At 39.6% G+C, this 61,419-nt stretch overlaps 1 protein-coding gene across 3 annotated transcripts; it reads left to right on the top strand.

Moving 5' to 3' along the window:
- The first annotated feature begins 1,727 nt into the window (after positions 1 to 1,727).
- On the top strand, positions 1,728 to 19,447 carry kif3a (kinesin family member 3A). 3 transcript variants are annotated; one of them, XM_036548054.1, is made up of 19 exons: positions 1,728 to 1,890; positions 2,952 to 3,234; positions 3,405 to 3,549; positions 4,472 to 4,556; positions 4,884 to 4,989; positions 5,584 to 5,723; positions 5,912 to 6,109; positions 6,270 to 6,444; positions 7,421 to 7,519; positions 9,919 to 9,990; positions 11,885 to 11,893; positions 12,579 to 12,735; positions 13,365 to 13,545; positions 13,648 to 13,758; positions 16,236 to 16,361; positions 16,948 to 17,001; positions 17,280 to 17,348; positions 17,508 to 17,635; positions 17,836 to 19,447. In XM_036548054.1, the coding sequence occupies exons 1-19, from the start codon at positions 1,885 to 1,887 to the stop codon at positions 17,882 to 17,884; spliced, it is 2,193 nt and encodes a 730-aa protein (XP_036403947.1). In that variant the 5' UTR covers positions 1,728 to 1,884; the 3' UTR covers positions 17,885 to 19,447. The 3 variants fall into 3 exon arrangements, with proteins under 3 accessions (XP_036403947.1, XP_036403944.1, XP_036403946.1); XM_036548051.1 differs by lacking the exon at positions 9,919 to 9,990; XM_036548053.1 differs by lacking the exons at positions 9,919 to 9,990; positions 11,885 to 11,893.
- Positions 19,448 to 61,419: the final 41,972 nt, after the last annotated feature.

Raw genomic sequence — 61,419 nt, 5'->3', positions numbered from 1 at the left:
TCTCCTATTTACTGTATCACTGGCTGCTCTGTACCTTTCTTCTTGATGCTACTCTGATGTGCATTTTATGAACCTTGCCAGGATAACCTTGTGAGTTGTTCTCAGTGTTCACAAAGTAATATGTGAACATGTGAATATGCCTCCTCCATTTCAAACTGAGTTTGAAATAAAACAGGTATGAATTTTACCTTCAATGCAATGATTCTGGAGTAGGTTTACAGCTGAGCTGAGTGGTCCAAGTGTGGTGTAGGAACTGGGCTTGTAACCAAAACGTTTGTGGTGGAGACAGTGCTATTGTACAGGTTACAAAGTTGAGAAAGGTACTTTATGTTTAATTGTCTGTGTTTCATGTTTAATTGTTAAAGTGCAATAAAATTATGTAACTCACTGGATTAGGGTGTTGGCTCAGCAAAAAGTCATATAATATGTTGGTGACAAGCCTAATGGCTTCCATATTATGCACCTTATGGTAAGCATATTTGAGAATGCAGAACTGCCTGCTAGTCCATAAATATAACTAAGTTCCACCTATTTAGATGTGAAATATTCTTAAAGCACTGGACACTGTGCCAAAGCAAAATTTAATTACGGATCAGAAAATTACACTGCTGAAAGGTTGGCAGCTGGTGATGTTATCCTCTATATTGTGACGGTGTTGCCATTCTTACGCAAACTTTCATATGTGTCCACAGTATTGCCACCACAAAGCTACAATTCAGGGTCAGCAGGTAAAATCCCCTGTGTTGCCACAGCATTGATGTACTCAAATCTAAATAATTGTCCTCAAAGTGAATCTAGCTATATCAGCCTGACTTGCAACCACTTAAACTAGATGACTGACTCATGTCTGACTTACTGTTAGACACAGTCATTGTACACCTTTGGTGAAAAACATTTATTTTTAATGGTGAGACCTTTCCAGGAACCTGCTCACATTGACCTGAGTATGTCAGGGCCAGTGAAGAAGGTGTGGGGGGTGTATTTAACAATTTAGCCCACTCAATACACCAGCTCAGCGCCACTGCCCCCTCCCCCCAACCCCACAGAATAAAGCATAAATAGTAAAAAAAAAATAATTGTAGTGTTTAAGGTTTCGTCAAAACTGCTGTGGAGGTGTGGAAACTTTTAGCTGTTCTTGTGAAAATTGTACAACAACAATAATAATAAAATAATAATAATAGCTTCAGTATTATATCATTGTGGCTAAAATTATCACCCTCACAAACAATAGAGTACCTGGCATCTTCGATGCTTGGTCTTCCAATGAATTAACGCGCTCCAGATGTCCTTTTCATGATGCATTCTCGTACAACAGCGCCACCTGTTGATGAGAGAATATAGATACAGAATTTAAATGGCATCGTTTGAACAATCCCCATGGTCTCACAAACACTTCTCAGTTTTAGGAGTTTATTTATCATATTTGTTAATATGACGGCTACGTGACTTAAGGATACTACCACACAGAGCCGAATCTCAGACAATAAAACTGGACACATCCATGGCAACCAAACACACAGGTGACAAGGATTTCAGGTAGAGATTCTGGTGGACGCCCATTCAGCCTCTGTAGTGTGCAGTAACCAGGCCATCAAATGACGTCACTAGCCTGGCATTGCCATCGATCTATTTTATTGGTGGGGTATGGAATCCCTTTCTACTATTGGTTACTTTTTGCATCCATCTGCTAACGGAGAGAAAAAAAAATCTGCACATGCTCAGTTTATCGAGACTTGAAAAATAATGGTCTATTAAATGGACATCAGGGTTCAGTCATTTGTATGTGATTTAGCTGAATCACATACATTTTAGTCTTTTTCACTTTTGGCATCGAATGTCCTCACCTTCAAACGTACAACTGAACGTCTGTCTTGATTTGTCAAAATGCCGGTAAGAGATTTGTAGCTAACATGCTAGTCTGCAAGATAGACCAAATGCTCATATTTTTGTTCGCTGGCGGCTCCTCCCTTCCGATGCGTTAACGTTACACGATAAAAATCTGGCTAACGGCACGATTGCTAGTTACTATTGTCGAAGGTTTATGTCTGGACAGACACAATGTTATCTTTGTTGTGTATCAGCAACGCATTTCAATTAATTCACTTATTTGCCTAAAATGCTAGCAATCTTGCTAACCTTGCTGCAATGGCAAAGTAGCCTAGCTATATTAATGTTAGCTAACGTTAGGTAGACTGCCTGAATTATACTGTGAAATCATAATAGCTAGCCAGCAAGATATGCGTGCATTGCTTTACCTTTTCACATAGCTAGACAGCTAAAATGGCTAACTTTTGACTGTAACCCACATCCCCTTGCAGCTAGCATAGCATCATGTTTATTTAGTCTAATTTGCTAGTAAGCAGCCATGTAGAAAGCTGCCTAACATTACATGTTACATTGTAAAAGATGCTACCCAACTCGCTATATATGTGTGCATACATTTTCATTTTTACAGTTAGATAACGTTAACTAGTTTAGTCAGTCTAGATAGACTGTGTCTTTTTCCGGTCCCTTGCATTTGTTTATCTATCATTACATCGTCAGCCATGTATGCTTAGCTAACGTTAGCTCGGTAGTTTCCATTTTTTCGCCATTCAGATTTACTAACGTATCTAGAGCTGACTGACTAGCTTCGATTAATATGACACCTCTCCTATATTAGTTAGCCTAGCTAGCTAGGTAGCTAAGAATAGATTGCCTAGGTGATAGGTGTGTAGCTAGTTAATACTAGGTAGTTAACGTTAGCTCGACCATCTAGAAGCCAGGCGCGATCGTTTCATTTTATGAATAGCCAGCTAACAAGCGAAACCGGTCATCGAAAATCAGTGCTTTTAGCCGGATACCACCATTGTTGTCTTGTCGTTTTTTCCTGTTATTGTATCTATTAATTCGCCGCTGTTAAGATAACAGCAAGTCACGTGTTTCACCTCGATAATCTTTTCCCCCCTCAGAGTAACAAGCTGGACAAACCCGAAAAGGTGGAGACCAGCGACAATGTTAAAGTGGTGGTACGATGTCGGCCCCTCAATCAGAAAGAAAAAATGATGGGTCACCGTCAGGCTGTGACCGTAGACGAAATGCGAGGGACAATAACGGTCAATAAATTAGACACTCCCAACGAACCTCCGAAAACATTCACCTTCGACACGGTGTTTGGGCCAGACAGTAAACAGCTGGATGTTTATAATCTGACCGCAAGACCCATCATTGACTCCGTTTTGGAAGGATATAACGGTGAGTTGCTATCGTTATTATGTAAGGAATGTTAAGTTAGATTCACATGGATGAAATCGTATTTATACACAATATACAGTGTATGCTGTAAACTGCAAAATCCGTGATACCATGCATGGAAAATATGTTTGTCATATTAAAGGTATATTAAAGTTGATTGCATTTTTCAGGAACAATATTTGCCTATGGCCAGACGGGAACGGGAAAGACCTTCACTATGGAGGGTGTCAGAGCAGTGCCTGAACTTAGAGGAATCATTCCAAACTCATTTGCACATGTCTTTGGCCACATTGCCAAAGCAGAGGGTGACACCAGGTGAGGATCATCGACAGAAACAGTTTTCGGATATGACACACACCAGTCGACATACAGGGCAAACATGCTCTAGAAAAGCTTTACCAGCACTATATAAATGAAGGCCTTCTTACCCCAGAATTGATTTCTTACCAGCACCACTATTCTTGCAAAACATGGGATGTGCCATGGTGACTCTTACTTTGTAGGGTGTAGGCCTCCAATTAATTAACTCTAGAACATCTATACACATCTAGAAATGTTTTAAACTAACTTGGAGTAAGGTATGAAAATCTTGCTTCATCCTAGTAATGCGTCATTCCTTTTAGGGAATCGAAAGCCTCCCAGACTGAATTGTCATGGCTAATATACTGTAAAAATGTACTCCCTAGCAAACAGCCAATTCCATCTTTAAATTAAGTGTCTCGATTAAATAGTTGTAGCACTTATGTTAACACCTGTTAAAACTGGAAAAGGCAGCCCTTCTACGCAGTAGCCACAAATAAAAACAATCTGGACTGCATTTAGTGTGGAGATAGTTTATAGTGGCAAACCTTGTGTGTCTTTTGTGGTCTAACCTCAACATGAGTGAAGTGGGAAAAATGCAAAAAGAAGGTGAGATGGTGGACAAAGGAAGTTGAAACACAGCCTTAAAATGCATAACAGTCTTATACACTTGGATGGACAAAGTATTACAAAATGTCAGCTCACAAGTACGGGTGATTAGGACAACATGAATGAGGCAGTGGAAATACACTTGGTAACTGAAATAAATGGTTTCATTAAGGTTTAAAATGATCAGTGTTTGAATGTTTTGTGGGACATGTGCGCATTGAGACAGATTGTCCTAGCTGAAATTGCATTGTTAACATGTTTGTAGACAGCAAAATATGAATATGAAGACCATCATAAAGTCAAAATTAACTCAGATCTTCTCTCCCAGGTTCTTAGTTAGAGTTTCTTACCTGGAAATTTATAATGAAGAAGTGAGGGACTTGCTGGGCAAGGACCAGATGCAGAGGTTGGAGGTAAGAGGTGAAGGCTGTCAGATTCAAAAGAATAAAAAAGGGTGATTTCTTGTGAGATGTCATCTTAACCATATACTGTAATGTACAAGCATGCACAGAGCTGCCAGTTGCAATTCAAACAATTTCAAAGAACAGAATTTAAATTCATGTGAATGGCACAACTATCACAGTGAATATACAGTATGTGTTTAGGTTTGACTGACTTTGATGGCTTACCTATTGCTTTATTGTCTCTTGGTGGTAATTCGTGCATTGGTGTTACTATTATAATACTGTTATGCACATGTTCTCTCATTTTCATCTCATTTTGTATATTTTATATAATAGGTGAAAGAAAGACCAGATGTCGGAGTATACATAAAGGACTTGTCTGGATATGTGGTGAATAACGCAGATGACATGGACAGAATCATGACGCTTGGCCACAAGAATCGTAAGTATGTCAGGAAATATGAACATAAGGCTGACATTGTCCTTGCAATATTTTTTTTTTATGAAACATTTACTGGCCGTGGAGTATCTATGACCCCAGTACATTAAGCATCCAGTTGTGATTTTATCTTTGTTTTCTGCTGAGCAGACAGCTGAAAGGATGGGTGACATAGGAATGGGACCTTAAATCCCAGGCTTGCCTGCTGAAAAAGTTAATACATGCATTTCCTGTTGTGGTTCACTTCCTTGTGGGGACCATTCCATTTCAAAAGATTTGTCTTTTTTTTTTCTTGCTGCTGGAAATGTGTGAGAATTCTGGTTTCGTGTAACCACTTAACATAAGCTGAGTAGGCAACAGTGTAGCATAGTGGTTAAGGAGCAGGACTCATGACCAAAAGGTTGCTGGTTCGATTCCCCTCTGGGGCACTGCTGTTGTACCCTTGGGCAAGGTATTTAACCCACAATTGCTTCAGTAAATATCCAGCTGTATAAATGGATAACATTGTAAAAAGCTGTAACCGATGTAAGTCGCTCTGGATAAAAGTGTCTGCTAAATGCCAATAATGTAATGAATGAAACTGTTATGAATCCCCAGGTTCTGTCGGAGCCACCAACATGAATGAGCACAGCTCGCGTTCCCACGCCATCTTCACCATCACAATCGAGTGCAGCGAGAAGGGGATCGACGGCAATCAGCATGTGCGCATGGGCAAACTCCACCTCGTGGACCTGGCGGTGAGAGCCTTCGGCCACTGCACTGACATCTGTTCACTGAAAAGTCACGTTGAATCTGTGATGTGAATTCCTTTCTGTAAACCCTCTGCTGTCACCTGTGCAAAGTTCACGCCTGAGGATGCTGTTCTTTTTTTTTCCCCCCATTCTGAAAGTCCTACCTAAGCATTGATCTGGTGTGTTTGTCTCAGGGGTCTGAGCGACAGGGTAAGACAGGAGCCACGGGACAGCGGCTGAAAGAGGCCACGAAAATCAACCTCTCTCTCTCCACCCTGGGCAACGTCATCTCGGCGCTGGTGGACGGCAAGAGCACCCACGTGCCTTACAGGAACTCCAAACTCACCCGCCTCCTGCAAGACTCTCTGGGAGGAAATTCCAAGACCATGATGGTACTGGCTAACAGCCTGGGCAACACAATCCCACCGAAGTCCACATGTTCTTTATTTTGTTTATTTTGAGTTTACATTCTTGCAAATCACAACCTTTCCTATTGTGGGATTTGAAAAGTGAGTCTTTCACTGTTACATCTGAGTTCTTTTTCCCTGCCAGTGTGCAAATATCGGGCCAGCGGACTACAATTACGACGAGACCATCAGCACCTTGCGCTATGCCAACCGAGCAAAGAACATCAAGAACAAAGCCAGAATTAACGAGGACCCCAAGGATGCCCTCCTGCGTCAGTTCCAGAAGGAAATCGAAGAGCTCAAGAAGAAACTGGAGGAAGGTATGGATTTAATAAATGTCATAAAAAATGTTAGTTAATATTTGCCATCCTTGAGAGTCATGGTGATTTTGGCTGTGGATTAAAACCGATCAGTATTCATTCTCTTCGGGTATTGAGCTTCCTAACTAAATAAAGTCTTCACATTAAATTGGACTGAAAGAACCATTCAGAAGCACAGCAGAATCGTTTGTCCCTCCTTTACAATAATACATCTTTTGTAAACCATTGCGCTGTGTAACAGCTGAATGAGCTGTAGCCAGATGGCAGTATTGAGCTGGGTGAGGACAGAGGCCATTACTGTTTCTGCTGACATGCTCGCAGAGGAAGTGTGTCGCCATAAAGGAATTCAGAACTTTGCATGTTACGAGTCACCATGACATACTGCATGCGTTCATCATGACCCCAGAATATCGTGGTTTTGGGCATGCTGTTAGCAATTTTAACCTTCATAAGATGTGCTAAATAGTAACCCTTCTGTGCTAAATACTAAATAGTCTTGGTTTAATTTATTTGGGTAAATGGACCTGTCATCAGTTAGTATACTGGAACATACCCCTGAGTGGTTCAGTCAAGAAAGCCACTTGCTCATTCCAGCACAGGCTTAGCCCTGTAGCTCATTCATCACTAGTGTTAGTCTAGGCTAAGTCATCTCCTACAATACACCGTGTGCCTGGAAGTATGCATAAATAGAGTCTAAGTTAAAGGGAGTCTGATTCATACCACAGATATTATAATCAGAGACCCAACAAGGCCCAACATCCCCAAGTCAGATTTATAGTGTGTGCATTGTGCCATTGTTATTGTATTATTTTATATTCTGTATGTGTTCTCCTGGCACAAGCATAGTTCAGCAAGTAATCTGGATTACTTCACAGCAAATTTCAGTTTAAATGTGTCTTTTTTTTGTACTTAAAATGTCTTGCCAATGTATGAAAATGGTCTTTGAAAATGTGTGTGTGTGTGTGTTTTTTTTCAGGGGAGGAAATCTCTGGTTCAGATGGTAGCGGCTCTGAGGATATGGACGATGGTGATGGCGAGGGGGGTGAAGGAGGGGAAAAGCGCAGAAAACGCAGAGGTATGACCCCCTACCCCCACCCTCCCCTCCGTGTCCCGCTGAGGGAGAATGCATAGTACAGGTTTCAGTTTCATATAGTTCAAAGTGGGAGTATCACAGCATGTTAACATGCTTGCACAGCAAACTTGCATGACTACAAACTGTGTGTGTGAGAATGTTTTTGGAGAACTATGAAAGAAGGGGCACCTTAATAAAGTCTAAATGATGTATTATTGAAGCTACTTGAAGAACTGACCTAGTTATGATGATAGCAGAGGAGGCATTGAGAAACTCAAAGCCAGGTGCTGTGTCCCTATTTCGACTCCCCTATTGTGTGTGCGTGTGCGTGTGTGTGTGTGTGTGCGTGTGTATGTGTGTGTATGTGTACGTGTGTATGCTTGTGTGTACGTGTGTGTATGCTTGTGTGTACGTGTGTGTATGCTTGTGTGTACGTGTGTGTGTGTGTGTGTGTGTGTGTACATTTATGCGTGGGCATATTTCACAAACATCGAGCGTTGCATTCTCTTCACTCTAATATCTCTTATCGAATATGATGATCCATCAGTCAAATTTCACGATACAGCACAGTTTGCAGTAAAATTGCTGTGCTGTAGATAACAAATGCAGTGTATCTGAATCTTTATCCCTCTACCACAAAGCTTGCGTGTGACTTTTTCTGCAGAGGATTTTGTCTTCACATATAATCAATTTTGCGGTTAATAGTCTCACAGGCAGATGTAAGATGTGCATTCGTCCATTCGCATATATTTCCCTCTTGCTGTCTTCAAACATTTAGCATCCTTTTTACCAAGAAACATTACAAGTTTCTAGATACAAGATAAATTCCTGGTAACTCGATTAGGGACTTTTGTAGGTTTACAAAATGTCATTGGGAGTGGTTGGCCACGACCAGTGTGTCATCACTGTTCGCACTGGTCAGAATTGCCCATTTGCTGTTGGATTTCTTTATTTAAATATTACAGTGTTTATTTAAATATTACAGGAAACATTGCAGTGTTTCCTTGCTGTCTTCTCATTATAGAGGAGGGAAGAAAGTCCCTATGGGACATTGGTCACCCTTTTTTCTTTTTTTCCCTTTGTATTTTGTAATTGCGGTAATTACAGTATTATTATTATTAGTAGTAGTGGTAATCCATGATGATGACATAATGGCTCCTTCCTTGCATTACTTAATTAGTGCAGACAGAGGGAGCTTTTGTGAACATGGAACTTGTCTATGCATCACTGGAGATGGAAAAGGAATTTATTATATCATTACATTAAATTGCATTACATATCAAAAACATAGAAAAACTTACCTCCTGCAGCCCTTTGACCCAGATATTTAGTTCAGCATATTTTGGCAATTTTAAAGGTATTCAGGTGGTATTGATGGATGGGCAGAATTTCTCTGGATGCCGGGTGGACAACTAGCGGAGTCAGCTTTATTCTCTTTTTTTTCTAGTAATCTAAATCAGGGAATGCAGTTGTTATTAGAAATTACTAGATATAATTAGTTTCAGCTCAGCTAGTAAGCTACCATAGTTTGGGAGCTAGCCAGCGACACTGCAAGATCTGGCCTGGACTTGACAGTATGTCAAGAGTGACATTGTGTTCATACTATGTTGAAACACCTATGAAGTTTCTAAGGTAGCTATCTGTTTTAAATATGTTATCAATCAGAGCTTTCCACAACTTCAGGAAGCTTCAGCGCAATCCAAATGGGTATTTATTTACTTATCTTTACCTCTTTATTTTTTTGTAGCAAAATATCGAGCGAAAAAAGCGCTCTGTATCAACAACTTGTACAGGTCAAGCAGAGCAAGCGGTGAAAAGATTGTGCAAAAATAATCAAGTTTGAATCTGCTGGCCCCGCCCGTACCACCCGCATCTGATAAAGAAACACTCATTTATGAACTATAGAGCTTTAAAAAATAAAATTACGCCTGCACCACCAACCTATCTCTGGTGCCGGAGTACTGTTCATCTAAGTGTTGGCGGATATCCCATCTATAATGGGTGATGTCAAGAAGCAGTCTTTAAAAAGCGGAGAAAATGTGCTTAGCTTGTGGGAACCTCCACCACTGATGGACTACTCTCAGTCAAAGAGAGAGGCCAAAGAAGTAGAAGTGAATTTCATTCAGCTACATAGAAGGGCAGTAAAACAACTCAGCTAGGGTTTTGACACTGGACACTCAAGAGCTTGCGATAACTGGCCGATTGCTCGGATGTGGCGCTGTGTGGAACGTTATACAGTTGCCTCTACACAACCCAGCGTAGATAAATGCTGAGAGTTGGCTCCCTGGGTGCATGTGCACCTGTGTTTTTTCTCTCTGCCCTTTCTTCTCCCTTCCTTTTCTTTTACTGTCCTGTTCCGTGATTGGCTAGTTGCTGTGGGCACATGTCTCTCTCTCTTGCAGGCAGTGCCAGCAGCAGTAGTTCTGACTCCGCCTGTTCTGTTATTCAAAACTCTCTGGAGAAATCCCAGACTAGTGAGTGGGAGCAGCTTCAGAATAACCAGTCGACTCCTTTCTTAACCCCTCCGCCAGTCCCTCTGTATGGAACGAAATCTGTGTCAAAAAGCCTCTTGTGAAGAATCACTGTTTCTAACATAACTCACAACCTGAAGGTGTACCTCACAATGTATACATGTAAAATACCTGCACTGTAACCCAGAGCAAGAGCTTTTATTTTTCTTTGTAAGTGAAAAAGACATCAAGGGTTACACAAAGACAATATCGCACTAAACTATGTACCCTGGGCAGGGGCACTGAAATGTCAGTTTGCTCATATTATAATACAGTAAAAATAATCAATATGAGTGGATAGTGTGCAGTAAGTTGATTTGGATAGATATTCTGCTCTGTCCTGAATTGGCAAAGGTGTTCTGGTAACTGTTTAAGTAGTTGCTGTTTTAGGGAGCTTTGTTGAATATTGAAGTGACTGGGAATTCAAGGAATTCTTGTGTTAAGTTCTAGTGATGTAATATTTGGTGACAGGAATTGAGTTCCCAGTGTAAAGTGTGTAGAATTTAGAAGGCTACTTATGAAATACATTTTGTTCTGTGGTGAATTCTGTGGAGGACCTCTGTAGCAGCACGTCCATCTTACGCTGCTTTATTCAGATGCAGATTGACATTTGTAGCATTTCTTCATTGTGAAAAGTCTTGCTTGACTGCCTTTCTCTGGATTAACAGACACGCCTCTTAGGCAGATGTCATTTTAAGGTGAATGTGGAATGGGCTCTTAAAGTAAAAGAAGTCAAAATGAGTCAGAACGTGCTTCCAACATAAATACAGCCGCAGCTCTGGAGGAATCCATTAGCCTTTGTCTGCACTTAAGATCTTCTCTGTTTCTGTCACTGAAATAAAAACCCAGTTGTCTCCTATGTGTCACCATATACTTAAATCGTCACCATTTATTTACATGAAAATGATGACAAATATATTTTAGGTATGTAAAATTGGGGAAAGTAACACAATTTGGTTGCCGTGCCAGTGGTTTTTGCATTTAATTATTCTGTGACTATGTCCACTTAAAACCCAATGTTAGTGCATATAATTAGGTCCCCCCTTTTTATATAGTTGGTATAGGAGGAATTTTACATGTGTAAAAATTGTGAATGACACTACAGTGTGATTTCACACGTGAGGTTGGTGTATTGCGCACCCTATTTTGTTACCGCTTTGTGTGCGTCTGTGGTTCTGAGCAAAATGGGATTTTTGCCACTGATAATGCTCTATACCCCTTGTTGGTCATTTCTCTGTTAGATCGGCGGGTCCGTCCCTAAATTATTTTTGCTCCCTTCTAATTATATTTGGCAAGAGCTCACAATAACCTCATCAAACTGCATGTGTCACCTTTTTCTGGCTCATTCTATCATTATGCATGCTTTTCTCATTGGCACTCTAATGGAGCACGTGTGTTTCTCATATCCACTTTGTTCACATTTACTTTGGCTTTTTCTATAGGCTTCTGATTTGTCAGTGTTCTTCAGTCACAATCCCATTTTCCAGTCTTTGCCATTAACATAGAAGCACAATGGCTTTATGTTATATACTGCTGGTACACGTATGTGGTCCGTCCTTTACGCCCGGAGAAACTACTAAAACGAAAGGGCCGTTCACATTCATCCTGTCCGCTAATGGTACACCATGTCTGTTTAGGTTTCCTGTTCTATGTGTTATGTTGCGTCTCATGCTTATGCTGTGTTGGAGTCATTTTCTGTATCTGTATTATCTATAACTCATCATCTCTGGAAAAAAAAAAGGTTCTTAGACTCTTCAGTTTTTCAGGTGGAAAAAGTAATATGTACTTTTGTCTTCTCTTCTTCCTCCTTGGTGAAAAATGCTGCCTCTCTGACTTGCTAATCTCTTCTTAATGCAAGACCAAACAGGTTGGTTTGCAAATTACTCCCCCCCCCCCTGCCCTGCTCTCTGTATTTGGAACACTTTCTCAGCTTTATGGCTCCAAAAGATATGTCAGTGGCTGCAGTTATGAAGTATATTCATTTATGACCATTTTTAATGTTCTCCATTCTTGTCATTATTTACATCCACCTGATTCCTTTGATGTTCTAAACCGTGTGTTGACTCATTTATTTTGTTTTTGGTCTCTTGCTAAAAAAGGCCTTAAGAGGAAATGATTAATATGGAGATCCTTTCCCATTTTTATTCTATTTTCTATGATATTCTCACGATATGTGCTGTGAGGCAGCTTGCTCTTACGAGGTGCTCATAACCTTCACATCCTCTTTTGCGTGCGTGTGTGTGTGACTGGATGCCTCCTAAATCTCTTTTTCATTTTTAGTATTGAGGAATATGAATATTCTGCTTTGTTTGCAAATAAATTAATACGGCTGCTCATTTATATCCCTTTGTAATTAATGACCAGTCAGTTATGTTGCTCTTGTGGTGTCTTTGAGCTTCCATGCTGAGAGGGTAATTACTAGTTGTTTAATGACAGCTTCACACATAGATAACGTAGTATTATCATGTGGATGTGCTGCTTTTAAGAAGTGCTTTTTTTGTGTTTCCTGAACGGTGTGTCAGTCTGTATAAGTGAATCCTTTTCACTTCCAGGAAAGAAGAAGGTCTCGCCAGACAAGATGGTGGAGATGCAGGCGAAGATTGAGGAGGAGAGAAAGGCCCTGGAGGCCAAGCTAGACATGGAGGAGGAAGAGAGGAACAAGGCCCGCGCAGAGCTGGAGAAGAGAGAGAAGGATCTGCTCAAAGCCCAGTGAGTGACATCACCGGTGATGTGTCCACTCTATTAATCTCTGTGTCCCTTGATGCTCCTCCGTCTCTCCTGGCTTCATTAATGCTGCTTTGAGAGGCACATACAGGCTTGTAGCTACAAGCTAATATCAGATATAACCCCCTCCTGCCCCTTGCTCAGTACAGTAAGAGGATATTTGTATGGTATGCATCAGTGGTGTGTGTGTGTGTATATATATATATATATATATATAATAAAATCCAGATATGTTCCCGAAATTCATTACATTACATGCATTCAGTAGGTGCTTATCCAGGGTGACTTCCAGCACAACAGAACATAAGTGCATCCATTCAAGTTAAATGAGCAACAGCATCAGACCAGGCTAACAACACTCCCAAACCAGTGAGTGGGAGCACACCACTATTCAAGCCCTACCACAAGTTAACTTGCGCAACCTGACTAGACAAGGGAAGCCAAGTGTACTACGATACATCGGTCACTAGAACACAGAATCAAAAAAACATCACAATATTACGTCAAATACTAGAGGTAGCAGGTCTTAGGGCACGGATTGAGGAGCGAATACGGTGCCTCCATTTTGAATTGTGCTGGACTTGTGCACGGCCTCCCCTCTCATCTGCCCCCAGGCAGGAGCACCAGCTGTTGCTGGAGAAGCTGTCGGCGCTTGAGAAGAAGGTGATAGTGGGCGGGGTGGACCTGCTGGCGAAGGCGGAGGAGCAGGAGAAGCTGCTGGAGGAGTCCAACAACGAGCTGGAGGAGCGGCGGAAAAGAGCCGAGCAGCTGCGCAGGGAGCTGGAGGAGAAGGAGGTGAGGAGGGGGCGGGGGGTGGGGGGGGGGGTGTGTGCCTTCTCGTTAGTGTTAGTGTTGACTCCAGCATTCACGATTTTTCACTCTGTGCCCCCAAAACAGCAAGAGCGCCTTGACATTGAGGAGAAGTACACTAGTTTACAAGAGGAGGCCCAAGGAAAGACCAAGAAACTGAAGAAAGTGTGGACTATGCTAATGGCAGCCAAGTCGGAGGTAAATGGATGTATATTTGAAATCGGGCACCAGGCAGGTAGTGTCCACATCTGCAGAGTTGCTCACACAGATAGTCCCTGAAGTGCATTCTGGGAAATTCACATTACATAACTCAAATTTTATATAACTGAAATTTAGTCGCATGTTTTTAAAAGTATCCCTACCAACCTTGTATTTGTGCACAGTACTTTCATACCACACTGGTTTTTGATCACAGAGGTGGAAGCACTACTTACAGTATTTTTACTGTGTGTGCTACACATCTCAGGTTTTTAAAATTTTTTTTTTTTTATTTTAAGCTGGCTTACGTAAATTTGAATGTGTGTATGTTGCACAATACGTAACCCAGGGACTGCCTGAATTAAGTCATTTCTTTAAGGTCACGGAGTTCTGCAGACAAGTTTCACCTCCGAAACTGGCACTGCATCATTCAGTGTGTTTCCAAGACACATGTGTTTGTTGGCAATCACATGCATTGATAATTCAATTATTACTGTTGCTTTAAACTATCTGCTTGCTTTCCCAATGTAGCATAGACCGTAATGGCACATCAGCAAATTTGGACTTTGATGTTTATTTGCGCTGTATACTTAGACTTGCTCACTTTTGTGTCAGTGGGTGGAGGTCATGGTAGTACAGGAGCAATGATAACAAGGGTGATTTCCAGAAGGGATGTTAGATTAAAAAAAAAAATGTGTAGGTTAGGGTGTTGTGTGAGCCGAAACATTGCGAAGACTTGTTTTTTTTCCTTGAATGTGAAGCAGCGAAAACCCTTCAAATGCAAGGAAAAAAAAAAGTCTTCACAACATAGTTGTGAACATTGTTTTAGATTTTGTACTTGCAGCTAAAATGTCCCAGTGTGATTTGGTCCAGGTTTTAATTTTTGTAACTCGAAGAGGAAAAGCATTGAAACAAAGAATGGGTTTCGCTTTGTTTGACATTTCGGTTTGAGTAATGTTTACTTAGGGGTGGGCGATATGACAAAAATATCATATCGCAATTTTTTTTCAGGCAGGATCACGATCCACGATCTTATCACGATTCTTTTTCATGTTGGCTTTTAAGACTATTTTGCAAGTTACTGAAAAGTAAAACCAAACTAATTTCCCTACCATGACATTTACATTTACATTTATTCATTTAGCAGACGCTTTTATCCAAAGCGACGTACAAAAGTGCATATAGTGGGCAAACAGGCACAGGCACAAGGGCAAGATGTGTACAGGTCATACAATGCAGGTAGTGCTGAAGCTGAGCGCAAGGTCAGTGTCGCGAGACAGAGCTAATCTGATCTAAGGGTACATATATCGAATACAATCACTGGGACAATAAAGTGCCACTATACCACCTAGGCAAAAAACGTGCTACAAATACAAGGTAAGAGAGAGAACTACAAGTACAAGCCAAGAATCTTAGATCTACAAGGTCGAAATGGCAAGGGTTGTCAGTCCAGGTAAAGTCTGAAGAGGTGTGTCTTCAGCCCACGTCTGAAGGGTTAGATTGAAGGGGTTGTTCCCAGGGGGGTGAGGAGTTCATTCCACCATTGGGAGGCGATGACGGAAAAGCGACGTTGTGAGGAGCCTGGGCCTTTCATTCTGAATCAGTTGTTGTAGCAAAAAAACTGGAGGTTTTGAATTTTGTGTTGAACCTTGTAGCGGCATTCAGAGTACAGCCATGGAATGGCCATGTTGGAAAAATATTTGCGGCTGGGTATCTCGTACCCTGGATCAACTATTTTTAGCAGTCGTTTGAAACCCTCATTTTCCACGGTTTTTATGGGAGTCATACCCTTGGCCAGGTAAAATGTCACTGCATCAGTTACCTCTTTCCAGCGCTTACTTGTCCTGTCATACGGAGTGCCTTTCACAAATGCCTTTGTTAAGGTGTGTTTTAACCGAACGCGACGCGAAATTTACAAGCTATGCAAATGCATGAAAAGGCAATGGCTGGAGGCAAACGGGCGGAGTTAATCGCGGTTTATTGGTGTGATTGGGATTTGGCTGACAAAACAAATTTGAATGCGTGTATGAGCCGTAGAACTGCAACTGATAGAATGTGCACTGTAGCACGATACTAACAATCTCTCTGTAAAGGCAGCATGTGGAGACATTTTAATCATGCACAATCTAATATCGTCATATCGCACACCCCTTTGTCTGCTGATCTCACATTTGTCGAAGCTTCTTTAACCCAGGAAGTCTTATATCCATTTTGCGTAACCCTAGCATTCAAGATTTGACCTGTTTAAAGTCAATTATATTACACTACATCACACTCATTTACCAGACACTCTTACCCAGAGAAACTGCCAGCACAGTAGAACATAAGTGTATCCCTTCAAGCTGAGTGAGAATTACAAATGTGTTTTAATATGAAGAAATGTACTGAGAACAAGCTTTCTTGTGAAACGCAAGGTTCTTTTTGAGTTTTTGACAGTAGGTGGAGCAGTGCATGAGGCCCTGTGTTTGCCCTGACAGATGGCAGACCTGCAGCAGGAGCATCACCGTGAGATCGAGGGGCTTCTCGAGAACATTCGCCAGCTGAGCCGGGAGCTCCGCCTCCAGATGCTCATCATCGACAACTTTATCCCGCAGGAGTACCAGGTGATCATGGGAAAACCGGGGAGAAGAATGAAAGGGACTGCTTCCTTTTACATTACATTACATTACTTTATTGTCATTTAGCAGATGCTCTTTTCCAGAGCAACCTACACACAGTAGGTTAGTTACAGCTGGATATTTACTGAGGCAATCAAGCCCAAGCGTACAACGGCAGTGGTCTAGTGGGAAATCGAACCAGGAACCTTTTGGTTACAAGCCCTCCTCCTTACCAGTACAACACATTGTTGTCATTTACTGCAGTGTGTGCTGTTTCTGTACATAGTACATAGTAAAAAAAAAAAAGGTTATGGTTTGATCGTTGAACTTTTAACACAGGGAGAATATCCCTGTGTTCTCCTGACTTTCTATGGAATAAACACAGTCAGAGGTTGTTGAATGAGCAAATTTATAGAACACCTCTTTTCTTTAAGAAGAATGCTGTTAATGTGTTCTGTACTTAGTATTTTGGTTTTTCCTTTAAAAATTACAAGGGGAGTATAGAAGATAGGAAAAAGGGTGTAGCAGTGTTGACACGGTGGGAAATGATTTCAGAGGCATTGTGGGTAATGCTCTCTTGATTCTGTTGTAGGAGATGATTGAGAACTATGTGCACTGGAATGAAGATATTGGGGAATGGCAATTGGTGAGTATACTGCTAAAGTAACAATGTTCTGTCTTAATAGGGTTAGACAGGGCTTTACTGCAAGCATCAAGTCCATGTGGTAAACTAATGCAGTTTAGGTTTGGACCATGATATTATTTCATTGGTTGGGGTGTTTGATGTTGTGTTCTGATCAAGTTGCACCAGTTGGTACAATTTAAGAAACACAATGAATGAAATGGAAGCTTGGGGCCACTTGCTGACACGTGGACTTATTAAAGAGGTCACTGATTCTATTCACGGTTTGTGCTTCTCGACAGAAATGTGTGGCGTATACCGGCAACAACATGAGGAAGCAAACCCCGGTGCCGGACAAGAAAGAAAAAGATGTAAGTCGCGCTCTCACGACCCACACGCCTTCCGTGAAAATGAGATTAGGACCTTGACCAGCGCTAACAGTTCAGGTCTAGAATGAATGCACATTGCAAGTTGCCAGTCCGATGGCTAGATGATGTTGCTGCTCTTTCTCTCTCTCGTCTCTGTCATAGCCATTTGAGGTGGACCTCTCCCACGTTTACTTGGCGTATACAGAAGAGAGCATGAGGCAGTCGCTCATGAAGCTGGAGAGGCCGAGGACCTCTAAGAGCGGGAAGTCGAGGCCTAAAACCGGCAGGAGGTAAAATGAGTTGTCCGTCCTACTGTCTCAGAGGCCGAGGATACATTTTCCAATCCAGAAAAAGACAGAATGATGTCAGATGTTAAGAGAAAGCGAGTTAAGTGTCAGTGACTATGTACCCGAAGTGTTATTAAAAGGAAAATGATACCCAGAATGAAAAACCTTTTACAATATACTGATGACTCATGGTTTCTACCCAGGAAAAGGTCTTCAAAACCTGAGGCTGTGATTGAATCCCTTCTGCAATGAGTGCGCCCCTACTCCTGCGACCTCAACATGTTACTGAAGAACACTGAGTCTGATAGGTAAAGGAGAACTCCAGCGAAAAATAATAATTTGATGTGCATTATCATATGTATCAGTTATTGAGTATGCATAATTGAGTATTCTGAACTTCATCCAGAAAGATGTGAATATGACCTTCCTCTAGTCGGTGGTGCCGGCCAGCTTTACCACCAGCCAGATCTTTTGATTTTATTTTGAGAAATACAAAATCCCAATGGTTTTAGCATGTTTAATCACTCAACAGCTTAAAGAATCATGTAGAAGAACACAAACGTCTTGAATATATCGGTGCAGTTTGTGCACAGTGATGATTTCATTGTTTAGAAAGGGGACTTTCAGCAAGCAAGGTTTGTTAGGATTGTCTAGCTTTTCCTAGGCCAGCTTGCATCATCGAATGGAGGAAGGTATCCGGTCCTAACCTTTGTGCCTGAAGGACATGATTTGGAATGGTAAATTGTGTATGCGACTATTTGGTACATGTAATAACACATTGCATTTTCCTTTTTGACTGGAGTTTACCTTTCAGTACCTTGTGCAGTATACACAGGGGAAAAAAGACACTGTTCATGTGTAAGCATGTCACCCTTGAATGATTTTGGTATTTATTGTGTAAAGTACTGTAAAGAAAAGAGTTACACGCAGGGCAAGAACTGAAGTCTTAAACTTGTTTTAAGGAAGTTTGAAATAAAAGGATTGACCGTTTAGGGGGACCAGTTTATTGTGTTTCAGTCCTCTTACACAGGATGAGTAGCTGCTTTATGTGATGTGTAAAAACAAGGCAAAGACAGCCTTTTGTCTCTTACTCTGCAGAATACTGCTCCAACGGTAAAATCGTTAAAATAGCTTGTGTGCTTTGACAGTTGCAGAACAGTAATGTGCATTGTCTGTAATAGTACATTAAAGACCTTATACAAGGGTCACTCATTTCGTGTATAAGATATAACATGCCAGGTGCTGCAAGTAATGAAAGATGCTACATAAAGAATGAAAAAAGAAAAATAGAATTGCATACATTTGTTTAGATTGAATACCTTCAGTATGGCTGAGTAGATGGCAAAGAAATGATTTACTCAGATTACACACACTTCTGCTTTTGTTCAAACCATTTACTTTTGGGAATAAAAAAAAACATTGTCTCCATTTGGTTCAGTATAGCAAACTGAAATAGAAGGACAGGCTGTTGAACAGCAGGGTGTCTCAAGGGTGACTCATTCAAAACTCTTAAATTAATCCAAAGCCTCTGGACAATAGCAGTGGCAGTGTGACATTATGTTGAAAATAGGATTCAAAGTGGATGCAAATAGTGCTTTCTACTTTAATTTCACAGAATTGTGAGGTAGGATGTGCATGCTATACATTTCCTTTATGTAGTGCCAATTGTTCTACATGGAACACTAACAGCTGATATTTTGTGTTCTTTCATCTTCGCTTTGATGTTCTGTAGTCTTAACAAAGTTAACTGCTCTACAAAAATGTAAATCTTCCTGTATTGTCAGCAATCCCCCCAGTTAAGATAATAAATTATTGCACCCATTTATTTGTACATTTGTACTCTGTGGCTTGATTTGTTCTCAGTGCACATACCTGTATTTGTGTATAACTGACAGATGGGACTTAACCAGCTTTGTGTCACTAGCAATATTAACTTCAGTTGACAAACTGATACTTACCGGTTCTGCAAATGAAAAAGATAAACGCCTGTGTTTTCAAGTATCCTCTTTGCAGTCTGAAGAATGTTTAATATGAAATTATCTAGCAACCCACTATGAGAGAGGTTATCTTAGATCACACATCTTCCCTTGCTTGTTCTCAAAAACAACTGTTTCAATTTTTGAGTAAGTCTTCCACAAGTTGCATTTGAGTGAATCAACTTGCACCAGGTTTGTGTATCAGAACTGGGCCATTAGCGTTAACTTACATGTGCAAGATTTTTTGATTTTTTCCTTCAGCAGTGATTGCTCTATAATCTTCAAACTCAGGTGGTCTTGTGTCAAACACATATCCCCAAACAAGGCAGGAAGATGTATAATTCTACTGTTTCCCTAGTGGGTTTTCTGTTTTGCATGTAAACTCATTTCTACATATAGTATAATCATATATAGTACATCAAATAAGTAGACTAATTGCTACACTGTGGTGCACACAGAATTGTCATTGCATTTTTAACTTGAAAATGATGTCACACAAATACATTTAAATTTAAATAACACCATACAGGCATTTTCAAATTTTATTAATTGTTATAAATAGATACCAAATAGGATATAAATACATTAAAATATAAACCGGTATATCAATAAATAACAGAAGAGTGTAGTAGGACATGGAACAACAGCAGGTCTCAATTCCTTAATTTTCTGAGGATGTGTTGAGGATAAATTTTTTGAAAACACCCATGAAGATTTTTCAAGAAGACTTTCAGCTGCAGTTCATTGCCATCTTCATTTAAGATACAGTGTATTTCCTGAAAAGGAGACAAAGGAAACTTCCTGTTAGCATGGGTGTGGGCTCAGGGAATTCACCTGCTGTGGTCAAAACAGGCTTTTATTCATAAAAAACATGACTCCCTACAGTTGCTTCCACAATGCACATGTTCCTAGACACACTGGGCACTGCTGTGTGAAACTGCAAGCAAATACCTGTGAGAGAAATAGCTGGCTGGTGCTTCTTAAATTTGCCCAAATTGCAATTACTGAAAGCAGCCACGATTCTTACAGCTTCAGCTTCAAAATGATAAATACCTTGTCAACATCATTATATAGGTATACAACGAGGTATACACTGAAACTGTTTTGTAGCCATTATGTACATGGTATGTTCTTGTGAGTTCCTGTCACTTTGTTCTTTCTGTTTGATCATTCAGGATTTGAGGATCATTAAGAACTTACCTCAGTGAATTTTTTGAGCAGCCTGGAAATCTTTGACTGTTTTTCAAAAATGGCATACTTTTCAAAAATTTTCTCAGCTTTGCAGAAGTCTTCTGGCTGAAATGTGATCAAAATATAGTTAACTTACTGAAAAAGCAGACAAATGTTTGCATTGACTACAGTGACTTCTCAACATATGCCTAAGCTCTAACCAACACCTTCTCTACTAGTTTAATCAGTGTAGCCTGACACCTCTTCCTTCAAAGGCTTATATATTTTCTTTTTGTGTACAGTATGTGGTATTTTCTTTTTAACAGAGGAGGTTCTGATACAATTTCTTATACCTGACTAAGGATCAAAGAGGATCAAACAAAAATCAGCAATACATGAAACTCTTTTAAACACACAATTTCATATTACATTGCAATTTTATATATATATAAATAATTTTTTTACCTTGCACTTGTGTTTGTTAAGCACATCTGGCACAAACAGAGATTCTCTCTTTCTCAGAGATTCCTTAAAACATAACAAAAACAGTTTTAATTGTGGTTATATTTTATAATTTTTACGATATCTGTTGTAGCTCTCATAAAATTTACAGAATACAAACTTTCTCCATGCAATATTCCTTAGCTTGTTCAGACTCCGATGTTGAAATCAATAATCACTGAGGCCTTACCTTATGTTGCAGTTTGGTTAACTCTTCCATAATTTCCTCCAGGAGAATCCTTTCCCTTGAAACAGGTCCACTGCTCACCAGCACTAATGTCAAGGAGAGGAGAACCACAACCTTCATTGCTTTGAAGTCCTGTGCAGTCAGAAGGCACATCAGCTGAAGGTGTAATCAGTAAGTGGCTGATGTACTGAACGATGATTATTTATACTCTGAAAATGCTGACACAACACACACTCACAATTAGTATGAGCTTGTATTGTTATCTTGATTGAGATGCAACTGATTTGACCAATATAATTCGAAAGCACCAAGAAAGCTGCTTCTGAGAAAAAAAAAACATGGAGGGATTATGATCATACTGGGGAAACAAAAAAGGAGGCCTGATCACAGTACAAAAGTATAAAAAATTTTAAATGTGCTCTTACCAAAGCCACGATCTGAGGCTTCTTCAGTTTAGATGGGGCATAGTTTTTTTCTCACTTCCTGGGTTTAACATCTGATTTCAGACATCCGTTTTGGTATTTATTAAGCAGTTTTCTTTTTCTTAGTTGTTTTCAGTTTTTTTTTTTAAATACAGTAATTGTTTGCTCTTTATTGATTTATATTAAAACATGTAGCAGAAAAATCTACATCAATAGCATAAAAAAGACCATGGGAGTTTACGGGTGACTCATTTCATCACTTTGGTATAACACAAGGTTTAATTGTCAGACTCTATTTTAAAATAGAAAGAAGAAGAAGAAGAAGAAAAAAAACAGAGGGACAGATTTGATGTAGGAATTTAAGGAGCTTTGGGAAGCATAGCTGTGAAATTTAGTGGTTTATTTTTGTGTTATAATGTGGCCTAAAATGTTGTAAGTTGACTTAATATTGTTATCAGTCATTTTTAATGACCCGTATTTCTTACAGAGACTCAGCGAGAGGATTGCTGTCTGGTTTGTTTTTCAGGATTATTTTCAAATCACTGTATTATGTCTGAAATCACTGTATAATCCACAGGAGCATGTTCTGGCTTTAAATATATATTTTTAATGCCCACACATGATGCCAAGTGCTGCTTCTTTTCCCTCTGCAGTTCTGTTGCTTGCATTGAAATACAGTAAGCTGGAAGAGGTCCCTTCATGTACGGCTTTGTATAGGCAGACTGTGACCACCCAATTGACTAGCAGGGGTCGCTAGCGTGCAATGACATGGACAATCAACTGTCCAACTTGCCAACCCTCCGGCGGAACAAGCCCAGTTCTATCTACCACATGTTCTCCCAGTCATTCAGGACTAAACACAGGCCATAGAGTCCAGCTTGCATTTGAACTGCGCACCTGGACCACTGGGCTACTCCAGACCAGTGCTTCAAAATGTTTTATAACACCAACCCTTTTTTGCAATACCAATTGTTTGAACATGTGTTGCGGCAGAACAAGGGATGATTGAGTTTTGTATAAAATTACAAGTAAACACAGTGAAATACCATTGGATCCTTAAGATCATTCACTCCAGCATTTACAACCAAAGGGTTAAAGGAAAGGGGATGTGGAGAGGGGAGGGGATATGTTGCTTAAAGGCAAAGGCAGTTCAGAAAGTCAGCCCAGGACCAAACACCTGCCAAACTCTCTTACAATGACAGAGAGAAGGGTTAGTTTCCATTCCAAATGATCAAACAGCGTTCCCTCACTCATAGTGTCATTTCCTTTAGCACTACACATCCAGCTCCTAACTCTCCACCCTAAAAGAATCCCTGGCAGCCTAGGGAGAGGTGTGATTGCTGCCAGGTAGTGCATATGGCCACATTCTTTTAGCAGTGTGAACGCAAATGCGTCCTGGGCCACATTGAAGGACCGCCTACTCAACTGACATCCTCTGCTTAAGCGGAAGTACGTACTCATTCGTGCGCCAACGGCGTTTACAATGGTGTGACTAGCTGTTTAGCCTGTAAGCTAAAAGTGGTGCGATTAGAACACGAGATTGGAAAAATTCTAGCTAATTTTAGCTTTGAGGTAACAAAGCTGGTAACAGTTTAACGTTAAAAATATAGCAAATGCTAACTGAAAATTATGAGAAGCTAAATAACGCTAATGAAAACATAACGAACCATGTGCCCGAAATTCTGGGAGTATGGTCGTTATCTCACTACTTTTTCCTTTCCACTGATGCCCATTATAAGGAAAAAGCTTAACGTGGCTTAATGTCCCAAAACGGCTATCAATTTGATCACTTTGTGAATATTGTTCACAAAGTCACTTTAGAGTTGGAGATTGAAATCACTGAACCCATTATTCGGATGGCAGAGTACAAGACTTCATGGAGCTAGTAAATGTTACCTCATTATTTAGTTAGGTAAGATCAACTACAACAAGATAGATAGCTAGTAAGCAAGAACACCACATCATTAACTGCATTTTCTTGAAGCTTATTAGCTATCATTAGGCAGCAAATTCAGTTTTATCTGGTTGCAGAACAAGTCCTGTTGATAAATATGAGAATAAACTAGCAATATGACCTTCATTCATGAGAACAATAACATTATTTAAGAAGGTAGTGGACAAGACACAAAGTCATCTCACAGCTGGAGAGAGAACTTCTTATCCTGATGTCTAATCTTATTACATCTTACCTTTATGCAGTATGACACTGTGACTACCGGCCTTCCATTCTGAGGTTAAGGTAGAATTCCTTGCATTGCAAAGCTGAAAGAAGATGTAGTTGCTGAGAAGCCATCCTTCGGAATTCTCTGTCCAGAGGTCATGTTTTTGAAATAAATGATACAGTATGACAAACCCATTACCAGAGGCTTCAACCACTAATTAGCACATTCGGTAAGAAGTGCAGTTTCATTGAAGACTGGAAAACCAAGGGGCCTACCTACTTAGCTAGCAAGATTTGTTGAGGTGATGTTGCTCTTTGAGCAAAATTATTAATGTTTTGTTTAGCTTAGTTAATTAGCTTTCACGCATAACCAAGACAGCCATGACATGATTTTTCTGTCAATGGCAAAAAGTGGTTAGGATAAGCAAGTATGGCATTTGGCTAAATATGGAGAGAAAACAGCCAAACCCAGTACATTAATTGCTTGTTTCAAATAATTTAATTGTCTTTTATAAATAGATACAAAAATGGGTTATTTAAATTCAAACATAAACTGTGGTGTTTCATTAACAGTAAATGGGTATAGAAGGAAATGGAAAAACTGCAGGTCTTATTTTTTGACATGTCCAGCATAGATCTTCTGAACACAGTGACGGAGATTATTGATGAGATTCCCCAACAGCAGCTCGTTCCCATTTTCTGTTAAGGTGCAGTTTGTGTTCTGAATGGGAAACAAAACAAACTTTCTGTTAACATGGGTTTGGATGTAAGAAATTCACTCTCTGCCATCCAAGCAGGTCTTTATAATTTCAAACAGAACTCCGTACAGTGCCTCCACAAGACACAGTCCCCAGCGGGGCACCATTGTTTGAAATCTTATATGCAAATAACAGCAATATGTCATGTACACAAGTGAAATAGCTGGCTGATGCCTCTTACTGGAAGTGCAGTTAAGTAACCAGCTTTAGCTTTAAAATCATAAATGTCTTATAAACGAGGCTCTGCGAGTGTTTGTTGAGAACATGAAGTGAAATAATTGCAACTAATAAGGTTCTTTTTCTTACAGAAAGCAGTCTTTAAAGTGATAAAATAATTTATAATATACATGTATATACACAGTACATGATATATATAGTGTTTATAATAGCTTGTGGAAAGAAAATCGAAATTTCTCATTTTGCATGTGGTTGCAGAAAATTCCTTATTACTATATAAGTGTTCATTATTAAACTGTTGTACACTGGTACACACACGTTATGTAGTCCTCTTAAATGTATTAATATTCTTTGGACTTTCTTCCACTTCCTTCTGGTTCTGGTTCCTTTGATTTCATCAGTTAGCATACAAATGTAAAGATCTTTAATAACTGACCTCAGTGTATGCTCTGAGCGATCTGGCGATCTTTGAGTGTTTCTCAAAAATGGCATATTTCTCAAATATCTTCTCAGCTTTGCAGAAGTCGTCTTGCTGTGTTGTGATTAAAATCATTGGTTTTCTCAAAAGCAAAAAGTTCAGTAACATTACAACATTAGGCTATCATTCACTAGCATTCAAATAAGTTCTTGCATACCTCTCTGCAACTGGAAAAGGCTCAAGAAATAAAATCATAATTCAACGCATTGCTTCCCCCAATTACTGATGCACTCCCTTTTTCTCTGGGTCCTAGAATGTCATGTTACATCAGAATTTGATTTGATATATATCATTTTTACCGTGCACTTGTGTTTGTCAATCACATCTGGAACAAGTTTGTTTTTAAGGTCCTAAAAGAGAACAAAAACACCTGTTTACCTTTGAAAAAAACATGCTTTGTATGGCTTTGCTGGCTTAAGCTCGGATTTTAAAATATAACCTCTTTTGTCAGGTCGTAGTAGGCTTACCTTGTGCATCATCCCATTCAGCTTGTTCAGAAGTTCTTTCAGCTGAATCTTCAAATGGAATCTTTCCTTTTCAGGGCTGGTGGTGACCAGCACCAATGTCAAAGAGAAGAGAGCTGCAACCTTCATAGCTTTGATGATCTGTGGAGGACACATCAGATGATCACTGAAGTCTTTGTGACTGATGTTCTGAATTATGATGATTTATATGTTGGATATGGATGTCATGAAATGCTGACACAAATAGATTCACACAGAATTGCTGTGTGCTGTATTCTGTTATCTTGACTGAGATTCCATTGACCACATCAATGTAATTGATGCAATGTAACAGATGTAGCAAGCTAGCTTTCCGAGAAGTTATGGAGTTTGTGGTCATGTCAATCAAACCGAAAGACTATGGGAAGCTGATGACAAAACAGATTACAAAAAAGATTTGAAAAAATTACCAAAATGGGTACATAGAGAAAGTAATGTGTCAATGATTTGGGGATCAAATCATCAAATTGTCAAGTCCCATAGCTGCTTAAATTAACAGTCATTCCTTGTTTTTGGATTCACCAGCGCTTACGTGTAGTGTTCTAATCAAAGCCATGGTCCAGTTTCTTGTATCGCCTCACTTTCCATGAGGCAGTTATTTCTCACACTGCTTATGATTCCTTGGTTTCTAGAATTTCATCTGATATTTATTAATCACTTTGTTTTTTTTATTAGTTGTAGTTCTAGTACTGTTTTTATTAAGTATTTATTTTCTATTTATAGACTGATGCTCAAACATACAGTGTGTAAAATCTACACCAATGGCATCAAACTGTTTACCAGACCTCAGTCATGGGAGTTCTCCATTGACTCATTTCAGCTTTCAAAACTTCAGTTTGACAAAATGTTTAAACTGCCAGGGAAAAATTTGATTTAAAAATTTAAGGAACTTTGGGAAGCATAGCTGTGGAATATATATTTGTTTGTGTGATATAACATGGCCACAATGGCAAAAATATAAAATGATTTTTTTCATGTTTTTTACTCTTTATGGAAACGTGTTTGGGAATTGGCATTTGTACATTATCCTTACAAGAATCTTGTCATTTTTAATGCCCCCCTTATGCATCTCTGTTCAACATCACCAATTGCAGGTGAGGCTTGCCCCAATGTGACAACCTCTGCGCTCACGCAGGAATGCTACATTTCATTCGCATACATTTTTTATACTACAAATCCCACAGGGCACTGCAGTAGAGTAAGTGCCCAGTGGAGGACTTGTGCAGTTCCACTGATATCTGAATGGCTCATAGGTGCCTGATGAATGTTAGGGTGCCTGAGAATGGAGAGACAACTGATCTCTGCTGACAAATGCATGATTTGTGGCGATGGAACCTGGGCTGCAAGGCTCAGCCTACACTTGAGATGAGTGCCTTGCAGGCTGAGCAGCTCAGGAGCCCCAACGTAATCTATAAATGATGGAAAAATTCCTTAAATTCAGGAACATAGCAAGCTGGGTAACTATGGTTGGCAGGGAAAACTGACTTTGCAGTTTGCTTGGTGTTGCTTGATGTGGACTATGAATTCCAAAGTGCTATGCATTTAATGCAATGAGCAGTGCTCTTGACCAAAAGGTTGCTGGTTTGAGTCCCTCCGTGAGGCACTGCTGTTCTAGCCTCGGGCGATGTACCAGCGGTATAAATGCATAATGTGTGGACATTGTAACCAATGTAAGTTGCTCTGGATAAGCGCATCTGCTAAATGACAATAATGTAATAAAGTATGTAATTGTTCTTCTCTTTGCTCTCTGATGCTCTGATTCAGGTGATCTTATAAGCTCAGTGTTTTCATTAACTTCAGTGGTCTTCTGAAAACTGTGCCACCAATCAATTACAGAAAGATGTATTACTCAATCATTTCTTTAGGTGGCTCAGTCTGCTGCCACCTCAGAAAGTGTTTAAGAACCAAATATGAGACTTGGACTCCTCCTATCTCATATTTATATATTGAGTGAGTTCTATATTTATAAAAATCAGACACGTCGATCTCCTGAAGCACTGCAATACATAACACACAATTGTCATACATGTATGTGTGACTTGAAAACAGTGTAACACAAAGAGAATGAAGGTGCTGAAACGGAACTGAAAACTTGTAATGATTTATTTGTTTGTTTCAAGTAATGCGATTCTCTTTTATAAATAGATACAAAATATATAATTTAAATATATTTAAATATAAACTGTGATATTTCAATAAATGACAAAAGAGTATAAAAGGAGATGGACAATGGCAGGTCTTAGTTTTGAGGTCATTTGTAACTTTCATTTATGGATTTAATTCGTTTCTTTATAGTGAAATTTCTAAATGGCCCTTTGCTCTGCACACAAAATTATGCCATAGTTCTTATTTTAACTCTTAAACAAATGTATCAAAAAGACAGTTCTGAAAGTTTTATAACCAAAAAAGTACATTAATTGCTAGTTTCAAATAAATTACTCTTTTTGATAAATAGATACAAGTGAGGATAATTCATTACAATGTAATCCATTAACCATGTTGAGGTAATTGTATTTAATTGTAATTAATTAGGATGAATTAGATGTGCTGTTTTTGATGTGTTGAGGGTAAATCTTCTGAAAACAATGACGTAGGTCTTTCCAGAGGACACTCAGCTCCAGCCGGTCTCCCTTGTCTGTTAAGGTGCAGTTCTCCTGAAAGGGAGAAAAAGCACACATATGCATAGGAGTGAATGCAGGGGTACAAAACAGGCTTTGGTACATTCAAACGCAACTCCTTACAGTTCAATGCCTTCACAAGTCATAAGACAACGTATGAGCAAATGTGAAAAGGTGTACACAAGTTATTCCTGATCATTATAGAGAACTATGTTGTAAAAAAAGCAAAAAAGCAAGCACAATTTTCTAATGAAAGTAGTTATATGCAGAGTATGTACATAACAGCTTGTAGAAAAAAAAATCTGAATTTCTTTTTCAGCATTTTATTTATTTTTCAGCAGGCTGTGGTGGGTCTGTTCAACAATTTGTTTTAGACTGCTATTGCACTGTGTTATGTAAAGTTATTGCACAATGAGTGTGAGATAAAGGTTGCCTGAGTGCAGCCTATGGGTATGTACAACTATGGTTGTACACCTACTGCACTGTGAGTCATTAGTTTAATAGTTTAATAGCTCAACTTCTTGTGAGTTCCTCCCGATTGATCATTCAAGTAAATAAGGATCAAGAACACCTTACCTGAGTATATGCATGAAGCAACCTGGAAATCTTCGAGTGCTTGTGAATATTGGTGTGTTCCTCAAAAATTTTCTTAGCTTTGCAGAGGTCTTCAGGCTATAATGTGATTAAAATAGTAGTTAAATAGTTGTACTTTAGGTTACATATTCCAGAGTAATGCACCTGTATCAGTTACATTTACACATACATCCGAAATCCTCTTGCCATGTGCAAACCACACACCTTGCCAACAGAGCCACTCAGGACCCCCTACCAGCACCTTCACTTTTTTGATCCTTTAATTTAATAAAACATTTCATGTTACATTAAGCTCTGATATATGTAATTTTTACCTTGCACTTGTGTTTGTGAAATACATCCGGCACAAGTGTTTTGCTGAGATCCTAAAACAGAAGAAAAATGGAGATTACTTTGACAAAATGTCTACTGTAGGACTCCAGTGTTACATTTAAAGTGTTTAAAATGATATATTTAATGCTCCTCTGCTTGATTCATCTTTGATTTTGAAATCCAACCTCTTCTATCACGCCTTAGTCGCCTTACCTCACTCAGCGTCATATTAAGCTCCATCAGAATCTCCTCCAATATCTTCTGGATATGGTTTGCTGCAGGTCTAGCGCTGACTAGTACCAATGCCATGCAGAGGAGAGCTAGAACCTGCATGGCTTTTCAGTCCTGTGTCAGGGAACACAACAGCTGGTGGGTGAAATCTGAGTGACTGAGGTACTGTAGAATGATTATTTATATGTTGGACACAGGATGTGTTCTGTCAGAATGCTGACACAAAAAGATTTATATTCTCAACCACAATACCTATGAGCTGTATTCTATTATCTTGATTGAGATGTCTGATTACTGTTACGTCATTGGTGAGCACAGTCATGGAATTTATGGTTTTGTCAAGAGACTGAAAGACCACAGTACCAGATGACTGTAAAAATGGTCCAATGTGGTTGGACAAATGACCTCACAAATAAGCATTTAAATAGAAATTAATTCCTGTAATCATCCCTCTTAAATGTGCTTCCTCGTTTTTGCATTCAACAGTGTGGACAAGCTGCCCAACACTTCTCACAGAAATGAGCAGTACAGAAAGAGCAAACATTCAAAAAATTATTTATTAAAAAAACAGACAAAAGAAAGACAATAGGCTGGTTCCCAGACAAAGACAATGACAAATATGCAAACACTGAACAATTAACAGCTTTCAATGCAATTGATGACTATATTAATTCCTACATTGAATCTTTTGAATTGTTTGAATAGTTTGCATGCCATACTTTCTCCACAAATTATATAACACTATTTAAACGATCAAAATAATATGCTAATTAACTAGTAATTTCTACATTGCATAGGAACAATATAGGAATATCACTCTAACACATAGGAAGTTACTGCACAGGAATGTTATCCTATATTTTCAATATTTTAATTTAAATACCATGAAACCACTCACAATAACATATTATCTTTAACTGGGCAATATCATATTAACATCAGCACCACCACACTGTTTTTTGCAACACTTATCCACAAATTCTTATAGCACACCTCAGCACAGCACAACTCCTGCACCTCACTTTTCCAACACCTGTTTGTCACATACACCTGTTTTACACTCAAAATAAAATAAAATGTGATTTTTCAAGTCAAATAATTTACAATGGACACAAATGCTTCACTGTTTTCAATGCAACAGCTTAATTTGTCCACACCATTAACGTACTGTTGAGTTTAATCTTCCCTCGGGTCAGTCTTAAGCATTTCTCTTTAAAATATGATTATATTTTTTGCTGTTTCAATGGTGAACTGTCTGTGTTTCTGGACTATCACTCGCCGCTCTTCCAAAATGGAGGCTACAGTTGATTCCTTCCCACTTCTCAGCTTGATATGCAGTCCTGTTTCAGTCAGGCCCTGCTCTTAATGGGACTGACCCTCATGCCACCTTCAAGGCAATGTCCTATTCTGATTTCTCACCTGTTTCATACGCTCCCTAAAGCTGTAAAGAGCAGCGATGCCCACTGCAAGCTTGCTTTCCTACATTTTTTCATTGTTTCTGTCTTTCCCTTTGTCCCTCTGACTCATGCCATCTGAGAGGCAAACACACCTGAAGCCCAGCCCCCAGCTACCAAAAGATTACCACAAACTGCAATCAATTGGCCTAAATCCTGTACCCTGTACCAGTGGGTATGCTAAACCCGGGTGTCCCAAAGTGTGATGGCGGCTATTAAAAACAATACTTTTTAAAAATCTAAAATAAACTGTTTAAAGTGGGTATTTTTTAGTTTGCATGCATTTAAAAATATCATAAAATGTCAATGTACTGTAGTCTACAGTACACTGAAATGTTATGGTATTTTAGACTCTAACGATTACATAGCGGCTATGTAATCATTAGAGTCTAAAATGTCATAGCCTGTTAACCGGATATGCACCTGCCGGCCTTTGTGTGGAGTTATCCAGCTTTCTAGCCATTGCCTGTCATTACCGGCAGCTAGCCTAGCCTGTGGCTAACTAAGTATTAGTGTATGTGCAAACATGTACAACTTTAAAATCGGGAAAACTGCTGTGCAAAAACATTGTTCAGCTATTGGATTCGGACATCAGTAATGAGAGAGGAGATGGAAAGATCGAGTGTGAGAAGGGATCAGAGAGCAGAGAAACGGAGGGAACAGGACAGGGAAAAATGGAGCGGGAACAGGAGGAGAGTGAGGAGAGAGAGACTGAAAAGGAGGATCAGGGAGGAGAGCACAGCAGAGGCCCATCATCAAGGCAAGGAGGCAAAAGAGACAGGGAGAGTGAGCCACCACAACACACTAGGAAAAGGTGAAAATATGATGACAACTATTTGAGTTCAGGGTTCACTTGGACTGGTGACGCCGGTTATCAAAAGCCACAGCGCATAGTGTGTGGTGAAGTGATTGCTAACAGTTGTCTCAACCCCGCTTATTTACATAACCACTTGCACACTAAACATGCCCATCTTAAAGAAAAGCTCGTTACCTTTTTTAAAACAAAATTGGAAGATCTAAAGTAGACATATCTATTTCTGTATGGCCCAAGTTTCCTCGCCACCTTCATACATTCTCTTTGTTTCACGGCTAATGCCTAGCACTATCACGCAAACATGTGAGGCCCCACCACAGCTAACCCTGAGTGGGCCCCTTTCCTGCAGCAGACAGATGAACTGATAATGAGAGACATGCATGAATGACAGGCTGAAAGTGAATGAGATGGGATGATAATGTGATCAACTTGGGTAGCGGAATCGTAGTTCCCGCCCCCCCTCCTATGACCGGTCAGTGAGTGTAATCTGCTGTTCCTAAATCCAGTCAGGCACACGCCAGCTGTAGGTGTTCCATAATCAGCCTGCTGTATCTCCACTTCCACTGGCCTGATGATGGTGATTACATTAAACGCCGTTTTAATAATAAAAACAGTCAGTGAAGACCCCGATCTGGTGAAGTACAGCGCAAAAATACCACAGCAAGAAGAACACATTATTAAAATGGTTTTTCCTGTGAAAGCGAAAACAGGGGCACTGTGCGACCGGCCGGGGGTAGCCTGTTTTTCTCTGTCTGTATATTTTAACTAGCATATTTTGTACCATATGATAAAGACAAATTCCCTGTAGGTATGTGAAAATCTAAAAAGTAAAAAATATGTATTGTTCTGATTCAGCATATACAGGCTAACTAACTTCATATGGCTAACATACAAAATGGCATATTGGAGAGGTAACTTAAACACAATTAGGCTAACTGTTTATTTTGCCAACACTGTCGGTAGCCGTCTAAAGCTAAGCCATCAATAGATTGGAAGACCTTCACATACTTTGACAGGCTACTATTACTCTTTAACATTGGTAAAGGATATTTGACTTCTTTAAATGTAATTTGTGAAATCCAGATTTTCTTTGAAATAACATTCAACATTATAATATTATATAATCAAATATTATATAGAGATCATACAATAATAATAAATAATAATAAATAATAAATAATAATAAAACCTTGCTGTCTCATCCCTGCTGCTCTGCTGGACCTCTCCTCTTTGACCGCTGTTCTTACCTCATCCGGGATGTTTCCTTTTCTCCTTTCCCTGAAATTTGTCATAATGGGGGGGGGGGGGGGGTTTGAGAAAGTTCCCAGTCCCCCTCTTCCCCTGGCCACTGTCCCCACCACGGATGAGACTCTGCCTGATCCACTGCAACCCCACTGCAATGCTGCTCAGGCTTCTCGGCAGACCCAACCATCTCCTCGGGTAGCGGCTGACCCTCCTCTCTAGGTCAGCAATTGTGAAGAATGGGAACTCATAGATGAGCAGTGGCCACAGGATCCTTGGCAAAATCCGTATATATATATAATTATATAGTGATGCCCTTTGTGCTCAACTTCTAGAGAGGCTTTGGATAAGAGTGTCTGCTGGATGTCAACAGTGTAAATGAAATGTTATGTACTTACATCAGGTATGTTGCACTGAATAAGAGTTTTTGCTGGATGCTGGGAAGTAAAAATCACATTAAATTATTGATTAAATTAAATTATTAATATTAAAATGACTCATTTTGTACCTTGTACTGGATAAGCCACAAAATATAACCATGTAATGTATTTAAGTCTGTAATCAAAACAAGTGTAAGGCTTATTTATTTTATATAATGGAGCATTAAGTTAATTAAAATTATAAAGATAAAATAGTTATAAAGATGAAAAATTCATTTGATTTAAAAAGAAAATACGTGTGACAAGACAGTCATCATTGCACATGACCCCCTGAAGCAGATTTAGTTATTTTTTTAATCAGCAGGATCTGGAAGGGGAAGACCCCTTGACCACTGATGCATCCTGAACTCATCTCCAGCTCTGCATTGCCAAGCTCTTTTCAACGCACTCAGTTAAGAATCCACACCTAGTTCTCGAAGCAAGACCCTTGATAGTAAACGATACCCCCTTGAAGACCAAAATGCCCCAAAGTGAAGTTGGAGGTTGTCGGTAAAGGCCGCTATCTCACTGAATGCGAAGACGACCATGTCTCATCTTCATTTCCCTGTTTCAACGTCAATTCTACCTGGCAGGGACACCATAAGATCTAGCTGTGGGTAACATGTAGCGCTCTTATGCATGAGTGTGACCCAACATATTAAGGAATGGTTAATAATCCGGTATAGCATTACTAATCAAACGATTTATTTGTTACAGAACTTTTAACAAAGGAATGATCAAAGTCAAAGAGCACAGTACATAGAAATGTTGCTTATATGATGACTTACTATTTCATGGATTTAATGTTTTGACATTACAGCGGAAAATATACCAAAGCAGCACTGCAATTGAAGGAGGATGGCTTTTTATATTAAGACACTTAAGGGTTAAAAAGATGGGATTTTAATATCTATTTGAATATAGAGAAAGGTTTCTGTACATGATGAGGCAAATCATAATTTTAGGACCTTGAAAGGAAATGCTCTGCCTTATGTTTTTTTTTTCCTTAGAAATTTTGGGAAGCCAACTCTCTGAGACTGTGAGGGTCTTGCAGGATAATGGAATGTGGTTATATTCAGTTTAGTACTTAGTGAATATGCACTTAAGCCTGCTTGTCATTTATTGGAAAGCTAGTGAAGAAAGATTAGGACAGATCTTTCAGGTAGACTCTTTGCAGCAGCATTATGGACCTATTAGAAGGTAGAAAGAATACTTTTTCAGGCTGCAGGACAGAAAGGCATTGCAGTAAACTATGTGTTCGGAGACAATGGTGTACAGAGTATGCTCCGCAAGACATCTTTTTTCACAGGAGAGCCCAGAAAGAGGTCAATATCTGTGAGTAAACCATGACCTACCACCTCTGTTTCTGAATTAAAGGAGAGCCAACCCCATTTATTCCGAATCATGACATCCTACTGAACAGCTACCGTGGCCCTAGAAGCATTTCTCTGTATTTTATTTAGTAGCAGAAAATCTGCAGGCATCATTTATCTTGACATTTGGCATGCTGTCAGTCTTACCAGTGGTAGTACTTCTGCTGGTTTCACTGTGACGTGAAGTTGACTGATGTCGGGTTGCAAATGGCCTTGCCAAGGGGTAGCATTATTGGTATTTTCTTCCAGCAAGATCAGAGGAAAGCTCTTTGGCCTGCTCAAACTGAAACCTCTTTGGTCTGCATGTCTGAAATATTTTGTGTGGCGTGGAAAACAAATGTATGTCCTCTGCTGAGCCACAGCAAATCTTCAGCTAATTTTGATGAATCTGGTGAAAAGCCAGATTGGAATGTAATATAACAGTTGGAATCTTACCTTCTCTGCATGGCACTGATGTTGTCGGAGGTACTGGGGGACATTTGGCAGCAGGAGGTACTTTTGGTCTGGCCAATGGCATAACCAGCAAGAGCCTGCGGCCTCTTCTTTTTTTATTGCTCCTCTGTCCAAATACAAGCTTCTGCTGTGCTACCTTGGTAAGATCTGTTAAAATGGATTGACATCCTGATTGGAATACTGACTAACACACTTGTGACTAATGACACAGGACCAAAAAGTATGAAGTACTAAACAACTGATCGATGCATTGACCAGCCCATAGGCAAACTGACAGCACTTTGATTGTTACACTATCCAGCATGCAACTACTGCAGCACTGACCAACACACTAACAAGATTACTGGTCAGCTGCTCTTCCCACCAATACATAGGCATGGTGATATGTAAAGGACACAGTCTCTGACTCACTGGCCATTCTTATGCTTGAGATGTGCTAAGGGGAGCTTATTCAACTATGTTAGGAATGTAACACTATGCGACAACTCATTTGTCAGAATGCTAAAGCAAATTTAACATTTTTTGTCATACAGGTTGGTGGTGGAATTTCCCAAAGGCCAGGACTTTCTGGGCTGGATGGGTGATGCAGGAGAACGGGGCCTGGGCACTGCGAGCCCACTGTGAACTACTTTCAGCACATCAGTTAGCATGCACGATGACTGACACAGTCATAGATGCATCCACTAACATGCCACATGCCCGTGTGCAAGCTACCATCCTCGGAAATGTCAGTGGCATTATAACGAGAGAGTTTTGAATAGCACTGCAAAAGCAGACAAAATGTTAGTGCTGACTGGACTGAACTATGATCAGAAAACAAATTAAAGTACATATTCTTTTCAATACTAAGTGATAATAGTAGCAAGCGGCAGTATTTTGAGGACATTCAGTAGGTCATTTTTTCATCACTAGGTGGTGCCATTCAGTTTTCAAGCAGCTTTAACCTGCTGTACACAGAGTAATTAAATATTTATTTTGAAGCAATACATTATTGTGAAAATAAAGGCTAAAATGTATAATGTAAAAGTAATATCACACACTAGATCGATCCTCCACCGTTTTGTAAACATAAAGATTGATGAACAAGATCAGAGGTCAGCTGTTTTACAACTGACTCAGATGTACTAATCTCATCAGTACAGGAAACTTTACGGCAACCATATCACGATCAGATATGCAAATACATAGATAGAGGTTGGCACTGGCATCATGACGAAGGACATGGATAATTTTTGTCTTCTTAACAGGATAAGGCCTATGTTTAAATGCTTCACTTATGGACTTGTGGGTTTTAATGTGAAAGAAAATTCTTCTTGTTTTATCATCTCTTCCCTTTTTGGATTTGGTTTCTTTTATTGCTGTTTTGTTTTGATTAACCTGCTCTGTTATCATGATAATATTCCTGTTACCATGATATGTACTTATGATTTAAACATCCAGAAACATACCTTGGTTGAATTCATCAAAACCAAACAGAGGTTTTTATTTGATTACATACCATTTATTTTTCCTAGTGGTCAAACTATCAGTTAAAAATCTCTTTTTCAAGAATTACATGGCTAACATCACATTACTGACAATGTACTGCCAACAAATGTGATTTTAATAACATAAACAATATTAATAACATAAGTGAAGAGCAACAGGGTGACAGTGTAGCATAGTGGTAAGGAGAGAGGCTTGTAACAGAAAGGTTGCTGGTTTGACTTTTGATTTGATTTCTGGGGCACTGCTGTTGTATCCTTGGGCAAGGTACTTAACCCACACCTGTCTCAGTAAATATCCAGCTGTATAAATGGATAACAAGCTGCCCTGAGTAAGAGCATCTGTTAAATGTCAATAATGTAATGTAATGTAATGCAAGGAAGTAAGTCGTTGATCTTAAAGGGGCCTCACTCCCCTGTGTTTTGTGTAGTATTTTCACACTGATCCATGAAGAAAACAATTTGAAAACATTACATTTACATTTATTTATTTAGCTTTTATCCAAAGCGACGTACAAAAGTGCATACAGTAACAAACATATCATCGGTATTGAGTATTGTAATATTGTTACTAACAGAAGAAAACTCCCTCTTTTAGAAGAGGCTCGGGATTAGACCTAGTTTCTATATAACAACTGGGGTTCAGTTTAATAGACTAATCATTTTTAATCTATCATTTGAATAACCTTGCAAGCACAAAGAGATCCTGAGCTTGGCTGTGGCTATGCACTTCACTGTCAGCTAAGTAACTATAGCCAACAGCGAGTAGTAATGCAGACTCTGTAAAAAGTGGTTTTAATAAGTAATTACCAGCTAGCCAGTGCTCATAACTGTATAATATAATATACTGTTTCTGGAATCAAAGTAGATAATTGATGACACAGCAAATAAGGATGATGACACATGTCTTAAAACAACCTTACAGTTGATGAATGTGAGTTCTTTAGTCTGTGGCCAGTTGTATTTGTCCAGCTCTCCTGCTGATATAGAGTGCAAACATGGCTATGATGCTTATCACCGAGAATGTAACATGGAGGATATCATGCACTTGTAAAAACACCACAGAATAGCCCTAACTAAAGTAATTATAAGAGGCAAATGAATCTCTTGGTTTTGTCTCCAAAATATAACCATTGTTGTACACTTTCAAATGATCTTGTGAATAACAGTGATGTGTTTTTTTCTTTTAAGTATTTGAGTATACGCCACCCTAAAATAGAAGCTTTTAGTTTTCTTTTGGTGTTACTTACATCATAACCTCTGACTAAAACTGAGATAATGTAGCAAAATGCTAATCTGAAGCAAAAAGGAAACTAGAGATTAAATCTATCTCAACAATCGTCTCCATTTGGAGACTACATGCCTTCAGAATTCATGTAAGCCCTTTACCAGGAAACAGCATCAGATTTGGACATACTAGGCCATCTTTTTACTACACATCATTAAGAATCTATTTTCCTTATTATTATTATTATTATTATTATTTAACTTTCAGAAATTGTTCTTTTTTCAGTCTGGGAGTACAGTGATCTTTTACCAAATTTATAAGTGGGTGTTTGTAGAATTTTTGGTCGCTAGTCACTCCTCCACATTGCTCACGGACACAATGACTTCCCATCGGTTGATGCCTCTCTGTTGCTGATGCCTGCATTGCAGCAGAGCTCTGTGATTCTTATCTCTTGTGCTTGAAATAAGTCAAGCTGTCATTTCCTGTAAGAGTAAGATTCTCTGTAGCGGGGTTTCCTCCATGGCAGACTCAAAGGAAATTGTGCACTTGAATATATGTGAGCATTTGTGGGGACATAAAGACAGATCTCAAAGACTTACTTACAAATACACAAAGACACATACATATTCACGTATAAAAAGTCATCTAAAAGCATGTATTTATGATGGTGTGTATGCCACTTGATGTGTGTATCTGTTTGAGGTGAAGTTTTCTAATTTGCACTGAGATAGGAAATGTGTTCATTGGGTCTTACCATGTGTTTTTCAAATGCCTTTATAAGGATTACCGAGTTAGTGTTTGTGTCATCCAATCAAACAGTTTCTCTGAGCATGATTTCCAAAACTTTTGTTTTATTTCTCCACAGACCACTTAAGTCTTCTAAAAAATTCTAGTATATATTTTTAGTTTTCTACATTAAAATGAAATTGAGAGGTTTTTATTTTGCCAATTAGCATGAAGCCTGTGATTAAAAATATGATGCTGACTGTTGTCGCAGTGGTGGTCTGCCATGGCAAGCTGACATTGCTCTCTTAGGCCTATTCTAATTAAAATATTAAATAAAATATAACAAATATGTTTGTAGCAGGCTGTATTGTATCAAAAAGTAAAAGGTCTGTGATTATGTTTGTGTAGCTCCACTTCTGAGTCTGGTAAATGCCCAATGGCAGGACTGGTGGAAAACATACTAGAGAAATGGCAGGACAATTGAGACATCATGGTGGGTTTCACAGACACTGCTGCTGCTGCTGCTCTCTCTCTCTCTCTCTATCTCTCTCTCTCTCTCTCTCTCTCTCTCTCTCTCCCTGACACATTTGTTCAGAAGAAAAAGGAAAAATCACTGAATTTCATCTGTGGTCCAACCACACCATCAGTATGATAAGATGCCATGGCATACTTACTCGAAATGAGCTGTGTAGCTTAACGCAATAATTTCCAGTCTAGCATTCGTGGTCATGTTGAAAGCATCGTCCTTATCTTGGTGGTTTTTATTTTTGGCTCCCAGGAACACTATGGCAGGTGGTAAACCTGACTCAGAGTCTGAGGCACAAGCTCCCTGTGTCATCATCAAACAGCCACTGTAATACCTGATTCATTTATTAAAATTAGGACTGTCTGTTTGTTTTATTATCCATATGTGTATTATTTTGTATATAAAATACATTTTAAATTCCGCAGAACTTGGGGACGGGGGTTGAATGGAATTTCCAAATGTACAATATATGTTATACATTCATACATTCATTGTTTTAGTATTATAAAGGCACTACCATGCAGGAGAACAAATAATATTTTAACATTGACCCAGCAAAACAAACGGCTAGGCATACAAGTATTCATTCAGCTCTCCTAACTCCAAATATTTTGAATGACAAAAACAGAAGACACTCAGAGATGGATAGTGGGAGCAAGAATTTTTAAAAATTCTGTATTTTTGTTATCCACACTATGGGCAAAAAGTAGGTGTAGCCCAGAGTGAGGTAACAGTGGCAGGATTTAACAAAAGGATCATTTAAAACAAGTACAATGACTACAGCATTTGGAACCAATACAAGTTCCCTTTTTGTAGGGACAGTGGTTAAACAAAGGTGAATGGAAAAGCAGTCTATTTACCCCCTCAGAAAAAATGTGATTTCTGTTTTATAATGCTGCCACTGCCAGTTTTGCAAATCACTTCATTTGTTATCCAGGCCCACTTCCAGGTTAATGAATAATATATATATAAAATACAGACAGTATATCCTCTGTACAACCTGTGACATGTGGATGGCATACCTGTTATCCTAATTTGATGTGACATATTTCCAAACACAAGGAGACATGCAAGAGTAGAGACCAAGTAAGCTAGCCCCTCCATTCTGTCCTTATAGGTTAGGAAGTGATTATAAACAGGAATGAAACTGTCTGCTCTTAACCCTTAACCCCAGCGATCACCAAGCCATTCTCCCTGCACCAAAATGAGAGAGTAGTTGTATGTGAAGATGTATGTACAGTATATGAAACCCATGATGTGTATCAATCATTTAGGTTTCGAAGATTTTGGGTCTCTCTGTCTGGTTGGCTGGCTGAAGTGCTTTATATTAGCTGGTTTGCTCCAATGATATTACAGTGGTTGAACATGAATAAACATCGGTGCTCACAACTTCTGTGTTTGGGAATGAGTAAACATATGGGTGCCTGACTATAAATCTGAGTATGTGAGGAAAAGGCATCGTAGTCACAATAATATTGTATTGTATATATTTAATATCTGAGACTGAAGTACATTGCACGAAAGTCAGACTGTGCCTGTGTAACCTTGGTAACAGAACAATGCTGTATTAAAGGTGGAGGGAGGCATTCAAGTGAAACACGGGCAGGTGTCTCAGCTTGAGCAATGCCACTGCATAAATATAAATGTGGCTTTGGAGCAGAGGCAGGAAGAGTTGTGGGTGTGATCACAGTCTCTACACCATGCCAAGGAAGGTTACTACTGTTGTAATCACACAAATGTATCCCTTGTAAAAGAGGATGTGCTGCTTACTTTGCTTACATTGCCAGCAGGCTAAACCTAAACTGAAATTCAAATTCAGCATTGACACTGACACTCTTCGCAATAGTGATCTGCCATGGCAGTTTCTTTCATTTTAACAGGATAAATTTTCGCAAAAGCAAGAAGAAATTGACCTGACATGAACACAAGATATACTCTAGTTATACACTTAGAAATAAGAAAGCCATTATACAACCATACAACATACAAACATACAATATAAAAAAAAAACAAAATTAAAGTGATATATACAGTGGATCTAGAAAGTCTACACACCCTTTCAGGATTTCTTAGTTTATTGCCTTGAGGCTTGAAATGAAAACCCACTTTCATTTAGACATAGTAACCCACAACATCAAAGTAAAAAGAAAAGGCAACACATTTCTGAATATTAATTAAAAAAAAAAAACACAAAGCGTACATACCCTTTAACATGGGAGTTTTAATTGTGCTCAAGTCTAACCATTCACCATTTAAATCATGCTCAAAGCTAACTGACTGAAACTGTGACCAACAGATGTGATTTTTATTAGTTCAGGAAAAACTCAGCTGCTCTTGTATGTTTTCTCATCAGGTTTCCTTGTTTCTTAGTGCGTGTATAAGGAAACAACTGTGGTCAACAAGGAGCTACCAAAACATCTCCGTGATGGGACCATTGAAAGGTACAGACCAGGAGATGGATATAAAAGATATAAAAGGCCTTTAATATATCATGGAACACAGTAAAACCATAATCAAGAAATGGCTTGAATATGGCACCACCAGGACCTTGCCTAGATCAGGCCGTCCCTGCAAGATGGATGGCCGTGTGAGGAGGAAACTCATATGGGAAGCCATGAAGGGGCCTGCAGCAACATTTAAAGAGCTGCAGGACTTCATGGCAATGACTGGCCACCATATGCACATAACAACAATTTCATGTGTTCTCCACAGTTCTGAGCTGTGTTCTCACAAAGAAGCATTTTGTCTTGTCTGAATTTTGCAAAAAAAAAAAAAAACCCACGGTGGATCTCCTGGTGCTATGTGGAAAAACGTCTCCTGGACTGAAGAGACTAAGGTAGAACGCTGGTGAGGATTGAGGAGAAAATGAATAGTGCAAAATACCAAAAGATTTCAGAGAAACATGTGATGCCCTCTTCAAAAAAAGCTGGAGATGGGGAATAATTTCATCTTTCACCATAACAAAGACCCAAAGCACACAGCCAAATCCACAGCAGAATGGCTGGAAAAAAAGGAAGATCAATGTCCAGGAATGGCCCACTCAGAGCCCTGACCTCGACCCCACCGAAAATATTTGGACTGACCTGACGAGAGCTGTGCATAAATGGTCTCCTTGTGCACTGGTCCCCTCAAGTGACCTTGAACTCTACTGCAAAAAATAGGAAAATCTGCAAAATCTAGAAGTGAGAAGTTAGCAAAAAAATGCCTCCAGGTATTTAAGGGTGTAGAGACCAAAACATTCAGTTTTTCATTTTTAATCCTTTTTTGAAAAACTGAAGCATTTGATATTCACTTAGATATTGTTGGGTACAATGCGTAAATAAAGTTTAAAAAGTCAAACATACAGATTCAACAATCAGATTCAAGACACAGAGATTCAATTTGCCATTCTTTGCAACACAGTGCCCTCTGCTGTAATCTATCTAGAATTACATGTGTCCACTGCCAAACGCCAATAGGGGCTGGCTCCATGCCACTTCAGGTCCAATGCTGTGGTCACCACAGGGGCAGCAGATGTTACAGCCTAGTCTGTAACTGTTACCATCTCTCGGTTTTGCAATTACTCACAATAACCAAACACACGATTGACCACATATCCTTGCGATAATAATCACAACATGAAACTAATGGGCCTCTGTTGAAAAAGAATAATAGTTCATTTTACATATCAAATATGTGTTCTGGAAAAATGGTCTTGAGGAAGTGTTGTGATCATACACAACATGAATTTATAACTGGTATGTTCAGCCAAATTAAGATTTATGTGTCATGAAATTGACATATCACTAAACAGAGAATTAACACATTTTGACAGTCCTATGTATGAAGGCTCTGACCTGTGCACAAGACATAAAAACAGCAGAAGGAGACAAATTATGAAACAATACATAATTTATTTTCAAAAGGTTGGGAACCAGAAAGCAATGAACTGTACTTGTATGTAATTTGCCATCTCTCTGAATCACTTCACAATCATTTATGTCCCACAACTCAGATCCAATGGATGGCTGTTTTAGCCATTTCTGGTTGATTTCTTGGGATTTTTTGTATTTAGAGTTGAATTTACCAATATAAAAATTGTTCTGTTTCAAGGCCATTTCTGCACCTAAATTATTTGAAATGATTTCTTTGGGTGAACTTGGACTCAGTAAAAAAGCACAATCCTATTACCGCTGAGTGTTTTTGCCTACTCAAAGGTCACTTAAACACTTTGGCTTGAGTTCCTCGTTGCTTACTCTTAAGATCCTGCTCCATGCTGTCCAGGGATATGATACAGTTTGAACTGTATGTGAGTAACTGTTGTAGATTTCTTGAAGCCTCATTTCTTCGCTATGTCAGCATATTTCAGGGGTTGACACAAACCCTGAACCGCCCTTCACCTTTACCCCTACAGGACCCTTCAAGCTCAGAAGACACAACAGGTAATTTGTGATAAGTGAACTTTATTTTAACAGTTTATAAAAATCAAGCAGATGAACGTTCAGCAGGAACATTCACTCTTGGCGAAGCTGCTTTCTCTGCTACCCGCCCCCCTCAGCCCAATGCCACTGCACCCTGCACGAGGAGCGCCCCCCACAGGTAGGAAAATCTGGTGTCACAATAGATGGCTAGAAGATAAAATGCTCACAGACAAGAGGGAAGAAACATTTTCAGGGCAGCAATTTTCTGCTAAACTGCCACTTGAACTCTGGAGAGATCTAATGCGTGGTGATTGGGCAAAGAGTTCTTTAGGTGCTTTTTTGATTCGTTGAATATTCAAACTCATAAAGCACCAGATGGCCAGTCAGAGTTATACAACTGTAAGGAGAATACTCTCTTAGTCTCAATGCACCACAGTGGCTTCCGGATCTTTAGAAACATTTCCACTTGCATTCCGTGCTCAGACTCAGACGCCCTGCGGCCATTTCTATTTCAATACATTATTCAAATTTACATTTAGTTCACATTTAGATTCTGGCATTCAAATTCAAAACATCCTAGGAATTATTTTGGAATACCCCAAGCTACCACCAAGTTGCTTGGCTGTGTCAATGTGGAGCAGATGTATCATTTACTTTTGCTGTGCTCTCTGCACGCACAGTTTGCAATGATCTGGAGAGAAATCTGCTAGGCAATGGATGTTAAAGAGACTATTTTGTCTTACATGTAGTTTCATTTATTGAATTTACTGAACGATCACTGTATGACTCATTTCAGACAGAAATGTGTGAATTTGTCATTAAATAAAGTATTTGCTAATCAAAGATCACACCTGTATACTCAAATCAGCCTTGCTGAAGTCTGCTCTGTCACAGAAAAAGTCCTTAATAGACCTTAATGGTATAATAAAATATCCCTTCAGTTCTCTTTCTTTGATGTTTTATGAAACATGACCATATGAGTGCTTGAAAATGTTTTTCCATCAGAAGATGGCAATGTCTTTTGAAGAAAAAAACAGTACATCTTTTTTCTTCACCGTTCTTCACCATACTTATTCTTCTTTTTGTTTTTTTACTGAAACCTTGTGAAAATTAAAAAAAAAAAAAAAATTCCATGTGTCATGTCTGATTACCTTTGTTTTACATAGTTGTGTTTCAGGTAAAAAATATAGCTTCAAGGCAGACAGAGGTACCAGTAGAGGAGTTTGTGGAGTTTTTCTCAGGCGTGATATCACCACACCATCTTACATGTGACACACAAAGTTCTCCCCACTCAAAACTGCAACTCAGTAACTGTGGCATTCACAACATCATGCAAGACTAGGCTATAAATTCACCACAAGCCCACAGTCGAGACTCTGCTCAGTACATTTTTTCCTTTACATGGCAGTTATAAATAAAATTGTCAAAGAAGGGAAATTTGAAGTGATGCACTGAAGTTCCCCAAGTAAAATTGTTAGGTTACTCAGTGGTGTATTGAAATACACCTGCTGTTGGTGGTTAAGGTTTCTAGTGCCCTCTGCTGGGCTGCTCTGTTCCACGCTGGCCTTTGATTGAACAGTCTTTTGGGGGTGGGCATGACCATGTAATATTTGGGAAAGGCCTAGCTACCAACTCAGTCACATGAACGCCATGACAAACTCTTCTTAAAGTTAAAAATTGGTCTGACCACTTCATACGATGAAGCATACCTTATGTGAAGAAGTCGAGCTCGAGATGAACTGAAACAATATCACACAAACATATGTAAGATCTGTCATTTTTTACATATCTTGAATCAGATGTTGTTGCCGCTGAGCAGCCTCATTTTTTTAAAGTTTGAAAGTTATCATAAAACACATCGACCACAAACCATAGTGGTTTATTTGAAAATCAAGAAAAACAGAAGAAAACAGAAGCCCACTTTGCAGAATGCATTAGCAATGATGATAACTACATTATCTCTAAGAGTGACTCATAGCTGTACTTCCTCCATATCTGATTGATCTAAAAATATGCCCCTCTCTAGATTAATTAGGACATACATCCTTGTCGTTATCACAGCTACATAAGACCACATATGCAAAGCCTGGAAAGCAGTGGCTCATTTTTATTATTTTTAAGGACATGACTTAACAAAATTCCATCTGGCTGGAAAGGGCACTTTCTACTTTAGGTGGAGAATTACAGGGGGTCAAGATTTCCTATTGCATATACTCTCCAGCACCCCTGTGCACTGTCTCCTACTGCCCGGCCCTGGAAAACTTGTGTCTATTCACCCACAGTAATGGATCAATCTGCCATCATTTTATTACATAGCATTTAACATTTTATTTGTGCTCTTATCCAGAGCAAATTACATAACAATTTTACATGCTACCCATTTATAGCTGAATATTTTGTGAAGCAAAATCTGAATGTAGACAAGCATCGTTGTATTCACCTGCACCATATTTTCAGATCATCACTTCTAACTAAAAGTACTTGTACATATCTGTTGATCAGTGGAAACTGTTATCAAGAAAATGCTTTCTAGACTCATTTGACATGTTTTTTTTTTTTTAAATCAAACACAGACTTGTAATGTCTGCCTACTTTAAGCCAGATGACCAACCAACCAAATACTGGCCCTAGCATTTTTGGTGCCCAAGGCAAGATTATACAGTTCTTGGACAAGCAGTCTTACATTTAATGATGACATTTTAATAAATATGTAGTAGACATCCATTTCCTTTCACATTTCCCCCATTGTATGTGACCAGCCTCTGACATGGTGCAGTAAGGCACCCATTCCTTTTCTCCTCACTACTTGGCTGCCCTAGCATATTCCAGATTGTGGTGGCATATGGTGTAAAACACACAAAAACACACACACACACACACACATACACACACCAACACATCTGAAATTTTGAAATTTGAAATTTTGAAAATGTTTTATTAGTTATAAATTACCACTATAAAGCAATTTATAGCAATCCTTTATCAGAAAACACATTTCTCAATTTAAAAAATATATACAAGAGAGTTCTTCATGTTCATCCCCTAAGGTTGGTATTTCAGGTTGGGGGGGGGGGGGGGGGTGAGTGGGAGGTGGCACACACCCCCTGCCACAACCTGTTTTCCTCTGAATTCCTTTTTTTGGGCCTCCCTTCATTATGCCTTCTACCTTTGTTCCATCATGGATCCTGTACCATCATGTTCAGGCTCTCCACACAGATGAGACTTTGCTGGTGGGAAGCAATGACATGATTATTTTAGTAACAAGGTCTTCCGACTCAGTTACGGCCACCTCCGCACTTGCACATTCTGTGGTGACGCCCACACCTTAACTATGTGGCCGTAGTTAAATCCCCACCTCCAGTCCGACACAGTATTCTATAATTTCAATTATAGAAACACATTTAGAAGGTGTTCCAGGTATCTATTCAGTGAAGCTCATTTGTGACCCCATATGAACCTCTCTCCTACTGCCTTCTCTAATTATTACCTCTTAAAAAAGCATGCTCACCTTTCAAAAATGGCCGAGCGGACTGCTTATGCTGCCTTTATATCCTGATAACCAAATAAGCACTTCAGTTGCCAGCCACCATCAAGAGGGTAGGGAGCCATTGCAGCTGCTCTGAGTAGGCAAGGGAAGCCAAGCTTCCTCTAAAAATTATTCAAAACAGTATTTTTAATATTCCCATTTTTTCTTGTTACGTAAAAAGTTTAATATAAAGCAGATTTACATCCTTTTGACTTGAATATTTGTCAAAATAGGGCCAAGTATTAAATATTTTAAAGTACCCTCATGTCCAGATCAAGTTGGCCCATGGAAGCCAGGCTTCCAGTTGAAATCCAATAGAAAAATTCATTTCAGTTGAGGTCAATGAGATGCTTTTTCTGGCTCTGAATGGATGATAGCAACATTGTGATGAGAATTTAGCCACACCCCAAAGCCCAGCCTCCCATTTTCACAATTACAGTTGTAATTAGCTACAAATTGCCTACATAGCTGTACATGTAGAACGATGTGGATCAGATTTTACATGACTTGCTTGAATTAATTATCTATATAATTTTTAAAAATCACATTAAATCAGAGCATAGACGAAAACCTGCTATTTATTTGGTTCAAAAGTCAGGATGTTGAAATCTTTTCAATGCTTCTGGTAGATTGTAGAGTGGCTTACTGGCAGCATAGTCACTAAGCTAATATACTACATTACATTTACATTTATTCATTTAACAGATGCTTTTATCCAAAGAGACTTACAAGTGAGGTAGAGTAAAACAAAAGCAAAAAACCATTAGGAGTCAACAAAATTAGAAGCATTGCATGATCAGGTTTCAATGGTTGGCCAGACAAGGTACAAGCTAGCTGGTAGAGACAACGAGTGCGTTAAGCCATTAGATTGCATTTTTTTCATAGTTTAATAGGAAATAGTTTAGAGACATGAGAGATTTCTTTAGATGGTAGTGTTTCAGTTGCTCAGGTGAGAGCAGAAGAACTGTGTCTTCAGATGTTGAGGAACAGAGAGGGATGAGGATGAGGTGTGGCAGTACATTCCACCCTCGGGGGACAACGGCGGAGAAAGTTCTGGATGGTGATTTTATGCCGCAGTGCGACAGGACCACCAGATGCTGTTCGGTAGCAGAGCGTAGTGGTCAGGAGGGAACACAGGCTTGTAGTAGTAGTGAGTTCAGGTAGGTAGGTGCAGTTTTGTTGGTTATCCTGTACGCAAGTATCAAGGCCTTGAACATGATATGGGCAGCTACAGGGAGCCAGTGGAGTGAGACAATAAGAAGTGTAACATGAGCCCTCTTTGACGTGCAGCCGCATTCTGTATCAAATGCAGAGGCTTAATAGTGCTTAACAGTACAAGTACAAGTAGGCCAGCCAAGACAGCATTGCAGTAGTCTAGTCTTGAGATGACAAAAGCCTGAACAAGGAGCTGTGCAGCATACTCAGATAGGTAGGACCTGATTTTTCTGATGTTGTACAGCGGAAATCTGCATGATCTGGCAGTCATCGCAATGTAGTTGGGAAATTTTAGCTGGTCATCAATCACTACCCCAGGTTCCTTGCAGACCTGGAAGGAGTTAGTGTTGTTGAGCCAAGCTGTACGGTGATGTCGTGCTGGATTGACAGGCTGGCTGGGAAGACTAGGAGCTCCATCTTGGATATGTTGAGTTGAGGATGGCGCTCCTTCATCCAGGCTGAGATGTCTGAGAGACAGGCAGAGATCCGTGCTAAGACCGTGGAGTCATCAGGTTGGAATGCAAGGTAGGGCTGGGTGTCATCGGCATAGCAGTGGTAGGAGAAGCCATGCACCTGAATGATCGGACCCAGTGTGGTTGTGTATAGTGAGAAGAGGAGGGGGCCAAGCAGCGATCCCTGTGGTACCCCAGTGGTTAGCTAATGGGACTTAGACTCCCCGCCCCTCCAAGATACCCTGAAGATTCTGACTGTGAGGTAGGACTCAAACTCAAAGTACAGTGCTGGTGATGCCCACTTCAGAAAGGGTGGACAGAAGGTTCTGGTGATTCACTGTGTCAAAGACGGCAGACAGGTCTAGTAGAATGAGGGCTGACGACCTGGAGGCAGCTCTCGCCGCCTGCAGGGTGTCGATAACAAACAGGCCCGACTCATTGGAATGGCCAATTCTGAAGCCACATTGGTTGGTATCCAACAGATCATTCTGAGAGAGCAAAGCAAAATCCTGAAAACACCTCATTCAAGGGTTTTAGATAGGAACGGAGGAGAGAGACTGGTCTGTAATTTCCTCTTGGGAAGTGTAGACTTTTTGAGCAGTGAGGTTGCCCGAGCCTGCTTAAATATGGCAGAGAAGGTGCCAGTGGTGAGTTATGTGTTGATGACATATACTGATGACATGGGAATGGGAATGGGACTTCACCTCTGTAATCTTGACAGAAAATTTGATAATGTGGCACGACAATTTGAACAAGCATATCAGTGGAAGTGCTCAGTTAATTCTATTGGGCACAATGCAGGTTGACCATGCAGCAGGAAAAGGCATTTTGCTACACGTGGCAAAGCATCACACAACAGTTAGGATTATGTTTGGTGCATCCTCCTACCTTGGCTGACAGGGATTGGTTTTCAGAAGACAATGACGGGAAAGAATTCTGAAAAAGCATACCTCTTGCGCTGCATAATGACTGACATAATGGCACTGACTCACAACCTGCTCCTGTGGTTGATGCTGTGTTCCTTGATGGTGCAGCTGTGGTGCAGATGCAGAATCCTGGTACAGCAAAGACCTTCCAGGACTATGCAGACAGTGTCTTTGTGCCGTATGAAAAATCCCAGCTTGAGAAAACGAGCTGTCTTGATATTATCTGGGATGTCTACATCCCAGACAGTCTGAAAGGCACCACCGAACAGAAGAGAGGAAAGGGAATCAGGAGACAGGTGATCCCAACCACTGCACTGCCAAAGCACTGGAAAGACTTCCTGCGTACTGATGAGAACAAAACAGAATTGCTTGGATTCCTCTCCCAGCAAGTCACTTTTGTCCCCATGGATGATGGAAAAGACGTCTACACAACTCACGGGAAGATGGTGCTCTGCTCTCCTGCCCATTGTGACTTGACGAATCTCACTCCATGTTCTCATGAGGAAGCAGACACACACTTGCTTCTGCATGTGTCAGATGCTGTTCAGAAGGGTTGCAAGAAGGTGACTATTCGTACTGTAGACACTGATATTGTTGCCCTGGCCATTAGTCTCATCAAAATGAGACCAAACAAGACGTGTAACTTGAACCGAACAGAATACACAGACATAATAGTTGATCGCTGAGGATTGGGATTTCACCACTGGTCAGGAGGAAGGGTTTCTGAAGGATTTGGGGTCATCAAGATCACATGCCCTCTGAGTCTCCCTACCCCCTGGTGACCCACCCTGTCATAAAGATCCTTGGTGTGGAGGAGTGGGGACACATTCCTCAGCCAGGTGGCTGTCGTTTATGGCCCAAGAATGCTTACTTGAGCAACAGTCCTTTATTTGGTGTGCCGTAGTCCATATGTTGTCAGGCGTCTCCCGTTCCCACCTTACAAAGGCTTTCCCTGAAGTGACTGAGGCCTTCAATGAGCTCATGCAGATGCAAGGTGATGTGAGTGAGCTGTCCAAGTCACTGTTGGAGCGCTTAGTGGTGCTGATGTACGATAGGACGAGCGACACCATGGAGGTGAATGAAGCTATAAAACAGCTCTTCACTCAGAAATCCAGAGCCTGGAGAATATCCCACCCACGAAGGCTGCGTTAGAGAAACACATTAAGGGGGTCACCTATCAGGCCAATGTCTGGAGCAAAGCTTTAGTACCTGACCCTGAGCTGCCAAGCTCTTCTGATTGGGGCTGGGTAAAGGAAGCAATGGGATGGCAGCCACTGTGGACCACCCTTCCAGAAGCCTCACAGAGCTGCTATGAACTTATCCATTGTGGCTGCAAGAAAGGGTGTACTTTCTGCATACGAGCTTATCTGCTCCGCAGTTTGTAGTGAGAGGACAGAATTCAGTTCAGAACAGACACAATACACAGGAGCATGAGACATGGGCTTGAGCATAGTTACTCCATATCCAGAGCAGGACACAGGGAACTCCAGAAAGCTGCACTGTCCTCAACTGGTACACATCTGCTTACCCAAATGCTGACCCAAATTTTCAGATTACAATAGCTATTATTATTTACCCCACAATACTTTTAATATCATTAAAAATGATTTTTTAACCTATGATTTTAACCAACACTGTGAAATAGAAAATGACAGTCAATCAATCAGTATTTTCTTAATGCAAAATATTATCAGATTGTCATTTTCTGTTTCCTTCTTTCTGTTTGAGGTGATAATGTGATAATACTTTCATCGCAACATGGTCTGGATGTTTTTGCAGAATTTTGCTGCAATCACAGCATCCTGGGGAGACAGCTGAGCTCCTGATGTGAAAAACAAGCTCTTGTTTGCTCTGAATGTAATGCCTTGCCCAGTGTCACTGGATCAAATAGTTGATATGATCCAGGAAATGAATTAGGGGTGTTTATGTTTACAAGAAACCTTTCCACTCAGGTGTACTGTAAAAATGGGCAAAATATTCTAGTGATTAGTTGTCACAGAATCCCCTCCCCGTTAGATTTCGATGCTCCTATGAAAGCTTTCGTCTCAATAAAGGGAGCTGACCTTCCACTAGCTCTCATATGCCCTGAACCCTGGCCACGAGTGACTTTAAAGTAAAAAAGTAGTGCTAGCTTTTCCTGATTTATTTATACCAGTTCAGTGCGCTTGTAAAGTCAGGGTACACCTTCACAATTATAGAGGGCCTTTGTGTGAGGGTGGCACAAAGCCCTGTGCAGACTTACCCTCCTCTATATCCCTGGTGGAACTAGCCAAATTGCTTAACTGCTATCTTCTTCCATTCATCATTGACTGATGACATGGCTGGATTTGAACCCAAGCCATATTGCTCAACCTTGCACTTAAGACAGCAAGCACTTTTACCTGCGGAGCTGCTTGGGAGCTCCCTGGTTGAGGTATTTAATTTCTGTGGATCATTGCTGAAATGCTAGTACGATACTGCTGAATTGCATGTATATCTCCCGGTACAAGTCTGTTAAGGCTACAGTATGGGGGAAAAAGTGACTCATCACCACAGCTTACAACGGGCAACATGAATACAGCCGTCTGTGTCATCATTTCGATCAGATGCAGCACAGCATACCTAATGACAAGAAAAGATCCTCACAGCAGTGCAAGAAGTCACAACCTTACACCTGTAAAAATCAAACAAATAACGAACATGTAGGTGCTAGACTAGAGCACTTACTTCAATAGGCAGGGGAGTAAACAGCATGTGCTCAATATGCTGTGTGATGGCATATTCTGTTTGTGTGGTGCAGTCATTTCTTATTCAGAGTTTAGACACTCAACCAGAAACAAACTGTGGATGCATTCTACATTGTCAAAATTGGGGTGGGGAGAACAGCTTTGAGGCTCAGTTGTCTTACGCATTATCACAAATGCAGATTTGGGCAGCAGTAAGGCATAGTGGTGAGGTGCAGGGCTCATAACTGAAAAGTTGATGATCCTATTCCCAGGTAGCCACTGCTGATGTACACTTGGGCCAAGTGCTTATATTGAATGGCCTCATTAAATGTCCAGCTGTATGAATGGAAAACATGCAAAAATTGAGAGATATGTGAGTCACTCTGGAACAGAGCAAACGCAATATACTGTATATTCATAAAGATCCACTATTGCAGAAGTTCTATAATATGTCATGACAACACTTCATTACCACATGGTCATACTAAATAAAACCTAATTTGTTTCAACAATAACAACACTGTTGAGTGATATTTGAATTTCAACATTGGCCTTTGCTGCTCATTGTACAGTGAACACTGATTCCTACAGCCTAGAGACCTTTGCTGACTGGATGATTTACACAACTGATGGGGATGACTGACATAACTGATTGCAGGCTTAGCATGGTGTGAAAAACAAATTGTACGTTACTCATAAACAATATGGAAGTCTGCAACTTTTTACATGGTTATTCATCTATGTTCAGAAAATAACAAATGAAAATGACATCTGTTTTTCAGAATCATCTTAATCTTATGTGGATGAGGTAATCTCATAATGTGCTCCATACATATCATGTATTATATATACCGTATGCAGGTATATTTCTTCACACTTGTGTGTTGATGCAAAGACACACTTGTGATCTCAGCAATGTGTTTGGCACTGACACATATTCAAATGTGGGCAGTAGTGTCTTGTTTGTGCAAAGTTTCATGGCAATTTATCTAACACACTTTGCACTTGTATCTTGGATGTTGCTTTGGTGTGTCTGCTAAATGACGATAACATAATGATATGGATCATTTCTTGCTCTAAACATTTCTCGCCTAGGAATAGTAGGGATGTCAATAATTCCTCATGTTAGAAATATCAGAACTATGCTTAACTTATTTATGCCAAGCATCACTACATTTCACCTGACGCACACTGTTAGTGTCACTATTGCAAAGGGAATGAAGGCAATGCCACATCAACACAACACTATGTTCCCTGATGGCAAAGTATATCAAAATCAGCAGTAACATCACAGATCACAATCAACCAATACCACAATATATCAGAGAAGTGATGTTAGCGACACACCCCTTGTCATTAACCCCAGCCTCTTATCTGGTCCAATCTGTGACTTACTATTTACACCTAATGGGCTGAGATCTTTGCACAAAACCCACATTTAGTTGATATGTGAAACTTTAAAATAAGAATGACAATATGTTTTCTTGCAAAATGTTGAGCTCCTTTCTACACTCAGCAGGTGCCATACGGCCCTACAGACCTTAAGGACAAGAAGAAAGATTCTTGCTTAGACAGCCTTCTGGCTTTGTGGGTAATGGGGCGACCAACTGTTCCAGTACAACTAGTACCATTTCTCGCATTTCCTTCCATGATTACAGATGGTGTCAAGACAAAGGTAACACTAACATAACCTATAAATGTGTCATCTGCTCATTACAATACTAGGCAAAACTTTCTTGGCTCTTTCAGCAATTTTCTAAGTGAGTCATCAATTTGGCTGCCTGGCCTTTAAATCTAAAGGTTCGAATCATGTTCAAAATTCATTCGGAATATGTTAGAAATGGAATATGTATTATTATTAGCAGTTTCCTCAGTTTATCGGGGCCAAATAAATTGATTGATTGAATGAATGAATTCAATTGAATTGAATGAATGTAGTTGTTGATTTTTAGAAGTGTATCAGAAAAAAAACTAATGTCCTGCAAGCCTGTGGTGAAATCTGCATGTACCATTGCATGATATGAATGTTGGGGACATTTTGGGGGACAGTAATTGTCTCACTTCAGCAATCCAGCTGTGGCTGTACTATTACCTTTATTTAAGATTTAAGATTCACATAATAAACATTGAAATACACTGTTGTACCAGTAAGGGCCCTGGTTCTGGAATGCATTGTAAGATACATTGCAACTGCATCAAAGACAACCTAAAACCTAGGATAGCCATGGTACAAATGTCAAGAAATATCATGAAACTGTTCACATCTTTCAGATGTAGTTGTAAATAAGGGGCAACAATAAGGACATTGACGCAAAGAAATGTGCTAATTTAGTAGCAATTTTTAAAAAAAATGAATCTTTCTGTGATGTCATTAATTTTCCATGCCTGCAATGATACTTTTATGGCAAAATATCCCTTGTTATATCTCAACAACACAAATTGATGAACAATTAAAAAAATATGCAGAGCATTTCACAAATATGTATTTAATGTCTTTTGGTTGTGCCTGGTCTACATAGTCATACTAGAGTGCAGCAGCAGAAGAAGAGGAACTGTCAGCTACCACGTGCACCGACATTCTATTTCTGAGGTGTGAATATTCGTCACGGAAGACTCCTTGTGAAAACTTTTGCTTGAGGGTATTCCCTCTGCTCAACATTTGGCTGCTTTTCTCTTGGTGGAAGAAAATGTCATGGCCGAGGATCCCCTCGGAAAGTACAGGCTATGAAATCATTCCCAAGATGATATTTGCACCCATCGACATTCATGTATAGGACGAGGAAATGGTGATGTGCAGTTCCTCATAGAAAACGTGATTAAGTAACGTTTTTTAGTCTGTCTTTATGTGGTGTGAGGGTTCCAGTAAGAAAAAAACGGATTTCAAGTAAGCATACTGCTTTTGGGGGGGGGTGTGAGCTCCTTTTTTTATTCAAGAGCATTTTGTGTGACCTAAAGATGAGAGGCCAACGAAACAGACACGCTTTCACACATAGCTTCTCATTTCGGGGGACATGACCACAGCGGAAAAGCCAAGACCAAATGTGTTAAATGGTTTCAGTAGAAGTAAATACTAAAACAGCTGCTCACAGGAAATATTTTAATGGGGATAGCTTCATTTTGCATCCTTGCAGGTGCCCTACTGTTAACTCAGCCTAAAGCTTAATGCTTTATGGCCTATGTTGCTTGCAAAACTGAGTGATTGCATTACGAGCACAGCACTGCACCTTTATAACCAGGGCCTTTGTTCCACTCAAGTAGCATTATAAGGAAGATCGACAGATGCACAAACTAACCTAGGTTTATACAAAATAATGTCACCATGTTTAAGAATGTAACGTGTAGAAATGTCAGGGCATAAGCAGAATATAAATCTGGTGCTTCATAGTGCTAAATGGAGGTCCCTCTGGTGAGATCTGGTTAGAAAAAGTTGGTGCTAATGGGACAGGCCTTCTGATCAAAAATGTGCACATATTATAAACATTTAAAAGTTAGAAAAACTAATTAATATATTATTTAAATATTTGCACTCTAAGCATTTACAAATATACGGAAATACTTTGCGTGGGTCCTTGTCGATGAAAAAGGCCAAACCATGTAGTAAACAACCATTTTTTAAAGTTTAACTTATATATTCTTATATAGTATAACAAAGTAAAGATAATGTGACAGGCACCCTGTTTTCGCCTGTGCATACCTGGAACTCATTAGTATGTTACCAACCCTCTTGCACCACTTACACTTGTGCTGTTAAAACATCAAAAATGATTCAAAGACACCCTGTTAGTTAATTGCCAGTCAATTGCATCTCATGTTTAACAACTGCTTCGATTGCCAAAGTGAGTTTGTCATGTAGGCAACCTAATTTGAGCTTTTCTCCACGTGTACGTGCAAGTGGTCTGAACTACTCCACCCAACTCACTGATGCTCAACTCACTGAGCTCAATGATGGGGGGGGGGGGGCCTCTTAACCTCTTCCACCTGCCTGTCTCTGCTTACAACTTGCGCAACAACTCTCTCCTCAACCCTAAATGTCCCTCTACAAGTAAGAATGATTCAACAGTACGCAACACACTATGTGCTCCCCCAGCACAGGCTATGCATACTCGGATTTAGCTGCGACACACTTTACTCTATTATTAAATCTCCCCACCCCACTTCTCAACAGGAACCATGCAAGGTGAGACCCCTCCACATTATGCACTCATCCCGTGTATGCGCACCCGGTGCTGGTGGTCTGATTTGTGCCACACTACCAGGTTGGACACACCATTAAAAAAAAAAAAAAAAAAAAAAATTCCTCAGGTCTGCACTTGGAGACTCAAGGGACGAGAGGAGTGCGCAGTACTGTCTTGAGAAGCTGGGTAGCTTGTCTGTTGGCATAAACTGGTGTGTTGACAGCGAAGGGTGAGACAGTGCAGCAGCATGGCAAATCCAGACAGAAGCTGAGGAGGGGGCCAGTCGCAGACGTTAGGACTCATCTTTACTTTACATACTGACCCACTAGTGTTACGCAGTAAAAGATGCCACCCAGTTTGCATGTGTGCATGTCCAGATCTCAGTATGGGCTCAGAGCCAAGCCAAAGGTGAGCTTAAAGGTAGAGGAAGAGTAGTGGATTTTGTCACTGTACAGTCAATGGCAATTTACTAAACAGTACATCGAAACATTAATAAAAGCAATTCAGGTTGAGTACAGGATCTGGTCCAAAGTTACAATAGCAGCAGCCCATCTGAGACTTTGACTCTGTAGCCCTTATCGAATATGATGAAGTTTTACAGCAAAGACAGACATGGTCTTAAATGCTATTCTGTCATTCATGAGAGTTTACTTTTATGTATCCGTGGTGGATAAGTAACTGGTGGATTAATGCACAACTCCGTATTTCACCTTGTTATCCCTCAGAATTCAGAGAAAATAACATATTATTTTCCTTTTTAATGGTGTTTTGTCATTTTTGTGATGTTTTGTGAACAAATATAGCAGCTGGAAACAAGTGAAGTTTGAGATACCAAGGAAAAAAGAGATGTTATCCAAAATGGTCAAAGTTAGATAAGAGTAAACTGGGATGGCAGGTATGTCGTCTGCAAACGTATGCGCTGGTGGGGTATACTCCATACCTAAACAGCACTTAGACTCTTTTTTTGGCTTTCCTACAGAAATAGCCACAATGACCCTGAGAGCTCTCTCATTATAAACATTAACTTTTGTACCATATAACCACACTTAAAAATCCGGAATTTGGATTCAATCTCATACAGCCACACAATTAATGCCCAAACTTTTGCCCAGATCATTTTCACATTTTTCGTTTTGTCCTCAGCATGACACGCTCTGGGCCCTCACTTTATACTTCTCACTATCTCCCCATTTTCAATTAAGATCCTACCCCAAATTAATAATACTGCTAACAAATAACACAACAAATAGCAAATGCATTTCTAAAATACTTTTAGAAAATACTTCCCCAATCTACAATTATTATTCAATGTATGTACTGAGAACAGTTTCCTGTCAATCAGCTAAGGTAGTGACCTTAAGACTATGGAGTCACCTAGATGCTAGCTAACACACTAGCTAAATCACTGTCAAGGTAGTTAACCCTTTAATATATAAATCTGGAATGCCCAATATTTTCTCCTCTTTTCATCCAATTTGGAATTCCAGATTGTATTATGGTTATGCCACTCAATGTCACACAAACCCCTCTAACAATCCTGGAGTGTGCAGGCAAGCATGTGCTATCCTCCAAAACACATGATGCCAAGTGCATGCACACCCGTAAGTCAGAGAAAGACACTGCTGACAAAGTGCTGCTTGCATTCAAAGTGAAAGCTTTGACCACTGTGCTACTGACACTGGTGCTCAGGTCACTTTGTTTTGTACAGTTCCATTTACACTTTCAAATGGCAAATTAAATTCAATGTATGTGTCACTTAAGGTGCTTCTTAGTGGTCATAGCTTCTGGCATGGGGACTTTAATTCTGCATATTTATTTAGAAACCACATCCTCTGGCACAGAAATCTTTTCAATTTACAGAAGCCTCATAGCATTCTGAGAGATCAAGCCATTAAGGTAGTAGAGTAAAATGATGATATTGTGATATTGCATTATGATACTGTACCCCACATGATATTTGAATACTGAGCTGTCTGTCAGATGTTTGGCTGTTTTCTTAATTTTAAGAAACATATTAATTCTTTCAGCATATGCATAAATTCCGCGTCAAACCCTTCCAACCCTCCAAATTGTGACTGGTCATCAAACTGCCAATTGCCTCAGAGAATTCACAAGTCCAAATTGTGGCTGTTAGGTCATCAAACTGCCAATTGACTCAGAGAATTCACAAGTAATTGACCAGGCATATTTATTTTCCCTTACACATCACCCTTACCCGCTGTGATCGGCTCATGGCTTGTATTTTCCCCAAGTGAGTAAACTTCCTGTCACCAACACACATAAAAGGCGTGCAAGTCTTGTCCGAAAACAGAGTCAGTGGCGGGTGTAACCTCACAAAGCAGCATGATGAAATACATGGTCCTCATCTTCACCCTGTTGCACTATGGCCTTGGGAATCCAGTGCCTACTAAAAAACTCTTTCGAGAGATCCGACTGCACCTCGAGGACCTCAGGTGTCAACATGTACACTTTGAATTTGTAAGTTTCTACATTTTTTAATTCATTTCCTTTATCGCTTGCATTTTAAGGGCATAGATGGATTGAAGACTTATAGCACTTCACAGTCTGAGATTGATGCAGCTGCAGTACTCAGCAGCAGACATAAATAAGTCAAACACACATGCACACACATGCACAAAAACATACACATGTAAGATATTGTATTTTCCAGAATGGAAGTACAATAGTACAATTAATTTCACAGCTCAAGAACTACATTACATACGTTTCCTTGCGATCAAGCTCTTTGATTGCCTGGTTAAATAGAACATTTCCTGTCGTGAAATGATACTCTTGCACTGATATCTCTCCTTTTTTCTCATTGCATGCAGAAGTATATGAAAGCGCCCAGCAAAGATATGATAAACAACAGTGTAAGTTAGCATGGTTATTTGTCTTTTTCATCATTTACTTTACTTACTGCGGGGTTACGACTTTGCCTCATCCCTCTAATAGGAAAACAAGTAATTAAAAAATAGAGAACGTTGATGTGGCAATTTTGCCAAAAGCCAATAATATACCTTTTCTGTGCCACAGTGTGACTGTGAAGCATCCTTTGTCCACCAACTGAAGAAGATGCTGAACCATGTGGAGCCAAAAAATAATGCACATGAGGAAATACTGCGCAAGCTTCATGCAAACATCAATGCTCTGAAACCAAAACCAGACAAGGTCTGTATGACATTGATTTTGTACTGTTATGGTTGATTCACGTTCTTCCGTTTGTCGTCAGTGTTTTGACTTGCGTTCTTAAAGCGATGTTTTTCACCCTTCCCTTCCAGATATCAACACACAAATGAAAATTAAATAATACAACTCAACCCAAGTTACCATTAAAATGAAACTTTTTCCATGACATCGTGACATTAGCAGTAGCAGATGTTGGGTTATACAGATGCACAGACCCAGTTAATGTGGGGTCAGCCTTTGGCAAGTAAATGCTGCATTGTAATGCTGGAGTTCATGACTCTGCTGCTGCCAAACTACATGCGTTCTCTCATTCTGACCTGCCCAATTATGTGACTCCTAGAGGCCTCTTTAGAAAAAAGACATAATGTGTGCTTAGCAAATTTGGACACCTTCTAGCAGTTTTGTCGTCTATAGAACTTTGGCATTAAAGTTCTACAAATAGGAAAATGTAAATGAATATTAGAACAACTGATATTTGACAGAGAACTACTTTAGGTCTGTGTTAACCCCTTGAACCCAAAAGGCACTCTGTGCTAAATAATGCAGTCATTTTTGCATGTGGAAACTTGCTGTCTGTTTTGCCATATACAGATACTTTCCAAAGTAATGTAATAGGCCTTCGGCATAGTTTTTATGTGTATACAATTGAGACAATCCATACTAAAAATTTCCCCTGCCTGGGGATCAATAAAGTGTTATCTTATCTTATCTTATTGGTCTCCGTAGAGATGACTGAGCTGGCATATTTGATTTTGAAGCGGCATTCAAAAAAAAAAAAAACATTTTTTTTCAACAAGTGAAAATGATTTATATATAGGATATATCAAAATTCTTGTCACATGGTCAGGGCTCCTGATGACATTTTCTAGTAGAAAAGTTAGTAGTGAACAAAATGATATATGGCGTGTATGGATAACTATTACAGATCCTGAGCGATCTGTCCCAATTGCTCAGTCCAAATATGAGTCCAAAAATTTGATGACCATAAAAAGATAGGACAGTTAAAAAGTTAACTAGCTAACTGAAAAAGTATACTCTCCTCCTTTAAAGATGAGAGAGGTCAAAGACTCGACTGCAACTCTGTAGACATTGTCCACATCAGTAAAAATGTAATGTGTCTGTTAAATCAAATTGGGAAGCACTGAAATCATTACTTTATGAGGCAGTTACTGATATGACCTAAAATGAATTTGTAAGAAATAAAGCTAAATAATGTCTGAGTAAATTCCTCACTCAAAACAAAGCAAAATGCAGTTAGTACATACCGAAGAGTGACCTAAGCTACTTGAAAGACTTACTGTCACTTTATTCAGTGTTTGTCTGACCTGTCCTGTTCACTTGACATGGTCTACATGGTTTTTGCATTTTGTGGACTGCCAGTATTAAATTGTG

The sequence above is a fragment of the Megalops cyprinoides genome, chromosome 16 (assembly GCF_013368585.1).
Source record: "Megalops cyprinoides isolate fMegCyp1 chromosome 16, fMegCyp1.pri, whole genome shotgun sequence".
NCBI lineage: Eukaryota > Metazoa > Chordata > Actinopteri > Elopiformes > Megalopidae > Megalops > Megalops cyprinoides.
This window is presented reverse-complemented; position numbering and strand designations above follow the sequence as displayed.

Excerpts from the sequence above, each read along its gene's own strand:
- kif3a (XM_036548054.1), top strand. Across the intron at positions 6,445-7,420 it reads CAAGAAGAAACTGGAGGAAG|GGGAGGAAATCTCTGGTTCA; the intron begins GTATGGATTTAA and ends GTTTTTTTTCAG. Across the intron at positions 17,002-17,279 it reads ATATTGGGGAATGGCAATTG|AAATGTGTGGCGTATACCGG; the intron begins GTGAGTATACTG and ends GCTTCTCGACAG.